This window comes from Cupressus sempervirens, chromosome 7 (genome assembly GCF_028749045.1).
Source record: "Cupressus sempervirens isolate cs-2001-9-10 chromosome 7, ASM2874904v1, whole genome shotgun sequence".
In the NCBI taxonomy this organism is placed as follows: domain Eukaryota; kingdom Viridiplantae; phylum Streptophyta; class Pinopsida; order Cupressales; family Cupressaceae; genus Cupressus; species Cupressus sempervirens.
The window spans coordinates 126643193-126715281 of record NC_143124.1 but is presented as its reverse complement, the minus strand read 5'-3'; positions in this window follow the sequence as shown (position 1 = coordinate 126715281).

Here is a 72089-nt window from a genome sequence, read left to right as displayed (position 1 = left end):
CTATGGATTTCTCAGTGAAAGATTGTAACTCGGCAACCAAACATAACCATGTTAGTCTTGACTTTGTTTAGTAGAGAAGTCAATTCAGTGTTAACTATTACTGATCTTACTAATGATCCTTCTATATCTTGAATAACAATATGAATCTTTACTTCCTTTCAATTGGAACTATTTAAGATGTGACCTTGAAAACATAGTTCTAGTTCTTCCTTAAGAACTTAATTGGAAATGGTTGAGTCACCCACTTCTTGTGTGACATGACTATCATTTCTTGAACTAGCATGCTCAATAGATTTAGAAATCCATTTTTGTCTTATCTACTTCCTAATGCTATCTACTTTTGCTTTCTTTTCATCTTCAATTCTACCTGTATTCATCCAATTATTAGCTATATGACCAAGTTTGGTACATGTATAACATCTTATGGTGGTATCTACACCAAGTGTTGTAGTCCCAACTAAATGTTGCCTTTACAAATAGTTCAATTGGATTGAATAACTTAGATCTACATTCAGATGCCTTGTGACTTTGTTTCTTACATTTGTGACACTTTCCCTAAGACTTTGGTTTTTCCTTGTATTCATTAGCTTTATGACCATGCTGACTACAATTGTAACATTTTCCATTGAATTTTTCTTTTCAATTATTCCAACATTTTTTTTTTATGTATGACCTATCTTACCATAGTGATTACAGGGAGGTTTTTGTTTCTTTTAGCCACCTTGTTTGAAGGACTCACCTTCTTCTTTGTATCCAATTCCTACCTTACCCTTTTGCCTATAAAGATTCTACTCATTTTTCTGATTGAATTGATCAATGTCTACTTAGGATTTCATTATTCTTTCATTGAGTTTCTTTTTAGAATTTAGATCAATTTTCACCCTTTCATTGATTTTCCTTTCAGAGTTTATATCATTCCTTAACCTTTCATTGATTTTTCTTTTAGAGTTCAGATCATTCCTTATTCTTTCATTTTTAGATCTTAGACTCATGATTTCTTCATTTGCATTAGAGAGTTGATCAATAAAATTTTCTTGCTAAAGGGATTGATTTTCAATTTCATTGTTCCTTACATCCAAGTCTTCTTTTTCCTTATTTCTCAATTCCAAGTTTTCACACAATCTTATTGACTAAATTTCTTGTTCTCTTTTCATTTTTCTTACTTCTTCTTGTAGGGAACCATTCTTTTCTAGGAGTTCTTTGATTGCATCATTTACTTCATCTAAACTTCTTGAAGGGAGAAATTCTTCAATCTTTTCTTCAACATACTAGTGGCCATTCATCTGATTTGCAAGTTCCTTCCTTCTTTTTAGAGATTGGGAAAGATGTGTCTTTTCTTTCTTGAGTTGAGCTATGGCCATCTCTAGATTTATCTTTTCATTGTCAATAGCTTTGTCAAGTCTAAATATCTCCATTGTCCTTGATCTTTGCTCAAGCTATCAAACTTTATCCTAAGAACCACAATATGTTGATATCAATTGTTGGAAATATTTAGAACTCTCTATGTTACTTAGAGGGGAGGGTTGAATTAGTAACCTCAAAACCTTTTAAAAAATTCAAAACTTAATTGCATTAATATTAATAAATCTAATCTACTACATGCATGAGAAAATTGAGAAATATAAGACACTAAGAACACAATATTTGGTGACCCAGAAACCTTCCAAATAGAAAGTAAAACTAGGGTGGGGATGATACCCAAAAAACTTCAATACTGTAACATAAAGTTGGTTGGTTAAGGCTTACATTGATCACTTCTAATGATTTTCCCTATTAGGAACAATTAGGACTACTAGGTCCACCTTGTTAGAAGATTTAGAAACATACAATGAAGTATGCACTTGGTAAAGAGATTTTAAAAAAGACTATTAAGTCTACCTTGTAAAAGGATTTGAAGATGATTCACCTATTATGATGAAACAATAGATCTCTAACTTACAATTGAAGTACTAATTGAGATTCTTTGAAATACTAATCACCTCTATGTGATAAATATAACTTTGCTACTCCTAATATGGCCTTACACTATACTTTACTCTATCGCTGATTCACATTCACGTGCTTACATTCCATTCACGTTATCTCATATGTGTCATATAAATAAATTATATATATATATCCAATTACAAAGTCAGCCATTACACAAGTTAACACCAATATTACAAAGTTAGCCCAAATGTAGATACTCAGGTTCTAAAAACTAACTTGGTGAAGTTCTAATAGACAATGTCCAATGTCATCACTTAGCATCATCATGCATTCGATAGAAGTAGAAGCTCAGTCCATACTAATCACTTCAACATAGATTCAAACTCAGTTTTCACTGCTGACTTAGTAGATACTATGTAACTCAATAAAAACTACATTCCCTATTTACCACAACTGTACTTGATAGACACTATTCTCAATTCAACTCAATTAACACTGGCTTCACTTGACATAAGCTATTAAATTAGTAGAAACTATAAAGCTTTTCAAACACTGAATTTCTTGATCTAAACTATAGTACTTGGCAAACACTAAACTGCTTAGTCTGAATTGTAGTGCTTGGCAAACACTATATACAAAATCTGAATAAGTGTTGTCATTAGTAACAATCTTGAATGAATGTCAACAAGATCTAGTTTAAACATGGGAGGATTTATAGATCTACTTGGTATAACTTAGGGCTCATTTATTTGGATTCCTATAGCTTTTCCCTTTCCTTTATTTGTGTATTTCATAGTATGTTCTACAAGGTCTACTGGGACAGGCTTGTATGCTTGGACTTGAGCAATGATGGGTTATTTCCTCTAGCTCATGAGCTCTTCTAATTCTATAACCTTAGATCTCAAACTATCTATATCCCCAAACACATCATCATGAAGGACTGAGGTCCTTTCTTCTAACTTCTTGTTTTGTTCCTTTAAAGAAACCATCCTCCTAAGCAAGTTATCTCTTTCAACAATAGCGTTCAGGGTGGCTTGCTCTCTTTTTATTTCTAAACAAGAATGTTTAGCTTCTTCTTCTATAGCCTATTTCTTTAAAACATTTATTTCTAAGTGTACTTCTATTGGATCTATAGAAGTGGCCTCTGAATTAGCAAGATCATCTAGATCTATAAGGTTTATTTCCTCATATGGAACTACTCTAGGATTAAAAGGATTCTCCATTGCACTATTATATCTTAAGCTATGATTCATTTCATCTACCACATCTATTCTATGGAATGCACCTTCCATTAGAGACATATTATTATCCTGATAAGCCCCTTCATCTTGCAATGAGGTACTAAATACTCCTAAGAATCTAGTGCTTTTTGATTCAGATCTTAATGAAGAAAATTCTCTCCCTACCACTAGTTGATATTGAGAGTTTACCGAAGTACTACCCCTTGGTTTCCAAGTGGGATTTACATCTATTTTATTTTTGTTCTGGTTCCTTCTACCAGATTGGGGTAGATTAGTGCACAATGGTATATTAGGATTGGCTCCTGGATAGGCTTATATATTTGTCATCTTGTTCACAATTGTTTATTGCTTATCAAATAAGCAGTAGCTTCAAAACATTGAGCAAGATGCCACCCTATTTTAGGGAAAATATAACAATAAAATGGCTTTTGACTTCAAGGGTAAAATATATGAAAATATTAAATAACTTGAAATACAGAGGAACCAATCACAAAAGACTCATATTACTACAAATCTAGCTTGACAGATAACATACTTTATAAGAGTTGTATACATCATTGTATGTCTGTGGTACTTGGTTTCTTTTTTCTCTTTCTTTTCAAATTCTCAATGTTTTTCACTAAAATAATCCACTTTAACCACTAGTAGTACTAAACAGATCTGACAATCACATATACACTAGGACCAAAGAAACGACTGTACTTTTTACACACAAGCATGTGTTGAGAAACTCCCCAGTAGACTCAACATTTTTTTGGTTTTTTTCAACTATCAAGCAGAAAAATACTCAATACCAAGACAATAAAATAAAAAATAATCAAAAGGTTAGTTGCTTCCTATAAACAATTACATGTGTTCTATATCTGGACCCAACTTCAAAAAATTCAAACAAATTTTATGCTCTTTAGGCTCTACAGAACCAAGGTGGGTATACCTGAGGGATGGAAAATTTTCAATCTAATATCATATAAATATTTGGTTCATTCCATGACATCTTTCCATAACACACATCCCTTGAAGTAGAATTGGTCACAATTCTTCTTAGATTTATAAGTACTTCTAGCAATAGTAGCTAACTAAGACTTTGGGATTAAATGCCAACAAGTGTTGACCAACATTAATATTCTTCAAATACTAAAGTAAAATTTATTTTGAACTTAAGCTTGATGCTTGTTCATGATCTTTCATATGCAAACCAAATCAATAGATTGGTGCCTCATCCATTGGCACTCAGAGTTTATTCAATTTCTATATCTAATTGATTACATTACAATCAATATCATCAACAATTCTCATTGAAACTCATTCTTGTAGACACCCTTCCTATTACCACATAAATCCTATCAATCTCACTAAAGAATTTACTTAATTCAATGAACTAAAAGCAATAGTGAATTGACATACAATTTGTTTCAATTGCATTCAATTGAATAAGTCTTGCTCATACAACATCAACATAATCGGGTAATAAAATGGAGATAAGATTTAACAAGAATAGATATGGGGACAATTCATCTTTGTATTAATTTATTTTGAAAATTGTATACAATTGAAAAAGACTGATAATGACTAGAAGATAAAACATCTAAATCCTACAAAGTTAAAGTATTTCCTGGAAATGATTGAAAAGATCATGAATGAAGAGTAATGGAATTGGTAAAGAATGTTTTCAATCATTGTTTTGTGATTGATGTCAAACTTGCTACTTGCAGGAATGACAATTTTCTTTAGTGATCCAAATATTATAAGCTGGTTGATTGACAAGGAGGTGGCAATCAATAAGATGTAACTAGAGTACTTAGACAAAGGTTGAAGTTATGATGTTGTAATGAAGTATAAGGATCAGCTAAGCCATTGATGAAATAGTGTATTGATGGCATACTCTAAGACACAGAGGATAGACACAAAGTCATTTGTATAGCCTAACTAAGATCATAAGAGAGTGTCAAGTAAGCTAGTTAGTGCTAGACAGATTCTTAGTTGAAGCCAAGCAAGTTAACCTTTAGAGTATGCTGAGTGATATTCAAGTGTCAAGTAAATACCAAGTACTAAGTGATCTTCAAGTTCTGATTAAATGTCAAGTGCCAAGTGATCTTCAAGTGCTGGGTAAATATCAAGTGCCGAGCAAAGATTAGATGCTGAGCAGAATATAGTAGCTAAGTAATACAGAGGGTGTTGAGCATCAGTAAACCAATAGTGCCAAGGTGCTGCATTATTTTGAAAATCAAAGATTTGCTAGATCTTAGCCGACATGGTAGTTATCTAGAATTTTGTGAACCAGATAGAAGATAAGAATGACGAGTTGGTGGCACAAAACACTATCTAAACTATTTTTGGCAAATACAATTGGATTCTAGACAAAGTTTCTAGTTAAGAGAAAAATATGGGATAGATACATTGTATCTTAGCTAATCTATTGGAACCCTAAAGTTGGAAAGGGAGAATTGAGTGAGAAAGGTATTTTAGATTTCTATTTAATTCATGAAGCAAATAGTGGTGTGGTGGTCAAGCATGAAATTATGAAATGCTAAAGAAAGTGTTAAGGTGGAAGAGAGCACAGATACTCTGCTTCGATAGGTGACCATAGATATGATTGCATTGGTGAAATGAGTAAGAAGAGTGAAGATGACAAAGCCTGAGATGACAAGCTTTCAGAGCTGTAGCGATTAAAGCCAAGAAAAGGATTGAACTGAAGTGTGATCTGTAATCTGCAAGATATGTTGTAAGTTGTATCAGATCAAAAGTCATTATTATTACTCTCTAGTAATTGTAACAATTAAGATAAACCATATGGACTTAGGTTGGTTTAATAGCCATGTTGTAAATCCTTTAATAGGGTGACATTCCAAGTGAATGTTCCAAAGTCCTTTAACCAGGACCATTTCTAATAGTATGGTGAAATCCTCTAACAAGGTCACATTTAACAACGGTTTGTAGCCTTTAACAAGGCAGACCATTAGAAGTGGTTGAAATCAATAGCATAATTATTTTGTGGGTATCATCCCCACCCCAGTTTTACCTTCTTAATCCTAGAGGGTTTCTAGGTTATCAAATTCTTTGTGTTATGGTGTGATGCATGTTAACTTTTCATAGTTGTTTGAATGTTCAAATTACATGCATGATAGTTTCATTTATGTTCTATTAAAGATTTGTGAAAAAGTGGCATTGGACCTTGAATAACTGATTCATCCTCCCCCCCCGCCCCCCCTCCCCGCCCTCTCAGTTATTCTAAAGAATTATAACAATTGTTATTAGAGGTTTGCTACTGACTTAGTTTAAAGGGACTAGAAGCAGAAAAGATCAAAATGCCTAAGAGAGAAGTTCCCAAGCTCAACAAAGAAAAATTTTTTGCATGGCAAAGCTTGATGAAGCTACATCTTGGATCCATTGGAGATTATGCCCAAAATTCAATTATTAGTGAACATGTTGATCCAACTAGTACTCTTACTGCAAAAGATTTGAAAAAAAAATAGGAACACAATCAGACAATGCTGCAAATTGCTTCTGCACTCAACTATGCTAAATTTGATGATATCAAAAGATGTGACACAAAATTCAAGATGTGGAAAGCCCTATAAGAAATTTATGGAGGAGATCAAAATGTCCAAAGAGAAAAAAGAGAAAGCCTCAGAGGAAAGTTTGATGATATGAAAATGGAAAAAAGTTAATATGCTGCTAGAATAAAGCAAGTGGTAAGTGCAATAAGATGTTGCAATGGTCAATTAGATGATGATACTATTAATAGTATGTTTTTAAGAACCTTACTCCCTATCTATGCTATTAGAGTATCAGCTATACAAGAGCTAAGATGTGTGCCAGGAAACAATCTAAGTTTTGAAGGTATAGTGGGTAGACTCATTGCATTTGAGTTATCTAACTTTGACAACTACAGACCTGAGAATGTTGAATCTGCTTTCAAGGCCAAGCTATCATTAAAAGATGCTGATCTAGTGAAATCAAAGAAAGGAAAAAAGATGAAATATGTATCCAGTGGCAGTAGCACTTATGAGGAAGATATGGAACAATTGGAAGCATTGCTAGCTAGAAGATTCCACAGAGGCAAAGGAAAATTCAAAGGTAAGCTTCCTATCATTTGTTTCAATTGCAATGAAGTAGGACATATTGCTGCAAGGTGTACAAAAAAAAAGGAATACAAGGAAGGTAACAAGTACAAAAATAGAAAAGAAGATGATAAGAGAGATTACAAAGACAAAGACAAGAAGTGCTATATTGTTGAAGAAGATGCTGATGATAATAATGATGAAGTTGTCTACATGGCCATGAAGGACCAATCTGATGAAGAAGAGCCTACAACACTAGTAACATGTATGAACAAGAATGACAGATGGATTATAGAAACTAAATGCTCACATCACATGATAGGAGACAAAAGTAAGTTTGTTAACTTTACTCAGTATGATGGAAATAGTGTTAGATTTGGTAATGATGCTCCATGTCAAATCAAAAGAAAAGGTTCCATTAAGCTTACAGAGAAAATTTCATGTGATAATGCATATTATGTTGAAGGAATAAACTGCAATTTGCTAAGTGTCTCACAATTAGGCAATGTAGGATGCAAAGTAGAATTTGGAAATAAAACTACAAAAATCTATGATACTGATGGTAGATTGATAGGAAAAGGAGATCAAAAAAGAAGTAGTTTATTTTATCTTGATTTGGAAAATACTTCTTGTCTTGTTGCAAAATTTGATGATATGTGGTTATGGCATAGAAGGCTATGTCATGTCAACTTTGATAATCTAGTCAGTATCAGTAAAATGAAGAAAGTCAGAGGTGTACCTAAACTGAAAAAGCCTGAAAATATCATGTGCAAACAATGTTAGCTAGGAAAGATGACCAAGTCAAGTTTCAAGAGTAAAAACTATACATCTAAAGAAGTACTTGAGTTAGTCCATACTTACTTATGTGGTCCAATAGAAGTACAGAGCTACAAAGGAGATAAATATATAATATTTTTTGTTGATGATTATTCTAGGATGATGACTATTATGTTCTTAAAACCAAAATCTAATGCTTTTCAAATGTTTAAGTGGTATGTGGCTAGAGTTAAAAAAGAAACAGGAAAGAGTTTGAAATGCCTGAGATCAGACAGAGGTGGTGAATTCACATCAAACAAATTGGAGATATTTTGCAAAGAAAAAGGAATCAAGAGACAAACATTAGCTCCTAGAACTCCCCCACATAATGGAATTGCTAAGAGAAGAAATAGATATGTGATTGACTGTGCCAGAGCATTAATGATGGAAAGGACTATTGCCCTGAAATATTGGAGAGAAGTTGTAAGTGTGGCTGTTCATACACTGAACCAAGTACAAGTCAAGAAAGGTACTAATGCAACACCTTTTGAATTATGGTATGGTCACTCACCCAATCTAAAGCATTTCAAAGTATTTCATTGCAAATTCTTTATCCTTAAAGATGCTAGAAATAAAAATTTTGATGCAAAAAGTGATGAAGGCATATTCCTTGGTTACTCCACTAGAAGTAAAGCGTAAAAGTGTTTAAATACTAACACTAAAAAAATTGTGAAAAGTGCAAATGTAAACTTTGATGAGCATGTAGATGTCCAAGTTGAAGAACCAAAGAAAATGGATGACTATAGAACCTTTGTATATTCTTATGAAGGAATGCCTATTAACGAGGATAATATCAATCAAATTGAAATTAAATAGCAAGTTTTAGTCTCAGCCGAGTCACAACCAGTGAATGCTGAGTTGCATTCAGAAGCCAATTTGCAAAATGAAGGAAATGCTCATTCTGACTCTAAATTCAGTACACATGATAGAGATGTAGAACTACTTGACAAAAAAGTGCATAGTGATCCTGAATCTGAAAGATCAAATATGGAAACAAGGATAGAACCAGGATTGTCCAAATATGTGAAGAGACATCACCCTGCTGAACAGATAATTGGTGACAAAGATGCAAGACCAATGACAAGGAATAGAGTAAGAAATGAATCATGTTTGTTAAGAAAATTTGAACCTAAGACATTGTATGATGCATTACAAGATGGTGATTTGTATAAAGCTATGGAAGAAGAGATTGATCAAATAAAGAAGAACAAAACTTGGAGTTTGGTTCACAGACCAGTTGACAAGAATGTTATTAGAACCAAGTGGGTATTCAAAAACAAGCTAGATGAGAATGGTGAGATTACTAGAAACAAAGCCAGATCAGTATGTAAGGGTTATGCTCAAGAAGAAGGATTAGACTATGGGGAAACATTTTCCCCTGTTACGAGAATGGAAGGAGTAAGAACTTTACTTGCATACGCTACATATAAAGGTTTAAAAGTCTTTCAAATGGATGTAAAGTCTACTTTTTTGAATGGTATATTGGAAGAGGAAGTCTATATTGAACAACCAGAGGATTTTTTTGATGAAAATAATAGGGATATGGTTTATAAACTACATAAAGAACTCTATGGTCTGAAACAAGCACCTAAAGCATGGTATGAGAGACTTCACAAGTATCTAGTGCAAATAGGATTTGAAAGAACTGATGATAATAGAAACATGTACATAAAATTAGAATAAGGTAAGGATATTATTGTATCTAAAATCTTTGTGGATGACATAGTGTTTGGAGGAAAGGAAGTGCTTTGCAAAAGTTTTGCAGACAAAATAAAACATGAGTTTGAGATGTCTATGTTTGGAGAGATCAAAATTTTAGTTGGTTTGCAAGTACATCAACTAAAACATGGTATATTTATGACACAATCAAAGTACATCAAAGAGATACTTAAAATGTTTGGATTGGAAGACTCCAAACTAGTCAGCACACCAATGGCAATAGGACATAAGCTATCCAAAAATGATGTATCAGCTGAAGTTAATCAAAAAATGTACAGATCCATGATTGGAAAACTACAATATGTTGTACATAGTAGACCAGACATAGCATTAGTAGTTGGAATAGTGGCTAGATTCTCTGCTAATCCTAAAGAGAATCATCTCATAGTAGTAAAAACAATAATGAGGTATCTCAAAGCAACTGATGATTTTGGCCTATATTATAAAAAAGCATGAAAAGTTTGAGCTCAATGCATACATAGATGCAGATTGGGGAGACAACATTGATGACAGAAAGAGCACAAGTGGAGGAGCATTATTTTTAGGTAAAAGACTAGTTACTTGGACTAGCATGAAGCAAACATGCACATCACAGTCCATTGCAGAATCAAACTATGTGGCAGCAGTAGTCAATTGCTCAAACATTGTGTGGCTCACACATTTATTGCAAGGAATGAAAGAAGAGGTAACCAAACCTATGATATTGTATTGTGATAATACAAGTGCTATAAACATATCCAAGAATCCAGTAATGCATGCAAAAACCAAGCATATTGCAATCAAGTATCACTATGTCAAAGAATTGGTAGAAGACAAACAAGTGAAGATGGAGTACATTCACACAAAGAAACAAACTATAGATATTTTCACCAAACCATTTCCCAAGGATGCGTATGAATATCTTAGAGGAAATTTGGGGGTAATGCCCCTAACTCAAGAAGTTTAAAGCAAATAAGTTGCCCTGCATCAATAGAAACAGATCATTAAAATATCAGAAGAATGATGCACATGATAACAACAGAAGTAGGAACTCCAAATTAGTCACAAGCATGGTGACAGAGGGAGACAATATGAGATGCAAAGTTTATATTTTTCATGATTAAGATGTTACATCTTTGGCATTTATGTCAAAGAGGGAGATATATGTAGAAAACTGACCATCTACACAGGATCATCTACAAAGTAAGAGAGAGATATATATCAAAGAGATATATATATATATATAAGATCAGTAGTAAGGATGCAGTAGTAAAGAGGGAGAAGCAAAAAGTAGCAAAAAATGTATGTAATTTTGGTGGTAACTAAGTTGATCGATTGATCAGTTTGGTTTGCCATCAATGCCAAAGAGGGAGATTGTTGGAAATGATTGAAAAGCTCATGAATAAAGAGTAATGGAATTGGTAAAGAATATTTTCAATCATTGTTTTGTCATTGATGTCAAACTTGCTACTTACAGGAATGACAATTTTCTTTAGTGATCCAAATACTATAAGTTGGTTGGTTGACAAGGAGGTGGCAATCAATAAGATGTAACTAGAGTACCTAGACAAAGGTTGAAGTTATGATGTTGTAATGAAGTATAAGGATCAGCTAAGCCATTGATGAAATAGTGTATTGATGACATACTCTAAGACACAGAGGATAGACACACCAAGATATATCAAAGATGTAAGGTTTAGCTAAGTCATTTGTATAGCCTAACTAAGATCATAAGAGAGTGCTCAGCAAGCTAGTTAGTGTCGGACAAATTCTTTGTTGAAGCCGAGCAAGTTGACCTTGAGAGTGTGCTGAGTGATCTTCAAGTGCCAAGTAAATATCAAGTACTAAGTGATCTTCAAGTGCTGAGTAAATATCAAGTGCCAAGTGATCTTCAAGTTTCGAGAGAAGATTAGATGCCGAGCTGAATACAGGAGTCGAGTAATACAGAGGGTGTCGAGCATTAGTAAAACAATAGTGCCAAGGTGCTTCATTATTTTGAAAATTGAAGATTTGCTAGATCTAAGCCGACATGGTAGTTATCCAGAATTTTGTGAACTAGATAGAAGATAAGAATGATGAGCTAGTGGCACAAAACACTATGTAAACTATTTTTGGCAAATACAATTGGATTCTAGATGAAGTTTCTAGATAAGAGGAAAATATGGGATAGATACATTGTATCTAACCTAATCTGTTGGAACCTTAAAGTTGGAAAGGGAGAATCGAGTGGGAAAGGTATTTCAGATTTCTATTTAAGGAGTCATAAGGTCATGAAGAAAATAGTGGTGTGGTGGTCAAGCATGAAATTATGAAATGCTAAAGAAAGTGCTAAGGTGGAAGAGAGCATAGATACTTTGCTTCGATAGGTGACCATAGATATGATTGCATCGGTGAAATGAGTAAGAAGACTCAAGATGACGAAGGTTGAGATGACAATCTTTCAGAGCTACAATAATTAAAGCCAAGCAAAGGATTGAACTAAAGTGTGATCTATAATTTGCAAGATTTGTTGTAAGTTGTATCAGATCAAAAGTCGTTATTGTTACTCTCTAGTAATTGTAACAGTTGAGATAAACTGTATGGACTTAGGTTGGTTTAATGGCCATGTTGTAAATCCTTTAATAGGGTGACATTCCAAGCGAATGTTCCAAAGTCCTTTAACTAGGCCCATTCCTAACAGTATGGTGAAATCCTCTAACAAGGTCACATTTAACAATGTGTTGTAGCCCTTAACATGGCAGGCCTTTAACAAGGAAAACCATCAGAAGTTGTTGAAATCAATTACGCAGTTATTTTATGGGTATCATTCCCACCCTAGTTTTACCTTCTTATTCCTGGAGAGTTTCTGGGTTATCAAATTCTTAGTGTTATGGTGTGATGCATGTTAGCTTTTCATAGTTGTTTAAATGTTCAAATTACATGCATGATAGTTTCAGTTATGTGCTATTAAAGATTTGTGAAAAAATTTCATTGGACCAAACAAGAAAATTGGACCAAACAAGTTCAGTAAAAGACTAAAATATGCAAATAACTCAAACCCCTTCTCTAGTCCTAGAATCTCACTTATATAATGTGAGGTGCAACAAGCTTTAGGAATAGAGAATTGATAGCTATCCTTTAGAAAAAGATATTTAAATTTTTTTCTATCACAAAAATAAACATTTATGCAATAGACAAAATTTTATATCAAAGTATTCTTCTTGGTGGGCCCATTTTCTATTAAATCTTCAAATGCTATGAATTCCATGATTGGCTTTTGTGCTATTTTGAATCATTGGAATATGTAGCCAATAGGATTGCCAATGATGTGTCTAGTTTTGATGTTTGCAAGTTTACTTCAACTCAGGAATCTCCACTGGCATCATCATGAAAATAACAATTATTTCTGAGTCTTTAGCTGCCACATCATTAGTTTGTTCCTTTGTACTAGAAGGTATAATTTGTTGTTATATTTCTATTGTAGTGGGCAATTGTTTTACTTTACTTTCCTCTTCCTAGCCCACACCCTGTTCTTTTTTTGCCACCTATTTTGAAGAACAAAGTTCTTAATTCTACTTGTTGAAAATTGTATCATTAGGCCAATCAAAATTTAGGATCTCCTATTTCTTTTTTATTGCAAAGCCTCCTATCTACTCTATTTCAAAAAAAAAAAAAAATTCTAACTGTATTATAAAACAATTGTACTTTGACAAATTCTTCATTAGTCATTGCCCGTAGTACATGCTCTGTTTTCATTTATTACCTTATTCATTCTATGGCATAACAAATCATCTAATTCCTTTCCCAAATTTTCCTTTTCTTTTATTTTGTCAATCTTTTTAAGTGCACTACGAAAGAGATCAAAATTTTCTACTAAGAAAGACAAATCAAAATTCTTTTTTGTACAGAAACCCTTTTTTCATTAGATTTTGTAAGATCATTAACTGTATCAAAAAATTTCTCTATTTGATCACATGACAAATTGATGATAGAGATACACATAGAAGTAACATAATTATCCATTTCCTTCCATTTTTTCACTAAGGGATTCAATGCGTCTTCATCTCTCCTTATTTCATCTTACATCTCTAGGATTCCTGCCAACTGATCATAGAAAGTTGTCTAGTCAATCTCATCTTCCAAGTACAAATTCCTAAATTTTTCATCATATTGATGATTTAATTCAACTTACATTTCCCATTGTTTTTTTTTTTCCCTCAAGCTCTTTAGTATTGTAGAAATCAAGTCCCTATGGGTTATCAGGCAATTCAACAATTGGCATAGAATTGAATGGCTCAATTGGGGGGTGAGGACATATGATCCTTGGTCTGCTAGGCTCTCCCACCTACATCTTTCTGAGCTATTTATCCATCTGGGATATTTGATTTTCTAATAGTTGTATCATGTTTCCTCTTTCCTCATATTCCTTAAGTATTTCTTCAAACTTTGCATTAAACTCTAGGAGTTTAATCTTTTCTTTCCCAACTACCACACTCCCAAAAGATAGCATTTCTTGAGCCATTTTAGTCACCTCTTCACTATCAACTTCATTTTCTCTATACAATGTTAGTGTACCAGTATGCTCAAAATTTGAAATCTCTTGAATTCTAGTCTTATATCTCTTTTCAATGAACCAAATCACCAAAGCTTGGTGTTCATTTTTGAATTTAACCCTTCTATCTATTTGTAATATTTCTTCCTTAGTTTTATACTACACATCTTTCTCCTTTCTAATGGAATTAAAAATCATAGCATTAGGTATGTCCCATTTTGGTAGAACCAAAACTCTTGATTCTCTAACCAACTATCTCCTGGCCTTAGATGTTAGATGGGAAAAGTCTTCCAAAAATTTGGCTTTTACCTCTTCCTCAATTTTAGATTCCAATTTCTTTGGTTGCTCTATTTTTATTGTTTTACACTTTTCCTCAAAATTGAGGAAAGGCCCTAGATCTAACAAAATTTTCATCATCTATAAACTTTTGAGATGCTTGTACAATGATGGGATCTATCTCCTTACCTTTGTGATCAACAACAGTGAGGTCAAAGGATGGCATAGGAAGCTCATCGAGCACTCCCCTTTCTGTATAAGTAGTAGTGACAACTATATCTCCCTCCCCTCAAATTTTCCTTTGCTGCTCTCTCAAGGATGCTTCATCATCTATTTTGAGTGGGGTTCAATATGATGAATACTCTTCTTCTTGAGAGGAGGCTCCCTATTCTAAGATTTTTCTCATAGGGGCACTTGTGTCAGATGGGCTATTTGATCTTGACCTTTTGTAGGGGAAATGTTATGTATATTTTGAGATAAAATGTACCCAACCCTCCTCTATAATTTATACTAGCCTAAAGTCACCACCATTCTCCTATTTATTCTTCTTTCCACTTCAACAAATTTTTCTAGATATGCTTTCATTAAGATACCTTTCTTCTCATTCAAAGTTTACATTATCATAGAAAAATTGTTCATCAGAGCATTCATTTTGGCTCCCCAATATTTCTTATCTACCAGGGGGTTATAATCAAGCTCAAAAGCATTATTAAATTCCAAAACTTTACTAAAAACTACCCATTTTTCGTTTTTGACCTCTTGTTCTTGTAGTGAAAATATATTTCTAATAATATCTTCTAGAAAACACACAATTTGTACAAGAACCATAGCTTTAGTTCTCTCCCTAAGGAGGTCATTCTTGATGAATGTATCTAGCATGGGATTGGGCCATTTGATATTTATCCAAAAATAGGCTCAAATTTCTCCATCTTTTATTAACAAAACCAAAATTATATATAACAGTAACAACAAGGAAGAATGTGCCTTTACCTTTTCCCATTATATTCATTTCCTCAACTAACCCAATCTACCATAGTAATTCTATGATTTCTATCTTCAAAGTCACATAAAAAGGTAATACATGGGGTTTTCCCAAAAATACACAAACTTTGATCACAATAGAAACATGGTAATGGATTATATCCCCCCAATTATGACTGACCAAAAGCCCTTAGATTCTAATAGAGGCTATGGAATTCTTGGATTATCCCCTTTAAAAATAAATCTAAGCCTTCAAGCAATGTATCTATCAAATCTGACATAATTGGCATTTGTGACTTCCCAAGTCATATCTGTGCTCCATAGTTGCATTGGGAGCTTCTTTCCATCTCTCTTTAGTTCCAATTTCATTTCTTTGGAGAATAAAGTAACTCTTTTATATAGAGATATGTACACCAAAAAATAATACCAACAGAAAGGCCTATTTACCTTACCTTGAGCCATCCCAATTAAACCACTATGAATTTCCTTAGCTAGATAAATGGAAAAACCAAGAATTGTGCTAATTCCAAACTGAAGGATCTGAGCTATGATGCAGAAAATGGAGCCTTGAATATATTCTTGCTCATGCATTCTAAATATCTTGTAGAGAGATAAACACAAAGCCTAAGCCTTAGGATTAAAGTATTTTTACTTCAGAGGCTCTCGAGTGTTTGGTGCAACCAGAGGAAGTGACCCAATTTTAACAGTATGTTTCTACAATGGTCTTGCTCTCAAGTATACCTTTTGTGCATCATACCTTGCCTAAAAATTTTCCATCTTAATTTTTTCGTGGACCACCTTGTTGGGGTTGAGCTTATATACTTCATTGATTAGGGTAGGTGAAACCCTAAAGAGGTTGACTCTTGCATGGTTTTTTTGCAATTCAAGTAATGGGGTCATATTTCTTGCCCATGTCAACTAACAAATTACTATCAAAGAATACCCTAGGAACAACCAATTTTCCAATGTGAAATTCCCATATATTTCTCAATGGGGTGTCCAAATTGCATTCTAGAAACAATTTTTTTGAAAAATTCCAAACTCCCCACTAAAAATTATGCATCTCTTACCCAATTGGCCCTATCTTGGAAACCCTCACCTACAACCAACCTAGCATTTTTGGGAATGAGTTCTCTACACATTCTTAATTCATTCACAGATAGAGACATTTGTTTAAGAAAATTGTCGTGAATAGATCTTCTTAGGTAATCAATCTAACCAAAAAATTCCTTTTGAGGAGGCATCTTTAATTCAAATTAGCACAATTATAATCTTTCAACTTTTCATGAGTTACAAACCACTTACCCACTGCTTTTGGCTCAGTTTTCTCTATGAATTGCTTTTCAAATCACTAAAAACCTCATAGAATCTTATGACCTAGCTTTGGAAACCCTTGCACTCTAAAAATATTGTTATTGTGCGACTTAGCAATGGCTGATCTATAAGTTATATCACAACATTAAGATAGCACATAGTAGCCCTGAATAGCATTAATATCTCTAACCGTTAACTTTAACATCACACCTCAAATTTAAATTTCATTCATTGACCATATAGCATTGAATGACCTTCTTTTAAAATAAAAAATCTTCTTTAAAGTTTTAAATTCATTGACACATGTCAAGCAAGAACTTCCCCACTTTGCTTAAACATTATGCACCTTTATAATGCAGTGAAGTGTTGATCATTGATCTTCCAAAGATCAAGAATTGCAATGCTTGGTGAATAAGACCCTTTATAAAGTAGCCCCACTGGCACATTCATTGCCAACCTAGGAAGTATTTTCTTATTCACTAAATTAATTCACTTTATGTCATTATATTTTCCACCTTGGCATGACTTAAATAACTCTTCTTTACAACAGGTCCCACCTTGCTACATGGTGCAATTGTGCTTCCCCACTTTATTTAAATGTCAAAAACATTTTCATTATGGTAATGCACTACCCATTGATTTTAAAATGATCAATGGTATACAACTTGCATCTTTTGAATTGTGAAAAATACCCATTGTGATGTCATCAGGGATAGGTGTCAACAAGTCACTTTCTTGTTTTGGTTAAAATCCTTGCATCTTGGTATTGTGAGTAAGTCACATCCACTGATCCATCCAAGATGAATGGTACAAATTTTTTATACCTTTTACTATTAAGTTAGTCACACTAGCTAATGAATGCATTACATTTGTGATAAGCATGTCTGACAACTTTCAATAGTACAGATGATGTAATACCTTTTAGAGATTGTATCCATGACATCATCATATGCTAGATGTCAAAAAGGACCTTACCTACATTATTTAAACATCCTTCACATTCATCATGCATGCAAGTGCCATCCATCAATCTCATCAAGATCAACAACATGCAATCTGCACTTTTTTGAACTATATGTAACATCCTTCATGGTGTCATCCTTGACAGGTGTCACCAAGGTTCTTTCCTACTTTATTTAAATTATTGTATATCCATTAAGAGGGTAAATGCCATCCATTGATCTATCAAATATCAATGGTGCAACAAATTTGAAAGAAAAACAACCCCACTAGAGTGAGCAAACTAGTAAGATCACATGAAAATGGAATGTGCATTGATAGGTACTCATAATTCTAAAAATGTCCAATGAAGCACTAAGAAACATAGAGGAGGTTTAGTCTGTTTGGCATAGTCTAGAGCCTCTATCAGCAAGTGCTATGTGGTACAAAGGTACTTGCTTGCTTCACATAGAAACCATGCATCTTCATATTGTGGGCATGCACTCATCGTCAATCAAAACAAACCATCAAAGTCAAGATACTTCATAAAATGCTTTAAGAATGATAATTGTGGTTATGGAAAGCTTAAAATGGTTTATTCCATGGAAAATAAAATAAAGTAATCTTTGTGAAAAGAAAACTTAGTGTAAGCATGTCCCATGCAATTTGAATTTGGAAATTATATATAATTATCTTTTTTGAAAGCTAGGATAGACAAATTTGGGTTTATAAAACTTTTTTAAAATTTTGAATTAGGGTTTCAATAGAGATTCACCAATTTTGGACTATAACCCTAGGGTTTTTCACTATAAGGAATAAAATATCATAAAGGTTGAAACACCAGGCCAATAGTTTAGATGATATAGTTATTGATATCATGCATGAAAGATTTCACAAAGGAGATATTACTTCCAAGACATGAAGTAGTTGAGAATGAACTTAGATAATCTATATAATTGACCAGAGTAGAGACAACTTTTAGTTCCATGAATATTTGACCTAACCTATCAAGGAGCACAAGTGCTAGAGGGTATTGTTCTAGCAATAGTAGATCTAAGGAAGACAAAATGAGTGATGAAGCAGTAGCCCTTTTGGTAAGAATTTGAGAAAAAGGAGGTAAGAAAGTATTGGAATTTTGATGAATATAGTCATTATGCATCTATGTATCCTAAAAGGGAGAAAAAATATAAGGGAAGTCATAATTCTAGAAAAGATAGAGAATGTTTGTATGCAAATGAAGATGGTGATTTTAATGGAAAAGAATTAAGTGTTAGTGATGATGAAATTGGATTTGTGCCAATTAAAGAAGAAATTCTAGAGAATATAGCTTTGGTATCATAGGTTTAGAAGAAATCTATTTGGATAATTGATAGTGGTCATTCACATCATATGACTAGTGGTATGAACAAGTTTGTTGACTTCAAAAGTTAGGATGGAGGAATTGTCAAAGTTGAAAACAATGTAGCATGCTAAGTAAAATGTATTGGATCTATAACTCCTGATAGTAAAACTAATATAGAGGATGTATATTTTTTTGATGGTTTAAAGTACAATATTTTGAGTTTTGGCCAACTAGTAGACAATCACTATAAGTTGTAGTTCATCGAAAAGACATGAATGATCAAAGATGAAGATGGAAAGGTAATTAGAATAGGAACTAGATCTAGAGGTAATGTATTTTAGTTGAATCCTACTGAAATGACATGTTTGGTTGCAAAGGTAGATGAGAGTTGGTTATGGCATAAGAGATTCTATCATGTATAAAATTTGATAGCATTATGAGGACTTGTAAAGTGTTTGCTGTTAGAGATTTTCCAAAGATTGTGAAGCCTACTAACACAATTTGCAAGGAGTGTGTCTTAGCAAAGAATAATAGAACTTCTTTTCTCACCAAGAAGTTTACTTCTACAGTGAAGTTAAAAATTATATTCACAAATCTCAATGGTCCTACAAAGACTAGAGGATTCTAGTTGATGGTTTTTCTAGAATGATGTGAATTGCATTTCTTAAAGAGAAATCTAAGGCATTTGACAAGTTTAAGATATTCAAGAATAGAGTTGAGAATGAAACTAGTGTGAAGATTAAATGTTTAATATTATATAGATGAGGAGAATTTACTTCAAATGAGTTCAACATGTTTTGTGAAGAAAATAGAATTAAAAGACACATATCAACTTTGAGAACCACCAAACATAATGGCATTAGAGAGAGAAGAAACAAGTTTATTACATAAGCTACAAGAGCTATGTTAGTAGAGAGTGATGTATCCAAGACATGTTGGAGACAAGTTGTGAATACATAGTTTACACTATGAATAGAGTACAAGTTAGGAAGGATACAACAAGACACCTTATGAATGGTGGTTTGCTCACTCACCTAAAATTAAATATTTTAGAATATTTGGAAGTAATTGTTACATAAAGATAGATGATGACATTGGTAAGTTTTATGCTAGAAGTGATGAAGGTATGTTTCTTGGTTATTCATTGAAAAGAAAGGCTTATAGATGTTATACTTAGAGAAATAAGACTATTATGGAAAGTGCAAATGTGGGAATTGATGAGAAGTTTAGAATACATGAGAGAATAGTTCGCTACAATTCAAATGATGATGATTTTGTTACTAAGAAAAGAAATGATGAGGTATGTCTTGAGATGAACAATGATTTGCAGAATAAAGGAGAGCCAACACAGGAACAAAGCTTAGAACTTTTAGTAGATCCAAGAGTTGAGATAACAACTCCTACTTCAAGAAAGAACATGATAAAGAATCACCCATCTAAATAGATCATCAAAAGCAAAGACAAAGGTGTGATGAAAAGAAGAAGAGTTAATGAGGAACTATGCTTGATATCTCAAGTTGAGCCTAAGAATGAAGATGAAGCATGTAAAGATAACTATTGGAAGCAAGCTATGAAAGAGTAATTAGATTAGATAGAAAAGAATTAGACATGGGAAATGATCCCTCAACTAGCAGACAAGAATGTGATAAGAAATAAATGGGTATTTGGGAACAAGATGAATAAACAAGGAGAAGTTGTAAGAAACAAAGAAAGACTAGTATGTAAAGGTTACTTATAGCAAGGAGGAATAGATTATGAGGAGATTTTTTCTCTAGTGGCTAGAATAGAAGTAGTAGGACTATTATTATCCTATGAAGCATAGAAGAAATTCATAGTATATCAAATGGATGTCAAGTCAATGTTTCTGAATGGAGAACTTGAAGAAGGAGTATACATTGAGCAGCCTAAAGGATGTCCATTGACAGATGGAAAGGACATAGTATGTAGATTGAGGAAAGCACTGTATGGATTAAAGTAAGCACCTAGAACCTGGTATGCAAGGTTAAAAAAGTATTTGACAAAGCTCAGATATAACAAAAGGTATGGTAGATAGTAATCTATATTGGAAAAAAATCAATAATGCTTGGATGATTTGTGTAATATTTTTTGATGAGAATAAGTATCAGTTGTTGTAAAAACCTTTGAAATTGATGTCGATGGGGAAGAACTTTGGGATGAAAACAATTATGCTAAATGGGGGAGAAGTATTGCAAGAAAACATTATGCTAAGGAGAGAAGTTTGGCATGAATTTGCAATACTAGTTTGGTACACAACACATTGAGGTATATAAATTGGAAAAGTATGATTGATGAAGAAGATTTGAGAATGGACATTCTTTTTTTGGTATTCTTGGAATTAGATTTTTTTCATTTATGTTTCCGTTAATTCCAAAAGGGGATATTGTTGGAAGATTGGAGAGATTTCTTTAATGATGATATGTTACATTCATGAGTGAGTTTGTCATTGACATCAACATAGCATGTTTGATCTCTTCTATGCTATTTGATAGAATAATAGTGGAAAGATCAAGTTGGTATAGATGGCTAGTTGAGCATGATCACCACCCAAGTTATGAGAGATACTTTGGAGTATCTAGTATATATAGTTAATGTTAGAAGAAGAAAGAATAATTATAGAAGAAGTTATGTATGTTTTGGTGATGTCTACTATGAGGTAGAGTTTATAGAGGCATGTTCTATAAATTTGTCATATCTCTTAGCTTAGTTGATATCTTGAGGATTGATGTTGATGACATGGAGAAGACATGTTGAGGATGACATGGCTAAGCTTGCTCATTATAATATTTTATGTATGGAAAGTTACTCAAGTTGTAAAGTAGAAGATTTGTGTAACATGTTCTTTATAAGGTACTGTAAAAATTAATTTAGAAGGACTAATAGGCAACTCAAGGAATTGTTTTATGGAATCATTATAAAGAAAGGAAATTTTATTTTATCATGGTATGGATGAATGTGAATTGTGAAAGCTCAATATGTAGCAGAGAGTGTAGAATGCAAATTGAGCAAAGCAGTGTAGAAGTTAAGGAAACTTCATTGCCAAGGTTTTCTTGAGTGATCCAAGGTTCATGACTTGGTCTACAAGGTCTAAAAATGATTGGTAAAATTTATAGAATAAAAGAAAGGATAGAGGAAAGAAGAAGATAACAATAAATTACTTGTTTAAGTAGTGAGCTCTTCTTGTTGTTGAAATTGCATGTTTGAGTAGTGGGCTCTTCTTGCACACATTATACCACAACTCCTAATAGAGTTGGCACAACTCCTAATAGGGTTGGAATCTCCTAATAGGGATTCAAAGTCTCCTAACAAGGACTAATTGTACTAAATATTATAATAGATTCCTAATAGGGTCCATCCTCTAACAAGGAATATTTATATTAATACATCATCTTGTGGACATCATTCCCACTTGGGTTTTCCCTCTAATCAAGGATTTCCCTAGTCAACATATATGGTGTAATTTTCTATGTGCATCTTTGTATGGTTATTGTTTAGTTTTTTTTAATGGTTAAGTTTGTTTAAATAAGATTATTTTTTTACTTCTTGGATAACTAATTCCCCCCCCCCCCCCAAGTCATATTGGTGGACTACTGTTTTGAATAGATGGATTGCAAAACTTGAAGGGGTTTGGTTATTCACAACTAACTAATTGGTATATTAATAATAACATCCCTAGAAAGGTCTAAATCTTATTGTTAAGCTATGATGGTGATGCTAACAATTTTTTCTTTAAAATAATTCTTTCATATGTGCTAACTAGAGCCATATATGGCCTTTTTTCTAGACTAGTTAAATATTATATTGATATAGAAATTTTTGAAAAAAAATTATGATACCTATTTCTTCAAGTATGAATTGAAGGAGATTGTAATAAACTTTAACCCATTATATAAAGTGGAAGAACATTATTTTAGTTTAAATGAATATATCTAATGGAGTTCTTAATGGATATATTAAAAGTCTCCATGTCATAGAACATATAGTTACTAAAGTGTTTGTTAAAGAATGAAAGGAGGGAATCTTGAGGATCTATGGTCTTGAGTTGGAGAATAATTAATAGAAAATTGATATGGTGTTTCAATAAATTAGCTAAAGAAATGAAGTAATAAAGAGATAAAAAAATGTACTAATGGATTGACTAGAATCTGCATTCTTCTTACACATAGGGACACATTTATGAAAACTACTAATAATGGAGGACATCATTATAATATCAAATCCACATAGGATGACATTGTAAAGGTAATTATGTGATATCTTACCATTTATGGAGTTCTTTTATTATTATTTTCAATTTTCAGTTTGTGATGCTAAACAATATTAATCATAGTAAGATCATATAATTTTCATTTAATATTTTTCATCTTTAAATCATAGTATTTTATCCTATGAAGAGAAGTCTTCGTCATATGTCTTTTATGAAGGCTCGGTTCACTCACTATGGAAAATTCTAGAGATTTTCACACATATAGGAAAGGTTTCATTCAAAAATGGGCATTAAATTAAAGATGATTATTAGCATTCACTATGAGAGTTTATATACTAGGAAACACTCATCAATTATGTCCTCTTATAGTTTAATTTTAGAATACTTACTTCATTGTATGATGGTTCCATTCCATTTCTACCTAAAATTATCCTTGTTAAATAGACTCAATGCTGATAAGAAAAAAAGATTAAGGCTTGTTTTCCATGAAGGGCTCATTATGTTAATCGAGGAATATTATAGAGAATATGTTGTGAAGTTCTCTCCCTCAGCTAAAAAGAGAAAGAAGATATCTGGGAAGGAAATACTAGATAAGGCCAATGAAAATAAATTTAAAACTCATAATATAAAAATTTAGAAGAGCAAGGAAGTGGAAAATAAGTCAAATAATGACTTGGAAAGTGAGAAGGAATGTGCTAAGAAAAAGAAAAATAAAACGACTAAGGGTGAAGGTAAAATTAAGGGTAAACTAAAGGTCAAACCTAAAAAAATTTGGGAAGATGACAAGGAAATTTGGAAGAAGAGAATGATAGAGAAGATGATGAAGAAATAGAGAGTGGAGATTACATCTCAAACAATGATGGGTATTTGGGTAGTCATGATGAGTCCTTGGTTATGTCTAGTGGCATGAGGAGCACTATGGGTTCTCCAAACCTAGGAAAGAAGAAAGAGGATGATTTTTTGAATTCCTCAAAGGGAAAAAACAAGAATGTGAAATATAATGTGTACCTTTGAAGCTGATGAGGAGAAGGGGCAATCCATAGATACTAATAATGATAGGAATATGATCCTTATTACTCAAAAGCCAAAATTTTATGGTACGACCCAAAAGAATGACATTGAGGAAAAGGATTTGGCTTTAGAGAAAGACTCTATGCATAAATATGTCCATAATGATATTGATCATCTCAAGGATAACATTGCCAATGAGTTTAATATGGAGATGAATATTAGTTGGAGGCTTATGATTCTTAACAAAGCCAAATTGAAGGATGGCATGGCTCTTCAGGTAGATACTTGCATTTCAAATGAAATAATGGTCCTAAAGGAAATTATAAAAGGTCTACAAAAGAGTTTGGATAATTGAAAAACCTAAAGGACTTAGCTAGAGATAAAAATTGGGACTATTCTATGAAAATTGGCAACGAATGAAGTTTGGTTGAGGCAATTGGTAAAGGATAGTAATGAAAAAATGGAAGTGATTCCTTATATTCTATGTTTGGTAGAGGCTAGCATTGGAAGGAGGAATAATTAGGAATCATTTCTACTATGCTTGTCCAAGTGACTGGTGGACCAAGTAGAAGGACTAGGCTAAGTACAAAAAGGGTCATTGAAGCTACTCCTATCTCAATTGTTGATGGTATCCTTCATGAGGTTTTTGATACTACCAAATACTTGACTAAGGCTATAGAGGAGCTAAAGTAATTTCCTTTTTTTTGCTGCAAGCTCTGGTTGTTGGACTGAATATCTAGTCCTACCTTTGTTTGTTGGTTTTTTCTTGTGTCTTTTCCTTTTCCACCTTTATTATGTATGTTTGATACTATTTAGGTTCTAGGTGCATGTCAAACTTGGGATTGTACTTTTTTTTGATACTGTAGGTTCCAAGTCCTTGAAAAACCTAGTGGACTCTTTAGTGGATATCTTTCTTTCTTTCTTGTATGGGGTTTCTAGTCCCCTCAAAAGTTATTTTTACCATACTCTAAAACCATATCCCCTAACAAATAGAAAGGTTCTATCTAATGATAATGACTTTTAATATCCTATTGGATGGATTGACCACTAATTTTCTAGAGCATATTATTAAGATCATAGGAAATATAAGATTAATTAATTATTTTTTTAAATGCAAGATTCCTTTTGGGTCCTCTTAGATTCAAGTTACAAGATGATATTCCAACCTAATAATTTTGAGTTAAATCCTCTTGATTTTTTGGCCCCATTTTTCCTTATCGATGAAAATAGATATTAGGATTCATATTTACATGCTGATTTTTCAAGAGGAAGATATACCATAGTTTAGCATTTTCCAGTCTAGCAGAGCATGAACTCATAAATTATATTCATGTGAAAATAATTTAATGGATTGCACAAACCCTAAGGTTCATGTGAATGTCTAAAATCATTGCTTTTGGTCTTCAAATTGATATTTTTGACAGAAATGTTCATGCAAACATTTGTTTGCATGAACATGTACTATATGTTCACATGAACATGTTATTTTTAATAAAACTCTATTTGATTTTAGAAAAAAAATAAAAATAACCTTTTTTCCCTTGATATTAGGATCAAATAACCTCATACTGTAAATATAAATATGTCAAATTATTTTTCTCATAGAAATATTTCCAATGAGTATAATTTTAATAGGTATTATATTCATTAAGACTTTCAAATGTGAGTTTAACTCATTATAGGTTGATTAATGATTGAACATCAACTGAATTCAACACTTTAGGAGAAATTGTAAATTACGTCAAATTTCTTTTTCAAATCTCTAAGAAATAGGTTATTGAGTTACCTTCCTATTGAAAAGGGAAAATTGATTTATGATATATTGAGTTCAAGTTATGCTTGTAAAAATGAATGAATGTCTGAATTATAATGGATGTCACTTTTGAAACATCATAAACAATAATATATGCAACCAAATTGAATCAAACCAAATGTATCCTCTAGATAATGACATGAAAAATCCAACATCAAAATATTTACCTCATTATCATTTGTAGAAAAAAAGTTATGCTTGTCAAAATGACTACCACTCTTTAAAATATTGATTTTTCATATGTACCACATTTCAGGGGAGAATAATGTTTTTTACTTAAATAATTTTTTTATTTAAAAAAATTATTATAAAGTGGGAAAAAATTATTAGAAATCACTAGTTTATGTCATCTTCAAATTCTTAATATTTTTAGAGATATAGTCACCCAAATGTGAGGTTTGTTTGAAAAATATTGATTTCAATGTCAAAATAGTGGAATCCATTATTGTGGGCTCAACCAAGAATCCTATTATTAGTGAATATATCAAAACATAATAGAAAATTAGAATGTTCTACTTATGCCAGTAATATTAATAATTTAATACTTTAAAAGAAATAGCTACATTGTTTGCCTAGCTAAAATCTTGATAATATCATCATAAATGCTCAATAAATTAAAGAAGATCATGACAAATGAAATAAAAAAGATGGATAATTCAATGAATAATATTAATGAAAAATTAATCATTTTCATTAGTGAAATTTAAATGGGCAACACTATTAAGGGAATCAAAAAGTGAAATGAGTAGGAAAATGCCAATAATTCATTTCTAAAATTAATTCTAATTCTCCATTTCCTAGAGAGAGAGAGAGAGAGAGAGAGAGAGAGAGAGAGAGAGAGAGAGAGAGAGAGAGAGAGAGAGAGAGAGAGAGAGAGAGAGAGAGAGGGATTCGACCTATACAAGAAAATTGAGAAAAAAATAGAAGGTGACTATCTCCAATAATGTCATCAAGAATATATAGACTACTAATGGTAAGATTTCACAAAACCAATGATACTATAGTAAAAGGACTTTAAGACTTTTAGGGACTATTATGCTATTTTTGGATATTTTAGACAACTTAGTGCTAAAGATGACTAATACTTTGAAAAGAATTTTTATTTTAATGAAAAATTATACATCTTTAGGAAAAAACATTCACCAAGAAAATGATATTGTATACCATCTATGCACATATAGGTGATGTGTATATCTAGTTCTTCATTTTTGTACTCTTCATTCTTTCTAAACTTATTTTAGAAATTTTTAATGGTATAAAATATATAACTCTAATGGTTAATAGCTTATGTATAGAGTGTTTTAATAAAATTTCAAATCATAGCCTTAACTAAAAAATGTGAACTCTCTTATCCCTTATTGCATGTATTAAATTTTTGAAATAAAATAATTTCCATAGCCTTCTTGTAGACATTTTTTTTTGACAAAATCTAAAACTATTGATGATTTTATATTTTAACATCTTAAACAATGAATTTATACAAATCGATATAGGATCCCTGGACTAATAATGGAATTTTAGAATCATTTCTCACATACCTCTCTATCTAGGAATATTTTCCTACTCTTCTACATGTATAATATTATGTGTAATAAATCGAAGTATTTACATAATCCTTTTATCCAAATAATAGATCTCTATGAAAAAAATATCTTGTACAAATTCTTAATTGTGAATGAAAAAATATATTTTTACAACACATTCATAGGTTTTATTAAAATATTTTATAGGAAACAAAAAATTAGAGGTACCAAAAGCTATACCTTGCGAAAAATATTCAACACAAACATGATAAACCATTTGTTTAGAGATTCCATTGTTCGTTGTCACTAAAAGTCCAACACTAACATCAAATTTAGTATTTTATATTATACAAAGCCATTACAAAATAGTAAAATCCTATTATAAATTTTACAAGAAAAACTAAAATGTAAGATAGAAATACTATAGTTGGACTAGAAATACAAATGTTAGGAAAGATGATTGAAGGTATTGATTCAAAGTTAATAATTTTAGAAAACTAAGGCTATAATTTTTGAAATATTCATCATCATAGATAGAATGAGATACATAGTGTTTATTTTTAAATTGCCATTTTAACATGGGTTTATCCAAAAAGGGTACTTAAGAAGGATATGTAGGGATGAGGGTATATATCGATACTCTATGTGGTTATAAACATGTTCGAAGGCTAATTTATGTCTAGATATTATAGGTGTATAAGGGAAAATTGTTAATATTTCATTAAGAGGCCCAACAAATGAATACTGAATGACAAATAATGTGAATCACATCCATTATTCTTGAGAAATAATGATTTCTACTAAAAGTAAAAATCATGATAATCATGATTTTCTTTCATTGAAAGAAAATCTATTGAAATTTAAAATAAGTTAATAGGATTGATTTGTTAGTATGAATGTTGAACATATATCAAAGGAAGAGATTTTAGGTATATTTGGGGAGATGATTGAGTGGTTGGAACCTATATTTATTTCTTATCTATTGCATTCATGATTTGGTTTGTCATTGATTCCAAAATATATGTTTCATGGTTATGAGAGTTAGAGTTACATAGGAAGATTCATGAAGTGAGGTTAGTGAGTGAAGATTCATGTTGTGTGAGAATATAATTGTGTTCATAGATATTTTTTATATGTTTGCAAAATTTTATTTAGATAATTTCTTGAGTCTTAGTATAATATGTGAAGATTGGACATGATGTAGTTTACAGGAGACCGTTGATTGGTAAATCAATTTTATTTGTTCAGGGAGATGGAATTTGGTTAAGAAAAATTGGATTATGGTTGAGGATGTGTTATGATACATTTGGGCTAGAAAAATGTAGACTTTAATTAGTGAATTTCATTGGTAGTTATCATGTAATATATTCATAGTCAAGTGTCTTTATTGAGATGTTATTTTGGAAGTTGCAAATGTAATGTAATGTGTAGATTAATATCTTAATAAATCCAATATTATTCATTGTATATTTTAGATGCCTCAAGGCCAAATCAAATGCATTTAAGGATGGTCTATAAAGAAAATATGTTTTCTTTGGTTGTAAGTGTTATTGGGTGATTGCCTTGATGTTGAGGATAAAATTTTGATGACATTAGAGCCACAAAATGTTGTTGGAAATATATCAAAAACTTCAAAGAGATTGTATTGGAAAAAAAGTTGTTGTATTGTCCAGATCACCCCTGATATGTTATCCTCAAGATTTTTGTTTGTGAAATAATTCTCAAGCAATTTTGATAGTATATTTAGTTGACTTCCTATAAGATCCTAATAAGGTTTGAACAACTCCTAACATGGCGTGAATCTTTTAAAAGAGAGTCTCATAGGAACTCTTATGTACCAATTGTATGTAATTATCTCGTAAAAAAATCATAGCCTTTAGCGAGGAGTTTTCATATTAGTACATCATCTTGTGGGAATCATTCCCACTAGAGTTATCACTCTTATCAAGGGTTTCCATAGTTAAAAAATCTTATGTTCTTGCACATGATTCTTATCTTATGGTTATTGCATATATTGGTTATAAGTTTAAGTTTTAGATTTTATATTGTTAGTTAAATTTTTTTAAGAATAAAAATGATTCATCTGCACACCTTTTAGTTATTTTGGTGGACATTAGTTTCTAAAAATTGGTATCAAAGAACTAGGTCTTTAATCATTAAGTTTAAGAACATAAGGTGATCCATGAAATTCATTAAGTAAACTACAAAATTTTATGGATAGAACTATGATAGCTAGAAGGATTTAAAAAAATACTCATTTTTTGCATGGGAATTGAATATTGGTTGACCAAAAGAGATATAAATACATTTTTTGAAGAGAAATATTTAGTAGCATTCAATTTTAAACATAAGGAGCAATTCATGTTTAACATGTATGGGAGGGAGGCTTTAATCACTATGCTACCTAAATCATAATCTATTTAGGTAAAAAACTTACAAATTTTTCTTGATATTTTGATTAGATTATCAAATATTTTGATGGTGAAGATTATGGAAATAAATCTAAACTATAGAATTAGAATGATATGCTTGATAGTGCTAGAATGCATGAGGATGAAACTATAATGTCGTATTTTCAAGCATAGAAAATATTGTTGTAGGAATGAAGAGTTGTGATGGGACAATAAAGAAGGATGAAGTAGTATGAAACTTTTGATATCATTTCAACCTTCTTATGATAAAAGGGTTATATCCATGCAAGCGATTATTAGTGTCATGTAGCTTTAATGGTAAAAACTAAGAACACATATAAGTCAAAGATTATAAAATAGTTTTTCTTCATTGCTAAAGATGATGAATTTATTTAAATGAAAAATAAATGTGTTTGAAAGTTATGATAAAGTGATCTATAAACTAGGATTTATAAGTTTTATAACTTTAATTTGAATACAGATTTAATCCTTGATCTAGGCAGTAATTGTGTGGTATGTATTTTAAACTATTGAAATTACAAGAAAATTTATGCTTTAAAACATAATTAATCAACTATGTGTTTAATAAAAATAAAAAATTAGAGAATTGAGAGGATAAGAAAGAGAATAAAGAGATAAAAATAATTTGATATGAAGTTCATTAGTGTAGGACTATGTCTCCAGGTCCATTTCTAAATTGGGGGACCACTCTATTAATCCTACCAAGCAAACCACTTTGTTATTGAATCCAAGCTTCGAACTTTCACAATCTCTTCTATGCACTTGAAGGCACTAGACATGTCTTCGTACTTACAAATTCTCTCACAAGGAAAGACTATTCCTTCATTTACAAAAACTCTCTCTCCAAAACTTTTCCAAGACTTTTTTTTCTCAAGGACTCATTGTCCTTATAAATGGAAATAACCCCCATTTATACAAAATATTTTCTTTATTTGGTTCAAAACCAAATAACCAAATAATAATTACATAGCCTCCAAAATAACTCCTTTAACAATTTTTATAATAAAATATCCCTTCAAAATTTGGGGTATTTGTTTCCACATATTACGTTAGAGGTTTGTTTTATAAAAATAAACCTTATTTTAAACAAACCACTTAGCTCAGCAATATTTTAACCATTCAAATCCCTATAACAACCTTTCAACATTTATCCTTTTACTAATTTCCACATAGCCTTAAACCTGGGATTTGTGGGTGACTTTATGAATGAGAAAATTATAAGGGATATGGAAAATGTTTCTTGTTTAGGTAGATTGTAAGGGATAAGTCACTATTAAATAGAAAATTTCCCAAGCCAATCATAAGGTATGTACATTGGTTGTTGGTGGGGCAATGAAATAGTAATAAGGAGGTTTAGTGTTCAAACCTCTTTAGCACTATTCTCGTTTTGTTTGAAATGACATCACATGTGCAATGTGGCACTTTTCAATTTTTTGATTACTCAACATGTGCCAGTGTGTAATTTAATTGGTCTACAACATCAAAAAGATTGCTATACCTATTGACTATGTGCTAATGTCATCATTTTGACTCAATTTTCTTACCATCTTCAAATGAGCATAACTCCCACATACGAGTTCCATTTTTGATGAAATGAATGCCATTGGAAAGCTATTCATGAGAATTTTAATTTGAAATCCATTATTGACAACTTTTGAGATGATTAAATTTTACCTCTTTTGTGTAAGTCAACCTCTGGTTTGCCAATTTGACCTAAACTTTGACCAAGCATAACCTTTCACCGTGACCTCCTTTTGACATGATTCAAAATGTGCCAGGATCATATCAAAGAGCTCTAGTCATTGGTGTTGATTCCACAAGATTCTAAGACTATGAAAATGTTAGGCCTTGTAGATCCACCTAGATCATAAAGATGATGAAATTGGATTTGTTTCAATTGAAGAAGACAGTCCTCAAAGAAAAGAGATAATATTAGTATCACGCATAGAAAAGAAAAAATTAAGATTGGATCATAGATAGTGGATGCTCACATCATATGAATAGTACATCAATAAATTTATTGAATTTAAAAATTATGACTGACCAGTAGTTAGAGTTGGTAACAATGAACCATGGCATATGAAGGAGAAAGGATCTATTATGCTTGATAGATTGAAATATTACGTGTTGAGTACTAGAGAACTTGTTCACAAGGAATATCTTTTCCAAATAATTGATAAGTATTTCATAATTAAGTAAAAGGATGGTGAACTTATTGGAATAGGTAAAAGCACTAATGTCATCCTTTTCAATTGAATTCTAATAAGATGACATGTTTGGTTTCTAGAGTGGATGATACTTGCTCGTGACATAAGATATTCTATCAGATAAAGTTGATAACATTATAAAGATCAATATTAAAAATGTAGTACAATAGCTAAAAATGTTTCTTAACCCCTCTAATATGGTTTTCAAGGAATTTATGATGGCTAAAAAAAAAATAACATTTTATCAAGCAAGTTATTTACTCTATCATGTAATATGGAGATTGTCCACTCAATTCACATGGTCCAACAAGAATAAGAGAATTTTATGGTGAAAGGTTCTTTATTACTTTTATTATTTTCTTTTAGAAGAATGGTATGGGTTGAATTTATTAGAGAGAAATCAAAATCTTTTGAGAAATTCAACTTATCCAAGACTAGAGGAGAAAATAGATCTAGATCAAAGATTTTTAATGTTTAGGATTAGATAGGTGATGGAAATTTAGATCAAATTAATTAGATATTTTTACTAAATGTAATTAGATTAAAATGAAAATTTAATACCCTAAGAAAACACAATGGAATAGGATAGTAGAAAATGTTAACAAATTAATGAGTGGAGCAGCTAGAGCCATAATGATTAATTGTAATGTATCACATATATATTGGAGGTAAGTAACAAAAATGATAGTATACACCATGAATAAAGTACATCCCAAAGAATCCAATAGTAAGGCACCCTATGAACTCTAGTTTAGTGTACATCTATAATGAAATACTTTAGAATCTTTGAAACAAAATATTAAGTCAAAAGATAAGATAATATAGGAAAGTTTGATCATAGAACTGATGATGGCTACTTCTTGGATATTCATTAAAAAGAATGACATATAGATAGTTTAATTAGAGATTGAGAATAAAAGTTAAAATCTCTAGTCTGATTGTTGACATGAAGTTTAGAATATATGAAAGGATTCTTGATTAAAATTTATAATATGTGTAAATACTAATCAAATTTCTAATAATCAAAATACAGAATAGGAACTATTATATAAGACATATCATAAGAACAAAGAACAAAACCATTATCAAAAGTTAGAATAGGATAAGAAATACCTTAATAGAGAGCACTAAGATATGTACCAAGGAAGCACCCTAAGAAGCAGATTATTTTTCAATGTATTTATGTAGTATCAAAAAGAGTGGAACTAGCCCATGGTACAAAGTAATGGAGACAAGTGAGAATTTACCCCCTCCTATCTAACCAATCTCTTTTCTAGTTAGTTAAAACATCATTAAAATTTTAATGTTTAACCCCAAATTATTGACCTTTAAAACACTAACATTAATACTATGCCAAAAATGATCTAGCAACAAATATTACATATGATGCTTGTAACAAGATTAATATCCATATTAATCATAAAAGCCATTGATGACATAGAGTTCATAGCTAACCAAAATATTAAATACAATGAAATAAAAGAAAGCAAAGGGGTTAACTTCCTTCTTCCTCCTTAAGGTTGCCCTCCTTCTCCCCATTAGGATCCTCCATGTTTGGTTTCTCCTCCTCCACCTTATAAGGTTTCCCTAGAAGAATCTTAATCTAATCATCTGCCAGGAACTATAAAGAGAGTGGATGATCTCATTCTCTTTTCCATCATCATTTTTTTCTTTATTCACCTACGAAAATAAAGAGTGGTGTCCACAAAGTGCATGAATTAGTTAATAACTCCATAATGGCTTCAGCCTTATGACATAGGGCCTCCTAATTATTAGACAAGTTATGCATTGAATTCTCTAGTTGGTTAAACCTTGTTTTTTGTGGTCCTCCCCATAGCTGCCACACCCCTTCTTCCTCCCAATCTTAGCAACATCTTTTATTGGGGAAGTGATATCTTCTCCTAAGATTTTATCTAGGTTAGGAACCTCCTTACCCCTTAAGCCAAGGTTCATGACTTTCCTCTTCTTTTTGGCAAAGCTCAATTCACTTTCCATAGAGTCAAAACTCATTTCCTCCTTAGGGAATGTCTTAAAAATTTTCATTTTGAGTATTCCTCTTCGCTATTTTTTTACTCTGCCCATTATTAGTATTAGAGTCAATAATGCTTATGACTTTTCTACTACTCAAGTGCTTATTGCCCACCTTTTTCAAGGCCAAACTAGGGCTAGGGTCTATAGGTATTTGGGGAATAATGATGGAAAGAAGGTAAACCAGAAGAAGTAGGTTGAGGGTAAGTTGGAATTTGTATAATTTTAACATGAAGGCCTATTGTAGAATATCAAGGGGTCTTCTTTCTTGCCTCTTTCTCATAACATTAAATACACTATCCTCTAGAAAATACAAAATAAGATGTTGGAAGCAAATCAAGTCTTGGTTCCTAAAATGGATTAGAATAGGAAAATAATAATCGAGCACCTGGTGTGAACCTTCGAGGATTAAGTAGCACATAATGGCATAGAAAACAATGTCCCATGGTTTGGGAAGGTCTTCCTTTTAAAACCACCAATCATGTAGATATGCTCTTCCTTGGAGTGTAATAATTTTCTCATACTCAATTCATACTCCTACCCTCAAGAGACAACCCACCAAGCATTAAAGCAAGTTCTTTAATCATTTTGAACATCACCCCATTAATATTCACCTTCCTATTATTCTAGGTGTTAGTGAATTACTGGGATACATGTTCATCATACGATTTAATGCCCTCCATGAATGATAACAAACCTCCTTCAGTGAGATAAACCCTTGTCGCCTCACTTTTCATAATACAGTCTTGAATCCTATTAGGTTCAATACAGTTGGAGACACCTATGTCTTAACCAAGTTCAATCACCAAATCCTTAGTATGCACCAACATCCCCTTGATGTAGGATAGAACTCAGAAGCCAGGGTTTTTTAAAGATATACTACGAACTATGAAACTAAGAAACAAATCAATTTTCATCATAAAATGACAAGGCTTTACATTTTTAAATCCTTTTCTAGCTTTTGGACATGTGGATGACACCTTTCCCATAAAAGTAAACCTTTACCAATTGTGCATTGATTGTGGCATAAGGTAATTTCCATTATGATTGTTCACATCTCCCATCTATTTAATGCATGTGTACACAATTGTCCTTTTGGGGCCTAAGAGGGTTTTAATGTTTCTAGCACCTTTCATTAAGTATATGCATATGTCCCATGAAGATAAATTGCCTTTCTGAGTCATTCTATGAAATTACATTTTGAGCAATGTCCAAATCTACATTTTTACCAGAAGTGTCAAACAATGATAGGTAGCCTAGTTTTCATTTGAATATCTTGCACCCAATAATGTTTCATTACTTTCTACTTTGAAGTGTTTAGTATCCATACTAGAGAACCTACATTTCAGATTTCAAATCGTTTCAACATGTCTTGAATATGATTTTAATTCCTTCAAGTTGATGGTTTACTAATGTCATGCTAATGCAAATTGTTTAGAAATTTGGAAGGAACTGCTTGACTAGTTGTAACTTTGACCCAATTGAAAAAAATTAAAAAATTCCTTTTGCATTGCATTATATAGGTCAAACACTTGTTATGTTTTAGATTTAAGTTTATGATGAATCCATTTGATTATTTTTTGAATACAATTCCAAATGCAATTTATGATGTTTTGTTGGTGTTAAGAAATGTAGATTGATTAGTACCCATGTTCATGATGTCATAAATCTAAATCTATGATAGGTGAGATCAAATAGATTATGCCATTATGTTCTACTCAAAAAATTCTTTAAGTGTACTAGTTTGCAAGTCTTGAAAAATCTTTCTACACACTTTCCCAAGTCCATTCCATTTTTAAAAATCAATATTATGCCATTGTTCCCAATCCTACAAATCCACATACCCCACTTTGAATGCTTGTCAAATTTGCCCAATTATTTGTCATGAACCCAAATCATAGAATCATAGTCTACTCATAATAGTGAACTAAATTTTGGAAGATTGGCAAGATTGGAGAGATTGGTTTGATGATGATATGTTACATTCATGACTAAGTTTGTCATTGATGTCAACATAGCATGTTAGATGTCTTCTATGGTATCTGATAGAAGAACAACAGAAAGATTAAGTTGGTACGAATAAATAATTGATTATGATAACCATGTAAGGTTATGAGAGATACTTTTGACTGTCTAGTATATGAAATTAATGTGAAAAGGAGAAAAGACAAGTCTAGAAGAAGATCTATAAGTTTTGGTGATATCTATTCTAAGACAAAGTTTACAAAGGCATGTTCTGGTAAACTTGGTATATCTCTCAGCAGAGTGAATATCTTGGTGATTGAGGCTGAGGAAATGAAGAAGACATGTTGAGGATGATATGGCTCATCTCACTTGTCAGAATATTACATGTATGGAAAGTTATTCAAGTTTCAAGGTAGAAGATTTGTGATATCACAAGTGTAATGTATTCTTAATGAGGTCCTATAATAATTAGTTAAGAAGGACTAATAGATGGCTTAGGAATTTTTTTATGGACTCGATAGAAAGGAAGGGAATTTTTATTTATCATGACATCTGTGGATATGATGATATACAAATTCTAAATGTTTGGAAAGTAGAAAAGGATAAGAAGTTGAGAAGAGTAGTGCAAAAGGGAAGGAAACTTCATTGTTGAGGTTTTCTTGAGTGATCCAAGGTTTGCTATTTGGATTGATCATTTGTGACCTAATCTACAAGGTCTAATGGTGATTGATCTGATTGACAAGATAGAGGAAAGTATAGAGGAAAGAAGAAGATACTAGTATATTACTTGTTTGAGCAATAACCTCTTTTTATAGTTGAAATTGCATGTTTGGGTAGTGGGCTCTTCTTGCATACATTATACCACAACTCCTAATAGGGTTGGAATCTCCTAATAGAGATTCAAAGTCTCCTAATAGGGACTCATTGTACTAAATATTGTAATAGACTCCTAATAAGGTGTGTCCTCTAAAAAGGAATATTTATACTAGTAAACCATCTTGTGGGTATCATTTCCATTGGGGTTCTCTGTCTAATGAAGGGTTTCCCTAGTCAACATAACTAGTGTAATTGTCTATGTGCATCTTTGTGTGGCTTTTGTTTACTTTGATTGAATGTTTTAGCTTGTTTAAAGAAGATATGTAGTTTAATTATTGGATAATTTATTCACACCCCCCCCCCCCCCCCCAGTTATCTTGGTGGACTATTGTTTCTAACACTAACTCCCCAATTTTGGTGCCCCCATGTGTCAGTTTAAATTATTTTTGAAGCCAAAACCAAATGTGATTTATGGTTTTCTTACATGTTTTCTTGCAAGAAGTTCTAAGAAGTTAGCTTTGACAGTTAATATCTTTTGACCCTAAAGTCATCATGAGATGAAATCTAACAAGGTAAGAGAATGTGGAACAAAGAATCGACATGGTAGTTTTCAAAGCCTAATTACATGTTCTGGTTAGTTTTTCAGGCCAGTTAACTAAACTCTTGGTAGGAAAGTGATAGTTTACATGAACATTTAAAATTCAGTTTTAATTGACCAATTGATGGTAGATTTCAATATGGTTCAAATCCAATCATTTTAGAGATTTTATTTAGTGGATTCAATGGGTCAAGTGTTTTGATTCAAAAAAATTTAGCTGGGCTTGCTTTGGGGCCAGACTAATTTTGTCAAATTGATAAGGCATTGTGGGATTTTCAAGATGATTAAAAGGATTAGAATAAATTTGGTTTATTAAAGCATCACAAACTAATGATGATGTAAATGATGATTATATTATTAGGGCATGAGGACAAATTTTCCTTGACCAAGTCATGAAGATATTTTGTTTCAAAATGTATGTCATTATTTTATCTTAAGAAATGGGTATGTGGGATTACATGAATAATAAATAATAGAGGAATTTGAAAAAATCAGTGAAGGCCCAAGTTTTATGCTCACCAAGTGCAATGTCTTAATGAAAAGATGATTTTGGGGTTTGAAAACTACTGAAAAATAAAATGTTCAATACCAAAATGATAACACTCATATAACCTAAGGATCAGCTAATTCCTATTATTAGCTACATGGGTAAACCATTTGGACCCAACTTCAACAAAACCATTGGTGGTTTCCTATTCTTTAGGCTCTACAAAATCAAGGTGGGTATACATAGGGATGATTCTAATGCAAACTACTATGTAAAGATTCTTTTAGTTTCATTCTGATTTTCATCTATTACCCACTAACACATAAGCAGTTCACTTCACTTCTTTTAATGTTCTCAAACTTGTATGCATCCCTTATCAGTAGATCTTGTCTTCTTTCTCCTTCGATTTACAAATATTATTGGAAATAGTAGCTACTTGAGACTCAGAGAATAGATATAAATGAGTAGTGACCAACATTTATAACTTTGAACAAAATTGAATGAAAAATAATTTTGATTTTATAATTGTTATGATATGCAGCAACAGAATTTATCCTTGTTCACTTCTAACTTATATGACCAGTGCCTTATCCATTGGGTAGAAAATTGACTATTGGTGGGAGATCTAATTCAATTTACTTGTAAATGAATTAATCAATTGTAATCATCCATTTCCATTCTTATGAAGTATCCTTTCTATAAACTCATAAACCCCACTAATTCATTGAAGCATTTCTATAATTCCTTGAATTAAAATCAATAGTGATATCAGCATACAACCCATCCAAATTGTATTCAGGCAAATTAAACCTTATTTAAAATGACTTCAAAGTAAACACACCCATAAAAAGGAGATAGAAATTGATGACACAAAAATAGTATAAATACCCCTTTGTATTTATCCTTTCAAATGACTAATACAGTGACCAATAGAACTCAAAGGACAACCCTAAACAACTTGTTGGTTCTATCATTTCAATATATCTTCAGAAAGTACAACTAGAAAATAAACTCAGAACAGCTACACACTATTGGACTGACAGTTTTCTCTCAAAAATTTGGACCCTCACATTGCCTTGAAAATTCATTTATATAGGCATGAGTTGCAACAAGAAAAGGGAAAATGTGACTGACAGGTTTTCTTCAAAAATATTTTTACATTCATCTATAACAAAAGGACAAAACTGTGAATAATAGTAAAATTGATACATCAAACTTTCCTTTGTGGGTCTGCTTATGTTATTTCCTTTGGAAAGGCAAGAATACTTTGATCAGATTCCTTTACTGTTCTAGTTCCTCAAGATAGGTGGCCATCAAATGTGATAGTGATGAGTCATCTCCCACTATCTAAGGATCCTCTATGTCTTTATCATCAATAGCAAAGGTGGCTCCTACTTTTTTACTCTCTTCTTTGTCATCATCTTCCACCTCATCATCTCCTTCTATCTATTTTGTAGACATAAATTATTCCTTCCATTTATTGTAAATAGTATCCTCTGACCAATCAAAATTTAGAATTTCTCTTTGTATAGTTACTAAAGAATTTGCATTTGCCTCTAAATCAACAAAATCCTTTCTGATGATATTATAGAATAACCATACTTTTACCAACTCCTCATTTGTCATTGCTCACAACAAATGGCTTGCTTCATTTATAACCTTATTTATTCTCTCACAGAAGGCTTCATCTAGCTCCCTCTTCCATTCTTCCTTTTCCTTTATTTTATCAACTGAATTTAGAGCACAAGGGAATAAATTAATTTTTTCCACAAAATACTTGGAAAAACAATTAGTTAGTCTTCTATAGAAAGAATCTTGCTTATCATCAAAACCTTGCAACTTTTTTAGTAAATCAAAAATTCCTTCTATCTGATGATATGTTAGATGAATAATAGATATACACATAGTAGTGATATCTGAACTTCTCTCTGTCCACTTCTATACAATGGGTCTGAATATAGCTTCATTTTGCTTCAATTCATCCTTGATTACTGAAATCCTTGATAATTGATCAAAAAATGTGGGCCATTATATCCTATCTATTAAATACATGATACCCTACCTCAATTTTTCTTCATGTTGATTGTTAAGCTCTACATGCATTGCATACAACTTATTCTTCTCCTCTTCAAAATCCTCTGCAGTATAGAACTAAGACCTTTTTGGAGTATTAGGTATCTCAATAAGTGGAGTGGACTTGAAGGGTTCAATAGGTGGCCTAGGATGGTATACAATCCTAGGTCTACTAGATTCTCCTACTTTTCTTTTCCCAAGGATCTTCTCCATTTGAGATATCTTGTTTTCTAGTGACTATATTTTCATACCCCTTTCCTCATATGCTTTCAAAACTTCTTCAAACCTAGCATTGAGTTGGGAAAATTTATCTTCCTCTTGGCTAGACACTATGCTACCAAATTTTAGCATCTCTGATGCCATTCCAATTAACTATTTACTACCTACCTCACCAACCTTGAACATTGTCAATGTACTAGTATGTGCTATAGTGGGAATCTCATGCATTATAGCATTTCCCTTTTTTTCCATGGACCATATAATAAGGGCTTGGTGGTCATCACTAAATTTGGCTCCTCTATGAGCCTGTAGTATTTCTTCAGTAGTCCTCAATTGAACATCCCTTTGTTTTCTTATTGAATAAAAAATAATGGCATTTGCTATATCCCATTCCAACAGAAGGAGGACTCTTAACTACCTAACTATTTGCCTCCTAGCTTCAAGAGTAAACTGGGCAAAATCATTCAAAAATTTAGATTTCACATCTTCCTTAATATTCGAATCATGTTTGTATGGTTGTTCTGCTTTTATCTTCTCACAGGTTTTCTCAAAATTGCTCATGTTTAACCTCCACAAAAACTAAGCAAAAGCCCTAGACTTTACAAAATTCTCATCGTTAATAAACCTTTCAGAAGCTTGGGAAACCATTGGATCAATTTCCTTACCTTGTTAATTAGAAATGGTTAGGTCCAAGGAAGGTGTAGGAGGTTCTTGTGGCTCTCCAACATCAAAATCTGTAGAATTAACAATCACGTCCCCTTCTCCACCCATTTGTCTAAGCTACTCCTTTAGATATGCTTCATCATCTATCTGGATTGGAGACTAGCTTGGGGAGTATTGTTCTTTTTGAGAAGAAGAAGACCCTTACTCTAATTTTTTCCTTTTTGGAGAGCTGGTTGTACATGGACTTCTTGACCTTGGCTTTTGATGAAGGGGTTCCTGTTGCACATTTTGAATCATGACATATCTTGCCCTTTTCTACAATGTATACTAGCCAGGAGCCACCACATTTCTGCTTCTTATTCTTCTTTGTGCCTCTACAACCTTGTCTGGATGTGTCTCAACATTTATGGCTTTCTTCTCATTCATGGTTTGAATTATTACAACAAAATTATTGATTAATGCTTGCATTTTAGCTCCCCAGTATTTCTTATCTTTCAATGGGTCATACTGGGGTCAAAAGCATTAATGAATTCTAGGATCTTACTAAATACTATCCATTTTTCTTTCCTCAATTCTTGTTTTTGCGAAGTGAAAATATTTTTTAATTATATCCTTTGGATAGTAAACTTGTTGTACCATGTGAGAAGCTTTCACCCTCTCTCTTAAGAGGTCACAGAATCCTTTAGGATCAATGAATCTAGCATGAAACTCTACCATGTTATATTTATCTAGAAACAAATTAAGGTGCTTCCACCCTTTCCTGACAAAGAAAAAATCATGCACTATAGTAACAATTGGAAAGAAAGTACCCTTCTTAGACAATTCCCTCTCATCTATAGTTCCTATCTTCCATAAGAACTCAACTATCCCTATCTTCAAGGGCACATGAAAGGGAAACACATGTGGCTTTCCCACAAAACCATATACTCTTATTACAATTGAAACATTATAAGGGATTATATCCCCCCAATTATGACTAAACAATAGTCCTTGTGCATGGTCCTTAGGTCTAACCAATTCCAACAATGCTTGTGGAATTTTGGGGCTATCGCCTTTCAAGAGAAACCTAAGCTTTGAAGCAAAGTATCTATCAAATCTCACATAGCTGGCATCTATAGCTTCTAAAGTCATATCTACATTAGATTCCTTTCTTGATCCCTGGTTGTTTCCAGCTCCATACCCTTGGAGAAAAAGGTGACTCCCTTGTACAAGCATACATGCATAAGAAATGAATACCATCAGAATGGTTTACCCACTTTTCGCCTTGCTATCCCAACCAAGCTATTGTGAATTTCTTTTGCAAGAAAAGTAGCAAAATCCAGAATAGTACTCATTCTAAATTGAAGAGTTTGAGCCATGATAAGGACAATAAAGCCTGGAATTTGATCAAATTCATCTATCCCAAAAATCTTGCAAAGAGAAAAATACTATGCTTGAGCTCTCAAGTTGAAATGTCTTCTCAACAATGGCTCTAGGGTACTGGCTATAATTATAGGCAAAGTGCCAATTTTAGCAGCATGCTCTTGCAGTGGTCCCATTCTCAGGTAAATTCTTTGTGCATCATACCTTTCCTGAAGGTCATTTGTATCAATAGTTTCATGTACGGCATGCTTAGGATTGAGGTTGAAAACCTCACTAAATAATTTAGGACAAACCCTAAACAGATTCACTCCAGCATAGTCTTTTAGCCACCCTATAATTGGATCATATTTCTTTGCCAAATCCATCAATAAATCACTATCAAAGAAAACTGTGGGGACTATTAATTTACCAATATCAAACTCCCATACATTACTCATAGGAGTGTCCAATTTTCATTCTAAAAACCATTTCTTAAACAACTCTAGACCCCCCATGGAAACCTAGGCATCTCTTACCCAATTAGCTTTATCGTAAAAACATTCTACTACAACTACTCTTGGATGTTTTGGAATGAGTTCCCTCCCCTTAGTTATTTCATGTACCAATAAGGGGAATTTTTCAAGAAAGTCATCGTGCAAAGAATGTTTCAAATAATTTGTTTACCCGATGAACTCTTTTTGGGGAGGCATTTTGAATAAAACCCTAGAAATTTCACAACAGCAAATATTTTGAATTTCTAAGAAAATCACAGAGTACTTACCCACTAGAACTCGCACTCCTACACTATGTGATATCTTCTGCAATTTTATTGGAGTGCTAGCTAAGAATTTTCATGCCCTGGCTTTGAAAACTTTGTATGCCCTGATGTTCTTTCTATGCTTTGGTGATTCATTAATGGTGAGTTTGTGGGTTCTTTTCGTACATTGAAATTGCACGCATGAAATTTGAATCATATTTACTCTCAGTAACTATTACCTCCAAATTGCAACCAAATTTGAATTCTATGTGTAGATTTTCACCAAATCGGATGGCTCTGATTTAAAAAGAAACAAGCTTTATGGCTTTTAAAGATAAGGTTGCATGTCATAATAGCACTTTCCTACATTATTTAAATTCCTTGCACCTTAGAATTGTGGGGAAACACCATTCATTGATCAAGACAAGATTAATGATCAAGTCAATTCACATTTTAATAAAATCTAGTCAGCTATACTGACCAATAGGAAACCTCCATATGAGATTGCGCCTTCTGAGCAAGTATTTACTTGACATCATTCAATCCATGTGTCATGCTGGTGCATTCCCAATTTTCTTATCTAATGAGAATTTTCAAATTGTGAGCTTGTGCCACTCGTCGATCTTCAAAAGATCAACGGTGACACTAATTATACCCTACAGAGCTTCTAAGTTAAAATTTTAGATGTCACCATGGACACAAGTTTGCATGGTGCATTCTCACTTTGTTTAAACTTCACTCAAGTTTAAATTGTATGCAAGTTCCCTTTGTTGATTAGGATAAGATCAATGATCAAAAACAACTCTGCATTCTACACTCGCATCATCCACTTGGGCCAATGAAATGACTTCTTTCAATCTATGTGTTCTGACTCATCTAATTATTGCATTAATTTTTGACACTTTTCACGCCCCCATCATAAGTAGTTCCAACTAAGAACAAGTGGCATACCACATGGCATGACTCAAAATTCTTCCATAATTTGGCCTCACTGTGACACACGTTGCAAAGGTGCATACCCTCTTTTCTTATCTGACTTGCAACTTCATAATGTAGGATTGCACTAATGATAGATCTTTGAAAGATCTATGGCTAATAAGACTTCACTCCCATTTGGCATTCAAACTTCTTCAGTGGCACATCTGGTAGTACATGTCAGCAATCATTTTATAGTGTGGCACACTGCAACATACAATTAAAATTATCAGACTCGACCTTACCACATGTCAAAAAACCACTTACCTGCATTATTTATCTCTCATGCAACTTTAAATTGTGGGCATGCACTGGCACTTGATCCTTGATAGATCAACGGTTATAGAATCAGGTATCCTTATCACCACATTAGCTGAAGTGATGAATAGAAATCTCTGACCATCCCAACTTGTTTGACACTCGCCACAGAAGACATCCATCTTTGAGAACAGTGGGCCCATCTTGTCAAACCTTGCCACTTGTCCAATTTTCACTTCCTCACATTATTTATCTAGAAAGAATCTCCTTCTTGTGAGAAAGTGCTAGCCCTTGATTCAAATGAAATTAGTGGTTGATGCTTCTTGGTGATAAAGGCATGTCTCTATTTGTGACTCAACCAATGATATCGTGGGAAATCTAGAATGTGCACAAAAGTACTAACAAACCTACAAAATTTTTTGACAACTTATGGTTCACTAGAATTTAGAAAGGTAAAGGCTACGTGTCACCGAGTCACATGCCTGCATTATTTAAAAACCTTGAATCTCAAAATTGTAGGCATGCAATACCCGTTGATCTAAACAAGATCAACAATTATAAAAACTTTGTTTTATCATAGGTATTTCCTAATAAAATGATTAAGCATTTTTCAAGCCAAGCACGACCATGTAAGGTTTAAACAAAATTAAAATGAACTGATGCTTGTGCAAGCCCTTCCTTAAGTGAAATGGTATATCATTAAAAACATTTTTCTGAAAATATTTTGATAGTTTTCCAAACCTAGGGCAATTTAAGGGTTTCAAAAATAAAAGGAACAAAACCCTAATCTGCAATATTTAAAGACTCAAATGATTTTTCACTGAATTTTTCATAAGTTTTGCAAATGTGAAAAATCAGACCAACAAACCAAATGCTGAATATGAGTAAGGATGGACTATCTATTGAGTTTGTGATTTGCTTCCATTAACTAGGAAGGCATCATGATGATGGGAAATCAAATGCATTGCAGTAAACCATTGGATAATGGTGTAGAATATATGTTAGAAGTAGCTCATCTATTTTGAGACAATTCTAGTGTAACAAAAATGTACAAGTAGTTCTTCAAGGTTACATGAAGATGTCTGGTGGTGTTGTTAGCTCCTATGAAAAATTTGTACATGGCACAATCAACATGCAACACAAAGAGAGATGACTACAAAATAGAATCCCAAAGAAAAAGGGAACATCCCATGATAAAGGATGATTACGATCAACAAAAGTGGAGGAGCCAATGATAGGAGAGAGAACTGGATAAGTCATCCATAGTAGAGGCGAAATCCACAATTAACATCTCAAGAGATTATACAACATATTCTATCAATGTTTCCTCCCAAGAACATCATGAGAATATACTACTACCATTATAGTAGCTCAAGAAAACTCAAATGATCTTACACATCAGGTTACTAGTAGAGTTTTTCATAGATACTAGAAAAACATCATATTGTACAAGTAGATTTGTGAATGATGATAAGATTTATAAAATGGAAAATGGTAGACTATAAAGTGCATTTGATGACATTGGTAAATGAAGAAATTTGGAATGAATTTTGACATTCCTAAAGCTTACACTAATTTGTGGCCTCAAGAAAGAATCTCCCTTTTCTAGGCTTATTTGTTTCCCCCTGTCTACCATCTCATCCATACGCAAAATTGATTTTTCTCTCTTTGCATACAAACTAATGTTAACATGGGTGATTATTCTATTGGCCTTAGAGAAGGAACACCATGCATCCCATTGAAATTCCTGAGTCAAAGAAATATTCCAAATCTAGATACTGTTGTGTGTATTTAGAGCTTAGCATCAAAGAAAAACGGGATTTATCTAGGCACAAATGTGAAATGAGGTGAGGATAGATGTAGGGAGAGATCATGTTTGCATAGCCTAGTGGAAGTTAATAAAATAGAGTTGATAAGTTTAATCCCACATCCATAGTGTGGAGGCTCTTTTTGATATTTAAATGTATCAACACACCCTAGTGTATTGTCTCAAAGGCTCACATCTTTTGAGACACAAGGCTTCTCATGTGGAGCTTAGGCTAGTTGGATGGAAAACGTAATGAAATTTTGAACATCCACATGCATCACTAGATGATGACATGGCCAAATGAAAAATCAAAACATGAGACGTGGCATCAAGTAGATGACTCACAGAGTGACATGTGAAAGGGTCCTCCAACTTGGCATGTATTCCAAGGTGCTGATGTGGCAAAAAGTGAAAGATGTTGCTAGTGACATGGTGGTTTTTGGTGGTGATAGTGACATAGAGACAATCTTCCACATGGTGGGACTAGTGAATTGAATTTCATGATGTGGTGATGGATGAAAAAGTAGTGACATGGACAGAGGTGCCACATGTCATGACATAGCTATATCACTATGACATGGTATCACCTAGATAAACTGAGTGCTAAGTATTCCATTTATTCTCATGAGAGATGGATTCATGTTGAATCACTAATCATGAAACATGAGTCAATGAGTTTGACTAAAAATCACATAGTTAAATCATGATAGCAATATCACAATTTTAATTACTATTGAAATTACCTCCTACCTATTTATAGATGAGCTTGAAGGGCTTTCTAATTAATGGTTCATAAGTAACAACACTTGGTGAAGGTTTTGCAAATGGGGTTTCAAGCTTTTGGTTTAACCATGGAGGAAACTCCATAGTTAAGCATGCTCAGGCTGGAGTAGTATTGGGATGGGTGACCTCCTGGGAAGTCCTGGTGCTTCACCCCTGTGAGAATCACCTAGATCTAATGAGTGCTAAGTGTTCTATTTATTCTCATGAGAGATGAATTGATTTTGAATCACTACTCATGAAACATGGTTCAATGAGTTTGACTCAAAATCACATAGTTAAATCATGATAGCAATATCACAATTTCACTTACTGTGGAAATTATCTCCTACTTATCGATTGATGAGCTTAAGGGGATTTATAATGAATGGTTCATAAGGACCAACACTTGGTGAAGTTTTAAAAATGGGTTACAAGCTTTGGGTTTAAGCATGGAGGAAACTCCATGGTTAAGAATGCTTAGGCTAGAGTAGTATTGGGATGGGTGACCTTCTAGTAAGTCCTAGTGCTTCACCCCTATGAGCATCACTTAGATCTAATGAGTGCTAAGTGTTCCATTTATTCTCATGAGGGATAGATTCATGTTGAATCACTACTCATGAAACATGGGTCGATGAGTTTGACTCAAAATCACACAGTTAAATCCTAATAGCAATATCACAATTTGACTTACTATGGAAGTTATCTCCTACTTATCAAAGTGATGAGGTGTCATGGGACATAGCAAAAGAATCAGGAAGTGACACATGGAAATTAGGTAGAAGACCTATCTAGAGGATGTTGATGAGGTAGTATGAACTAGTAGTAGTGTGAGACATGCTGATCAAAGGTGAGGTGGTGGTTGTAGGATGGATGCACCAAATTTCATGACACGGTGAAAGATTTATGATTGTCATTATATCATGAAGAAAAGATGCACATCAATTAAGCATGTCAATATGGTAACACTATCAGAGGCCACAAGGTGGCAATGGGAATAGGTAGACATGTCAAAATGAAGACCCATCTAGTGGTGCCATGTGCCACCTAGGTGGAAAAGGTATTGATAGCATAGGTGATAAGGTAAGAGATGAACCAAGGGTCTAGTGACATAGGTCATAGGAAAGTTAAATAGGTTTGACTCAGATGGATAAATAGAGGGAAATTTTAAAATGTAGAAAAAACTAATTTTTAATTATTTTCCTCTAAAAATCATGTGCAAGAAATTATTAAATAAACAAGGATTATATGCTAAATTTTGGACTTTAGGAAAAATTAATACTTGCAATGAAGTGCAGACCTATGAGTCATACCAAGGACCTAATTTTCAAATGGTCATCACAAGCATCTTAGATGCGTTGACATAGGACTATTATATACCATTGGAACTAGGAGAGAACAAAATTTTATGTATTTGAGCTTTTTTTTCATAGGAAACCACATTTTCATGTAACTCAGGGTTTTGTACCAATTTTTTTCAACCTTTTTCTGTTAAGGCAATTCATATTTGATTTTTGGCAAAATGGTGAATTGGGTGAACAATAGAGGTAATATGATTTCACTTAGGGATGAATTTTCTCACCTCCAAGTCACTTTAGTGACTATTTTATTAGCATTTGAGATGCATGTCTGATGGTTATATTGGAATAGGATTTTTCGTCAATTATAGGAGATATTTTGAGTTTGTTAAGATACAATGATGAGATTCCTTTCTATTTTGATTGTAGGGAGAAAAGAGATGCTTTACAACATCAAGAAGTGAAGATTCAAGTGGACACATGCCATTTCTAGATCAGATCTAGGATTTCATTCATTTCCTTTATCTTTATCTTTCTCTCTCATTCTAGGGGTTCAAGTTCTAGAGAAATATCACATGGCTATGATACCATGGTTGGTTCCCAATTTTTCTAACCATGCTCAACTAGGTTTCCACCATATTTCTTTAGTATTTTCTTTGTCATGAATGATAGTTGCAGTTTCTTTTGAGAAAATAGATCATGCAGTCAGTTGTTTTTTATATTTTGAGACTTGCATACATTTGATGTATTGTTTTCAAGAAGATTAATAAAAAGCTTCATTTCTTAGTTTCATTATAATTCTCATCTTCTTCCTCTATTGTCTGCAATGGTTTTTGTTTAAGAACAAAGAGCTTAAACTCATTTGCAATCCCTTAAGGTTTTATGTCTTGATAGATTTTCTATTGGAACAAAGAGCCAAGTAATTGCTTGTTTACCTTGATAGGGTTGTAGGTTTCACTAGGAGGATATTATAATAAGTATGAGAGTTTTTATGAAGTTATATGTCTATTTACAAGGTGAATGGATAGATAAAATATCTAAATATATGAGTATATCTCAGGTATCCATGTCTATGTTTTGACTTAGCTTATGCCCAATGGATAAGGGACTAGTTAGCTAGGAGATTGCATGTGTTTGTTGTTGCATACTTGGGTTGTGATGATATTCAATATTATTAATCAAAATATTTTCCCTTTCATGTTGAAGAGATGAAAAGTGTTACCCTCACTCAGCTTGTGGATTTTATGGGATTTGTAATTTTCTACTGTATACCTTTATTATTGCATAAGTATAGTAGAAATAGAGGTTTTATCTACTTTTTTAGAATCAAGTTTATTATTTTGAACAACTAGTATAATATAAATGAACCTAAGGTCAACCTACCTAGGTATTGTAGAGCCTAAAGTAGAAGATAGGTCTAGCCTTATAGTTGGCCTAGTGTCTAAAAGGATATGTTATAGACAGGAAGTAGCTACCTATAGATGTATTATGTTCTGATTGGGATAGTTTGAAACATGATGTTTTTAAACACAAATAAACTATATATCTTGTGATTCTTCCTTCAGGGGAGTAGTCACATTGAGGAGAGTTGTTTAAAAGTCTTGGGTAAGGATTTATGTAATAGTTTATGTTCGCATTTAGCATTTATTCTTTTGCAAATTGATTGGGAGATTATTAGAATAGTGAGAGAAAATTAGATTATTATATTCACATAATGTCACATTTGTCATTGATGTCAATTGGGGTGAGTAGTACACAAAAAAACCTTATTATGTGCATGGTGTTGAGTACTTGTGCATTAGAGAGTAATACCTTTGGGGGGAGGGGAGTATTTTTTAGAAAATTGATATCTATGAGTGAGTATTTCAGATTGATAGTTTGGAATTAATACTTTTTCATCATATGTTACCATCGATGCCAAAAGTGGGACATTGTTGGCATGAATGTTGAAGGTATGCTAAAGGGAAAGATTGTGGGTATGTTGGAGGAGATGATGGAGTGGTTGCGACCTATATTTATTGCTCATATCTTGCATTCATGACCTTATTTGTCATTAATGTTGACACATGTATTTTTTGACTATGTCAATTAGAGTAGTAGAGGAAGATTTTTTTATGGATATTTCTATATTCTATATCTATATGAATGGAAAGTTATTTTAAGTATTGTGTGAGTTTTAGTAGAGTATTTATTGGTGTATATAGGGTTATGAATAGTCAACTTGTGTCTATCTTACTCCTTAATTAAATAATGTTATCATTATTATATTATTATTTGTATAGGTAGGTCAGCCTAGGTCTTATGCAGGGGTGTGTCTATTCAACCTAAGCATAGTTAGGTATATATAGGAGGTTGTGAGTCTTATTTTAGGATCATATTTTGAACTATGTTCTCATTGGAGATATTTGGACATTGTCTCCTCAAAGTGGCCTATTACTCTTAGTTATTATCAACTTTTAAATAATATTTTATATTATTTCTTTTATTTTGCAAGTTATTTCATTACAAGTGGTAGCAGAGCATGATCTTAGCACCATAGAGGTAAGATTTTTTCTCAACATTGGGGCAATTTTGGGAAGAGAATAACTTTTAGATTTTAGTGAATTTTTCTAATATTTTTAAAGACCATATTTAAGAATCCATAGTCCGAAATTTAGAGGAATTGGAGTAAATTTGAGCAAATTATTGCAGAATTACTATTTCTACACAATTTATTGAGATCTTCACTCACATCCTACTGAATTGGAGTATAACTTGTAATGGGTTTTTGAATACATAGTAGAGGAGTCAAAATGTTAAAGCTTGGATAAATTTAAGAAAAAATAAGAAAGATATTGCAAAATTAGGAATATTCACTCTCAAGGGAGAAAATTTTCTATTAAAAAAAATTAAATTTTTTTTGAGTAAGGGTATCTTTTCCCTAGTAAGTTACAATAATAAATAAATAAATTAGAGAATTTAAATTTCATTTGTGTGATTTATATCAAAAATATTGGTTTCCATCATGGCGGGGCATTCAACAAGAGGGGAAAAGAATGCTACCACACCGATGAAATCCTCTAATCAAGATTGGGAAACAATGGAGGATAGTAATCCCGATGAGGAACTAAGTTCAAGGAAGAGGTTAAGAGGGATATGTGTGACCTACAAGGAGATATATAAAATATAAGAAGTATCTTAAACACCTAAATGAATGAAACAAGGAAGGATTTCTCAAGTAATCAAGGTGAAACATTCAAGTTGACTAATAACGACACAAATTTTAAGACTCCTACGAGATCTAGAAATTCTTTTTCCAAAGGTGGATAATTCCAAGGATACTCTAACATGGATAAATAAAATGGAGAATTTTTTTTAAGTACATCAAACCCCATATGGATGAAAGATCACAATGGCTTCCTTATATCTATAAATAGATCAATTCATTTGGTATCATTGGCATTGTAATCATAGGAGGAAAATGGGTCTCATTTTATCATGGTCGATTTTTATAGAAGAAGTCCATGCACAATATAGCAATAGTGTGACAAAAAACTTCTTTAGTCAACTTGCTAAGGTTCAAAAAATAAGAACAGTTAAGGATTATATTCAAAAATTACAAAATCTATCCTTAATAGTGGATACAATTATAGAGGAGAACTTGAATGATTTATTATTGGGTGGTCTCAAGGATCACATTTAACATGAGGTATGCATATTTTGTCCTAGCTCAGTAAATAAGTCTTTTATATTAGCACATGGGGTAGAGGTGAAGTTCTTGATTCCTAAAGAGCACTTGGGGCTAATGTGACAAGAGAAAATGGATATTCAACACATTCTCTTCCTCAACCTACTATGTTGACTCCATAAAAAATTAAGGAGAAAAGAGCGAAAGGAATGTGTTTCAATTGTAATAACAAATATAGTCAAGGACATAAATATAGTGAGAATAAATTATTCTATATTGAAGGTCCATGTGAGGAAGAAGAGGATGATCTCATATTAGAGGAGGATAGGGAGTTAGGTCAAGAATCAAATGATTCTCAACCAACCATTTCTTGTCATGCACTTTCAAGTTTAGTGCACCACAAACTCTCAAGGTTTTATTAAAGAAGTAGAAAGTAACAATGTTGATCAACTCAAGTAGTACTCATAATTTAATTAACAAAAAGTTGGCAACTCTTCTAAATTTTTTTATATATCCAACCCTAGACTTCCAGGCTTTGATTGTAGATGGGGGCATAGTTAGTTGTTTAGGGAAGTCTCATAGCATGAAATTATCCATGGGAGATTATCAACTTGATACCTTAGTGTATGTAATATCCATGGGTGTGGTGGATATTATTTTGGGAGTACAATGGCTTGCTACATTGCAAAAAATTGAAATTAATTTCCAAGAACTATTCATGAGACTTCAATCAAAAGGAAAGGTAGTGAAGCTAAGGAGATTGAAGGAAAAATCCCCATAGATGGTAAGCTCTCATCAAATGAAAAAGTTTCTTAGGAAAGGAGTGGATGGATTTGTGGCCTAGCTATGTTCATTAAAGTTTTCTCAATCTAATGTTCTTACTCCTCTAGATTTATAGGCAATAATTCATCATTACTCTATAATTCTTGGAGATATTCCCAAAGTATTTCCTCCTAAGAGGGATCATGACCATGCTATGCAACTAGTTCCAAGGAGCTAGACACAAAAAATAAGGCCTTATTGGTACCCACACATACAAAAAAAGAGAGATTGAAAAATTTGTTTACGAAATGCTATAGGTAGGAATTATCAGGCATAGTTAAAGTTCTTACTCCTCACCTATTGTGATGGTATGCATGAAGGATGAAACTTGGCATATGTGTCCAGATAATAGAGTGCTCAACAACCACACCATTAAATATAAGTTTCCTATTTCAGTCATTAGTGATCTTCTAGATGAATTAAATGGAGCTATGTATTTTACCAAGTCAAATATTTGATAGGGTTATCACCAAATTCAGATTAAGTAGGAAAATATTGACAAGGCAACATTTTGAACTCATGAGGGTCATTATGAATTTTTTATGATGCCATTTGGTCTTACTAATGCACCATCTACATTCCAAAGTTTCACAAATTCCATTTTAAAGAAGTTATTGAGAAAGTTTTTGTAAGTGTTTTTTGATGATATATTAATTTATAGCAAGACTTGGGAAGAACATTTGTAGTATATAGATCAAGAATTACAATTAATTGAAGATCATCAACTCTATGCTAAGCCATCCAAATGTGCTTTTGGTCTTAAGTAGGTGTATTATTTGGAACACATAGTTTCACATGAAGGAGTAAAGGTGGACCCTAACAAAACTAATGCTATCATGAATGACCTATTCCAAAAACCATTAAGAAGTTGAGGGGTTTCTTGAGATTGACAAGGTACTATAGAATATTTATGATGAATTATGGTAGTATATTAACACCCCTTGCCATTATATTGAATAAGGATTGTTTTCATTGGAATGAATTTGCTAATGTAACATTTGAGCAATTGAAGAAGGCTACATGTACAACTCTAGTGCTTTCCACTTTGAACTTCACCAATGAATTTATTGTGGAATGTGGTACTTTTGGAAATGGGATAGGAGCAATTATCATGCAAGAAGGTCAACCAATTACTTTTGAGAGTTGACAATTAAAAGTTAAAAATCAACTCAAACCTATTTATGAGAAGGAAATGCTAGCAATCCTTCATCCAGTTAAAAAATGGAAGCCTTATTTAATGGGTTGACACTTCAAGGTTAAGAAAATTCATGATAGCCTAAAATAATTTTTGGAACAAAGACTATCATCAAAAGAACAACAAAAATAGGTCACTAAGATGTTGGGATATGTCTTTGAAATTATAGACAAGAAAGGGAAGGAAAATATTATGGCCAATGCACTTTCCATGAAGGATTGGAAAGATGAAGCCTTATTGTGTGCCCATTCAATATTAAAAGAAAATTGGGTGGTAGAAGCCATAGAAGAGTGGCAAAATGATGTTGCAACAAGTAATCTCATCCAACAAATAAAAAATGACACTAGTAGTTTAGATAAGTTTTGTTCAAAAGGATATATTCTTTGATATATAGAGCACTTGTATATCTACAAGAATTCCACTCTTAAACGCAAGATTATCAAAGAACTACATGAGTCCCAAATTCATGGTCATTCAAGATTTTTGAAGACATATCATCTGGTCAAGCAAGATTTTTTTTGGGAAGGGTTAAAAGGTAATGTTCAAAAATTTTTTGCTATAATTTTGGTTGGTCAAAGAAATAAGGGGGGGGGATTATGACACTAGGTCTCTTGCAACCTTTATCTATTCCTGGCCAGCATTGGGAAGAGGTATCCATGGACTTCATTACAAGACTTCCCAAATCTAAAGGTCATAATGTAATATTGGTAGTAGTTGATCACCTCACTAAATATGAAAATGTCATTGCATTATCACATCCTTTTACAAAAATTATAGTGGCAGAATTTTTCTTGGAGAATATCCAAAAGCTACATGGTACACCTAAGGTTATTGTTACTGATCATGATCCTATCTTTACTAGTCACTTTTGGAAAGATTTATTCTCATGTTTGGGTACTCAATTGGCTCATAGCTCTTCATACAATTATCAATTATATGGGCTAGCTAAGGTTGTTAATAAATATTTGGAAGGATATCTATGTTGTTTCACTTCGGAAAGAAAATCTCAATGGGTAGATTGGCCTTCTTATTGCAAAATAGTGGTACAATACTTCTTTTCATAGCTCATCAAAAATGTCTCCATTGTTGGCACTTTATGGATACCATCTTCCTTCCATCACATCATCATTAAAGGCATCCCCAAGAGTTTAGGAAGTAGAGGACCACTTTCTTCATCAACATCAAGTAATTTTAGGACTCGAGAAGAATTTAGCTATGGTATAGAATTGAATAAAATAACAAGAATACCAACATCATAGTGAAAGAAATTTTGAAGTTGAGGACTAGGTCTTCTTGAGATTGTAGCCTTATAAAAAAATCTTAATGAAGCAAGAAAAGAACAATAATAAGTTGTCTCAGAGATATTATGGACCATACCAAATTATGCAAATGATTCGTAGTGTAACCTACAAGTTTCAGTTTCCAACAACAACAAAGATACATCCAGATTGTCATATTTCTTATTTCAAGAAGTTAATTAGGTAGAATATTCCTACTTAAACAATACTACCAGTGCTTGATGAAGAAGGAAGAATAATTTTGGAACCAGAGTGCATTCTTCAAACACACACACACAAAGAAGTTGAGGAATAGAACCATCACTTAGTATCTCATCCAATGGAAAAACTTACTAGTTGAAGAGGCCACATGGGAGCTTGAGGAGTTCATTCAAAAGAATCCACACTTTGTTAACATTGAGGACAATGCTTCTTTCAAGGGAGGGGCCATGCCACACCCTTAATATTGGTTTACAGAGACTTATGAATAGTCAACTTGTGGATATTTTAATCCTCAATTAAGTCATGTTGTCACTGTTATATTATTATTTAGGTAGGTAGGTTGGCTTAGTTGTTATGTAGGGTTCTGTCTATTCTACCTAAGCATAATTAGGTATATATAGGAGGTTGTGAGTCTTATTTCAGGATAATATTGTGAAGTGTATTCTTATTAGAGATATTTGGAGGTCACCCACTCAAACTAACCTATTACTTTCAATTATTATCAAGTATTTATATAATATTTTATCTTATTTCTTCTATTGTGCAAGTTATTACATTACAAAGACTAGTCATGGTTTAGGCTACAAGAAAATCATCACTAGTAAATCATTTTTTTTGTTAAGAGAGATGGAATTTGGCTTAGAGGGATTAGATTATGGTTGAAGACATGATTTTGATAATGCATTTGAGGTTGCATTGCGAGTGTTAATTATGGCTTGTTAATTAACCACACTTCAACGTGATCCTTATATGAAGAATCATTCAAAAATGAACATTTCTTTATTCATTTGAAACAACTCAACAAGTTGATTTGTTGCCTCCTAACTAGAATGATTATGCTATTGCTCTTAGATCAAGAAACTAGCAACTAGAAATCTAGAATGAAGGATTTGTAAAGATAAATGATGTGCAATATTAATATATATGATATGCAAGATTAATCTAAGAAAAGGAAAGAGGAATTAATCTAAATGAATACATTCAAACTAAATGATATTACTATGCAAGAATAACAAATTTATGAGGGTAAATTCTTGAGTGACTAATTCAGCATAAGTTAGATGCAATTCAATTTCAACCTCTATAATGAGGATTTGAGGTCTTCTTAAATAGAATCCAAGAAGTTGATCATTGGTTGAGATCAAATTGAATGAATGGTTAAAATTTGAAGAAGATTTAGTCAAAATAGAAAGTTTCCTTGTGAAATGAAAGTTAACTAATTTAATTCCTTTTATGACCTCAGTCAACTCCGAGTTTCAATTTCTAAACTGAAGAGAGAATTTGAAAAATATATTTAATTTAATAAAATAGAATATGACCTCATAAATTTATATTTTAACTAATTGAATAATAAAAATCAATAATTAAAATGAGGACATATCTTATTAAATCAAATACATTTAATTCCTTAATATGTATTTTAGCAAAATGGGTATATTTAATTTAATTAAAGTACTAGGACTTATAATTAAATTAAAATGATTAATAGGTATACCTTTGATAATTTGACTAGACTTTGGAATTAATTAAAGTATGTGATTAATGTATATTAGGAATTTTTTACATTTGACACTTAGGTCAAGTACCAATTATCAGAATTAGAATTACTTAGGAAAATGTTGATCTCAGATATGTTTTGACTAATGAGTCTCTACACACTTATGTCATTTACTTAGTTCATGTTGAACAAGAAATACATGCTAAGCACAACATGTAAATCATAGATTATGTTGAGTCCATAGTGATTCTTGAGCCACTCATGTGTTGGGTCACTCAAGTGCCAAGCAGAGCATGTATGCCAAGTAATTTAGGAGCCAACCAAGTAATGCATGCCGAGTGATATAGATGCCAAGTTTTAGTAAAGAATTTAGTATATGTTGAGCATTAGAGACTTCATATGTCAAGTGAAACAATTTTTTCATAGTTGTTTGTAAGGGTACAAATAACTATGTAAACCATTTTTGAGCTAACTAAATATTGAATCACAATATTTTTGAGATAAGAATGAATCTTAAGTTGGATTCTCAATGCAATTGCATACAATCAAAAGGTTCAAGTTGAAAAATGGATGAATCATAGTCATCCATTCACACCTAACCCTAAGTAAACTAAGTCTTCTTAAGGAGGAAAAATCCTAAACTATCGAGTTTGTGAGAAAGGTGTATGAAGGAGCAAAGAGAGAAGTTTACATGTGCAAATAGAGCATTCACGGTGACAAAGGAGTTATGATCTAAGATTGCATTGTAGAATCATTTAAAGGAGAATAGAGGAAGAGAAGAGCATACAAAAAAGAGACATACAATCAAGAAGGATTGAGAAGACATCCATTTATAGGTGATCTATCATCAAGCAAGCAAGTGCTAACCATGAGATCAATGCTAAGTCATTCTAGCATGGGAATCAAACAAATCTCTTAACAAGTAGTCCTAATAGGCTATATTGAAATCCTCTAACAAGGTGCTTACTTGATTGTGAGTTAAAGTCCTTTAATAAGGCACATTTCTAACGAGGTGTTTAAATCCTTTAGTAGGGTGAGTGTCATGTCCCCTATTCAAATAATTTAAAAAAAAAAAACTTTGCTAAGGCAGGCAAGCTCCAAAAAGGTGAAGTCGGAAAAAAGGGGCTAATCTTTGGAAACCAATGGACTAATAAATAAAAATTATTATTAAATTATATTTTATTAACCCCTCTTGGATGTGAGTTAGGGTTATGCCCTCTTTAAAAGGGGTTTGGAGGCATTTTGGACTCATTCCAAAACTTGATTTTTGCTAATTTTCTTGTTGTTCTTCAGAGGCTGCCAAACCTGTGGAGAAGGAGACCCAAGAACGGGAGCTTTTAGGTTTCCAAGAAGGTTAAGGACAGGATTTTGAAGCCATTCCATGTGCATGCTCATACAGAGTTTGCCTTTGTGCTGAATAGTGCCGATTTGTGGGTTTTCGGGGTTGTTTTTGGTTTGAGATTGGTGTTTTCAGTTGAGTGTTTCATATCAGTTTGGGTTGCTGCTGTATTTCAAACTTTAAGATGTTAAAATAGAGCTTAATATATGTATTGGGTCGTGATTAAACTTTTGAGATAGTTTATGAGTGTTTTTGTGGTGTTTCTGGGCATTGTTTGTTAATTTCGGGAGCCCGATTGAGCATAGTTTTGTCCTACATTTGTGAGCTGTTGTGTAAAGGCTATAAAAATCTAGAAATGTCATTTTTTAGGCTGTTATGCTGCTGAAATTTCTGTAAAAATGTCCATTCTCAGATTTATTAGTAATTTGTGAAGTTGTGAAGTTTTTTTGCACTAATTTGGACATACCCGATTTGGGTTTTATTGGGAAATTGGTTTATCTTTGTAATATTGGTTGTTTGATTTTAAAGATCTGATTTGAGGCTGGAAATACCATGTAAAATCAGTAAAGGGACATTTCAGTGGTATTAGAGCCGTGATCTTGCCAGCCTGAGGGTTTGTAGAAGTTGCATGTCAGTTTTAATAACTACCCAGATCTTGCATGTCAGTTTTGACAACTACCCAGATCTTGCATGTCATATTTTATGGTTGCATGTTGCTTCTAATTAGTTGCATGTCAAAATTTATGATCGCATGCAACTAAGTGAAAGAGAAAAAAGATATTTGCAGCGAGAAAAGAATAAAGAAATTTTGATCAAACCCCCAGTTGAAAGCAAAAGTACAAAATCCAAGGAAGAAAAAAGTATGGCTGATCCAGATGAGATGGCAAAGAAATTCTTCCAAGACATCCAAAATACTCAGAAGCAAATAGTGGATGGTTTGACGAAAACTAGAGAGGCTTTGCGAATATTGACATAAAAATTACAAGGAGTTGCATCTATTAATGAGAAAGGGAGCACTTAAGAGGAGCCAAGAAATGGGAGATCAACACCATCTAAATCAACCAAAACTATTTTCTTGCCTTCAGATGAGCCACCAGTACCAAATCCAACTATTAATCCAGTGGAAGAGGTTACAGGTAACTTGATTACATTAAGAGCTACTTATAATGGCTTAGATGATGACTTTCGTAGTTCAGTTCCTTTTAGAGAATATGTGGATATAATGAACACTTTGATGCCCAAGAAAGAGAATAGGAGGGGGCATGACACAAGTGAAAGAGAGCTCAAAAATAAAATAAGCAAGTTTACAGCACCTACTTTTGATGGAACAAATAAAATTTCAGCTAGAGCATGGCTACAAGAATTACAAACTTTCTTCACACTTAACCCCATGAAAGAGAGTGATGTTGTTCAATTTGCAAGTCTACACTTGGAAGATGCAGCCTATGATTGGTGGTATCATGGAATGACTACTCAAGGTCACGATCAGGTAACTACATTTGAAGATTTCAGTCAAAGAGTGATAGATAGATTTGACCTCAAGGATGATGAAGAGTACTTTAAAGAATTGTCAAAGTTGAAGCAAACCAAATCAGTTAATGAGTATATAGAAGAATTTCAAAAAGTGGCTGTTATGGTACCTGATATGAGTGAAAAGAGGATCATTTATCTTTTTCTTGATGGTTTAGAAGATTCTGTTAAGGGTTTGGTTAAGGCTTTCTCACCCTTGACCTTATAGGAAGCTATCAAAAGAAGCTTGCAACTTGAAACTTGCGTGCCTGTGAAATCAATCACTAATCAAAAACCCCCAAATCTTTGGCAACATAAGGGAAATTTTCAGAAAAAGACTTTTCCAACACTACCACCAAAAGATGTGACAAATGTGGCAAAAAAGAAGGTAGATGAAGAGACTAGGAGTGAATTACGAAGGAAAAAGCTTTGTTTTACTTGGAGAGAACCATGGGTTCCAGGACACAGATGTTTGGGGAAAGGTCAAGTGCACTATATTGAAGTTGCTTCAGAATTTGATTTAGATGAGCATGAGGAATTTCATGATACTAAGGAGGAGGTAGAAGAAGGGAAAGGAAAAGAAATCAGCAAGGATGGCACTTTAGCAGCATTATCAGGAGTCCCAAGATACCATCCCTTCTGAATTCGAGGGGTACTAGCAGCGCAAAGGTTGACCGTTCTTCTTGATAGTGGGGCAACTCACAATTTTATTGATGAGGGATTTGTCATGAAAAGAGGGCTTAAAGCAGAAGATTTTGAGGGATTCAATGTTACTGTAGCTAATGGATTCACTATGCCTTGCACACAGGTGGTGAAACAACTCAAGATGACCTTAGGAGATTATGAGTTATGTGATGACTTCTATGTGGTTGGTATTGGGGAGACAAATCTTGTATTGGGTGTTCAATGGTTGCACTCTATCGGAGGCTATTACATGAACCATCAAACTATGGAGTTTAAATTTCATTCCAATGGGAAAGAAGTCATATTGAGAGGGTTATTGAATGGAGCACCTAAGGCGGTCTCTGTAAAGAGGATGGAGAGGAATTTTTGAAGAGGACAAGTAACATGGGCAGCAGGAGTCATAATCCAACCAACAAGCTCTCCAAAGAATCAAGGTAATTTCCATTTTGAAATTCAAAATATTCTTGATAAGCATAGTATAGTTTTCAATGATTTGCCTCTAGGATTACCACCAGATAGAGGTTTTGAGCATGTTATAGAGTTAGAACAGGGTACCAAACCAGTTATAACAACCCCATACCACCATCCAAGAGGTTATAAGGAAGAAATTGAAAAAACTATTAAAGAACTCCTAGACATGGGATTCATAAGGCCTAGCTCTAGTCCATTTGCATCATCTGTGGTACTTGTCAAGAAAAAGGATGGTACAATGAGAATGTGTATAGACTACAGGGCTCTAAACAAGAAGACCATAAAAAATAGGTATCCCATACCACGCATAGATGAACTCATTGATGAGTTACATGGTGCTGTATACTTCTCAAAAATTGACTTAAGATCAGGCTACCATCAAATCCAAATGAGGAGTGAAGATGTGGAAAAGACTGCTTTCAGATGTCACTATGGGCACTTTGAATTTCTTGTTATGCCATTCGGACTCACTAATGCACCTGCAACATTCCAATCTTGTATGAATAAGGTATTTAGTCAGCATCTTCGAAAAATTTTTTTGGTATTTTTTGATGATATCTTGATATACAGTAAAACATGGGAAGAGTATCTAAAGCACATAGACACTGTTTTGAGAATCTTGGAGCAGCAATCCTTCTATGCTAAGCTATCTAAATGTGAGTTTGGTTGGACAGAGATCCTATATTTGGGACATATTATAAGCTCTAAAGGAGTACAAGTTGATCAACAAAAAATCCAGGCAATTTTGGATTGGCCTCCACCCACTAATCTTACACAGTTGAGAGGTTTCTTCGGGTTGTGTAGCTACTATAGGAGATTTTCCAAGGGATTTTCTTAGCTTGCTGCCCCCTTGACTAATTTGACAAAGAAAGGAGCTTTTTTTTGGACAGAAGAGGCACAAAAAACATTTGATAAGCTTAAGGAGGTAATGATTTCATGCCCTGTGCTTGCAATTCCAGATTTCTCTTTACCTTTTGTTGTTGAATGTGATGCTTCTGGAGAAGGTATAGGGGCTGTCCTAACTCAAAGGGGACATCCAATAGCATTTGAGAGTAGAAAATTAAATCAATCAGAGAAAGGTTACTCTATCTATGATAAGAAAATGTTGGCAATCATGCATGCACTTCATAAGTTTAGACAATATTTGGTATGTGGGAGATTCATTGTAAAGACAGACCATAATAGCCTCAGGTTCTTCTTGAACCAAAGGGATTTGAATGATTGTCAACAAAAATGGGTATGAAAATTGCAAGCTTATGATTTTGATATTGAATACATAAAAGGAAAGAATAATGTGGTTGCTGATGCTCTCTCAAGAAAGCCCACTTTGTGTTCCTTATCATCTATCTCTGCTGATTGGAAAGTCTCCATAATTTTAGAGTATGCTAAAGATTCATTTGCCACCAAGATTTTGGATAAGATAGTGGATGATAATAGGTACAAGGTTGTTGATGAATTGATTTATTACAAGAATAGGATCTTCTTAGTGCCAGGGTCAAAAACTAAGGAGAAGATATTGAGGGCCTTTCATGACACACCTTTGGCTGGTCATCAGGGATACTTCAAGACATACAGGCAAATTTGAGAGCGTTTTTCATGGAAGGGTATGAAGGAGGATGTCCTTAAACACATTAAAGAATGTATGGTATGCCAACAAAGAAAGAGTGAGCAAAATTTTCCTGCAGGGTTGTTGCAGCCACTTCCTATTCCCGAACAAAAATGGGAAAGTATTTCCATGAATTTCATCACTGGGTTGCCCAAGGTTCAAGGTAAGGATTGCATATATGTGGTGGTAGATAGACTAACTAAGTATGCACATTTCTTTCCTATCACATCTGATTTCAAGGCATCACAAGTGGCCGAATTGTTCTTCAAGGAAATTTTTAGATTACATGGTTTGCCTAGAAATATTGTTAGTGACTGGGACAGTAGATTCCTCAGCTCTTTTTGGAAGGAGCTCTTTCATTTGGCAGGAACTGAACTCACTCCCAGTACTAGCTATCACCCTCAAATAGATGGACAAATAGAGATAGTTGATAAATGGATAGAGGGATATTTGAGGAACTATGTTTCCAATCAACAACATGCTTGGGTGAAATGGTTACACCTAGGGGAGTATTGTTACAATACATCTCATCACATGTCTATTGGTATGCCTCCTTTTCATGCTCTTTATGGTTATGATTCCCTTTCCTTTATTGATCTAATACTTTTTGATAGCAGAGTACCCGCAGCAAGTGATTTCATCAAGCAAAGCCAAGACATAATAAGGTCCCTCAAGGATAATCTACAACATGCACAGAACCAACAAAAGATATATGCTGACAAGAAAAGGATTGAAAGATATTTTGAGGTGGGAGATTTGGTATTTTTTAGGTTGCAACCATATAAGCAAAGCACCTTGAAGAGGAGTGGGGTAGAGAAACTCAAGCCAAGGTTCTATGGGCCTTATAAAATCATCAAGAAGGTAGGAGAGGTAGCCTATGAATTGGAGCTCCCAACAAACAGAAAAATACATAATATTTTTCATGTATCTTGCTTAAAGAAGGTTCTAGGCCAGCAAACCATAGTATCTACAAAATTACCACCTCTTGATGATGAAGGGAAATTAGTTTTGATACCAGAAGAGATTTTGGATACAAGAGAGAAAAGGTTGAGAAATAGGAGCGTCATAGAGCATTTGGTCAAATGGAAAGGATTACCACTAGAGGATGCAACTTGGGAAGGAGCACATATTCTTGATAATTCCAACCTTCATTGCTTGAGGAAAAGCAATATTTGGGAGGGGAGGACTTGTCATGTCCCCTATTCAAATAATTTTAAAAAAAAAAACTTTGCTAAGGCAGGCAGGCTCCAAAAAGGTGAAGTCGGAAAAAAGGGGCTAATCCTTGGAAAACAATGGACAAATAAATAAAAATTATTATTAAATTATATTTTATTAACCCCTCTTGGATGTGAGTTAGGGTTATGCCCTCTTTAAAAGGGGTTTGGAGGCATTTTGGACTCATTCCAGAACTTGATTTTTGCTAATTTTCTTGTTGTTCTTCAGAGGCTGCCAAACCTATGGAGAAGGAGACCCAAGAATGGGAGTTTGTAGGTTTCCAGGAAGGCTAAGGATGAGATTTTGAAGCCATTCCATGTGCATGCTCATACAGAGTTTGTCTTTGTGCTGAATAGTGTCGATTTGTGGGTTTTCGGAGTTGTTTTGGGTTTGAGATTGGTGTTTTCAGTTGAGTGTTTCATATCAGTTTGGGTTGCTGCTGTATTTCAGACTTTGAGATGTTAAAATAGAGCTGAATATATGTATTGGGTCATGATTAAACTTCTGAGATAGTTTATGAGTATTTTTGTGGTGTTTTCGGGCTTTGTTTGTTAATTTCGGGAGCCCGATTGAGCATAGTTTTGTCCTACATTTGTGAACTGTTGTGTAAAGTCTATACAAATCTAGAAATTTCATTTTTTAGGCTTTTATGCTGCTGAAATTTCTGTAAAAATGTCCATTCTCAGATTTATTAGTAATTTGTGAAGTTGTGAAGTTTTTTTGCACTAATTTGGACATACCCGATTTGGGTTTTATTGGAAAATTGATTGATCTTTGTAATATTGGTTGTTTGATTTTAAAGATCTGATTTGAGGCTGGAAATACCATGTAAAATCAGTAAAGGGACATTTCAGTGAGACCTAATAGTCTTTGTAAGCCTTTAACAGTGTAGACCTTTCACGGGGTAGATCATGTCTCATTATCAAAACATTCTAACCTTCATTATATACACTTTATTACTGCAGTAGTGAATATTTGTTGGTGTCATCCCCACCCCAGTTTTACTTTCTCATTGGAGGGTTTTTGGGATAATCATATCCGGTGTCATATGTGTGTGAATGCTTAATTTTTACATGTTTTAGATGTATATTCTTTACATGGTATTTCAGTTTACTTAGTGAATGTAAGAGATGGATGTGTGGTGAAAATTATATGACTCAAAGTTTAAACTACTGATTCAGGCCCCCCACCCCAAATGTTTACCTTTCCTATTGTAATTCCAACATTTGGTATTTAAGCTTGTTCTCTGATGGAAAAACATTATAGCTTTGAGGAAAGATCTCAAAATAGAAGTCTACATGTTGGAAAATATTATTAAAAATTAGGAGATTGAAATACATCTCATCCTACATCAACTGAATCAAGCAAGAAAAGATTTAAAGAAAACCTTGAAGAGAAAGAAATAAATTTCTATTGAGGAGAATGACACACAATATAGAGAGATAGACACTACTAAGCTATTTGTTTATTGAGAATCTAATAAATTTCATGTAGCAATTATAGATCTAATGGAAAAGAATAGAGCCCAAGTTGAGGAAATCATAAATCTCAAGTTAAAGAAAGAATCACAAGCCATACTACTATGTGAGGTAACTAAATAGAAGAAGAAATCCATGGAAGATAAAGCCATGATTGAAGAAGAAAAAAGAATTTTGAGCAATAGATTGGAAGATAAATCATCAGAGCTAACCAAGATTTCTAGCATGTAATGGGATACACTAAGCCATATGATGAACCTCAACTATGAGCTAAATGTCAAGGATGTTGAGATAACAAATTTGAAGTTGCAGAATGAGCAATTGCAAATTGACATAAAAATGGAAAAGGAATTTGCTGAAAGTTTCAATAAACCTAATGAAGCCATCAAGTGCTTTGAGCAATTATTGATATCCCCTAGATCCAATAATGACACATTTGGACTAGGATACCCAAGTAGTAAATAAGGTGAGTCATCTAAAAGTGTTGAAGAAAGGAGCAAAAAAGGTAAAGATTCCAAACCTACTTGTCATAATTGTGGTAAGAAAGGACATACTACTAATTTGTGAAGGAGAAAAATTACAAATCATAATGTCAAGCATAAGAGCATGGTTCACTATCATAAGTGCAACAAACAAGGTCATCAGGAACATGAATTTAGAACCAAGACTATGCACACACAAATATTTGAAGGATATTGTTACAATTGTTAGAAGTATGGACATGGAGCTTTTGAATGCAAGTCTAAACCTATGTCATCATCAAAAAGGGAAATAAAGGTAAGGAACAATGGAAACTCTTATAACTATGATTATAATACAAGATATAGCTATCATTATTGTCAAGAATATGGACATGTTCCTTGAAATTTTATTAGGACACACTTCAAAGGTGACTACAAGAGGTGGCTAAGTTAAACCACATCTTTTAGCTATTTGAGGACTAGTCACATTAGTCAATATTGTCCTACAAAGTCAAAGGCACCAAGTTGTGAGTTTGATAAAGGAAATGAGAAGGAAAATGTTGAAAATGTCAGAAGTGAAATGAGAAAGACATGGAAGAAAAAGGATGATTGCAACACATCAAATGGAGAAGAGATCACCTCACCCAATGGGTCAAGTGACCACACTTCATCAAACTAAGAAATCAAGAGGTATGTGGGATTGATATTTAAATGTGATATCATACATTATTTCCAAAGGATTTAGTTCTAAAAAGACTACATAAGCATGAACACAGATGAAAAATGTTATTAGGAATCCAAGAAAAATTCTCTAAGTTTTACATATTATTACTGAGCAAGAAAAGTTTCTTGTATGTGTTGAGTTAAATGCAAGAGGTTGTTGTGCTAACAAACTGGATAGTTGATGCTAAGCTTGTAATGGATGTCAAGTGAATGAAATGTTAAAGGATGTTGAGTGAGTATGAAATTCATTGATGCCAAGCTTATAGCTATGTAAGCAATCATCATTAATTATAGCATTTCAAAAAGGTATTTGATTGGTTTTCAACTCATTTTACATCATTTTGAAATCAAGAAAGAGAAAAAAGAGCAAGATTTGATCTAGAAATTCATCCAAAGTGATTGCAAAATGTGTATATTGATTCAAGAAAATTTTGTTAGATCTTGCAAGGTATTTACCAAGTGTCAAGTTATGTTGTTTATATTTTCATAAACCCTAGTTTCACATAATAATATCTAGTTTAAAGAATGTAGAGGATAAGTAGGTTTTGAATGTTCAACTAGTTAGTAATGAAGTTAAGCAACCTATATTCGAGTCCATAACTGATATTTCAAACAAACAAGACCCCTCCAGTGCATTATCTATGATTCCACTGAATGTTTTAATGGTGCAAGATGTTAGGAAATGTTATAACTATAAATTGGTAACATTGGTAATATGGACATTAGGCAATCATATGACAAATTGTATGATAATGGTGCATTAACGGAAGAATTCAAAATTGTATATAAGAAAGGGTTAACAGGAGCCCTCGATTTCCTAAATATGTTCAAAAAATAATGGATTTAGATAGTATTGAATAGGATAAATGATGGTTCACTATGGCTAGATAATGGACCTATCAAGATAACCAAAAGGAAAATCCATAGGATCATAGTGTATCCAACCCTAGATTGGCCTAAGGCATTGACGAGTGATTCAAAGGAGGTCATTGAGAAAAACAATGGAGCCATGTTGAACAAGAGAGGAATGATTGTTGACACCATTATTGATCCTTTCATAGAATTTGTAGTGAGAGTTATTTCACACAAGTTTTATAAATCTAGTAGATTAAATAGTGTGACTTGTATAACAGTGGACGTGGGTTATAAAATTGTTAAGAAAGATCACATGTATGATCTTATAGAGCTACAATTATAGAAATTAATGGAGAACCTAGGAGTAATAAGAAAGACAAAGAGTGCACAATGAAAATTTGGTTCTATTCTAATATGTATATTCTTTTATATTCAAAACACAATCCATACATTTGGCACTATGAGATGGAAAACAAACAAGTCAGTTGCAGTAAAAATTGGTGAGAACTTTGAGTTAGCTATGACTAGCTATTTTGAGTACTTTAAGCAATCAATGAAGAAAATATTGAGAATTCTAGTATCACTAGTAATAAAGAATTATGATGCATTTTTTTCCTAGTCGATGCCAACTATACTTTTTTTCAAGCTACTATACCAAGGGTAAAATGGTTGAGACCATTAGGATATGAAATAAATGTAGAAGAAGCCTTTGTATCTATCAAAACATTACTAGAAAAAGAGGTACATAAAGATACTACTACTTTTTGCAATTATGAAATGGCTAAATCCAAGATTAGCATGCAATTCAAGACAACCTCTATAATAGAAAAGAAGAATAGGTTGGTAAAGAATCTAAAAGATAAATTTGGTGAAGGTGTTGAGTAGGAAGAAGAAGAGGAATAAGAGGATGAAGAGGAAAAAAACTCTCAGGCACAAGCACCACTAGTTTTAACACAAGGAATGGAAGAATATTAGGAAGAAAATGGGATAGAAGTTGCTAAAGGTGCCAAGGGAGAAGAAGTTGAGGAAGCACCTACTCCTACCAATAGCCACTAGAAAATGGGTTACATTCATAACATACTATGAGAAAATCACAAAACTCAATCAACATACATTAGCGCCCACTAGTCTACCATGAAAGCCAAACTAATAAAGAGAGAAAACATAATTAAAAATTCCCTCTTTCATTTGTAGCTCCCATGTCCTTCTATCTTCTCCAAATGAATATAGCTCCAAAGTTTCCTATAGTGCACACAAAATTGAAGCAAAAGCCTATGATATGGATAATGCCATGAGAATACTTCAAGTTTTATTTTAGTGAGAGAGCAACAATGCAAAATGAAAAGAAACTAGGGACTCAAAGACTCAAGAATTATGACTCCAAGGACTTAAGGAATTCAAGGATTCAAGGACTTCCAAGACCAAAAATGAGAGGAAGAATGCTCATTTTATAATGGGCACTGAGGGTGAGAGCATTGGATTTGTCACCCATAGATATGCGATGTGGCAAGAGATTCCAATGAGAATCCATGGTGCATATGACAAAATATGCCAATTGTAAGATTCTATGACACATGGAAGTCAAACTTTGCTAAATGTGGAAGAGAATCTATGACGCATCATAAAACACCTCAACCCACTTAAAACCAAGAATCTATCACAAATAAGCCAACAAAGGACATGGATAAGGAATAAGAATATTTGATTATGACATATCTTATCCAAGTGTCAAAGGAGGATCCATGAGGTGTCATATCCAAGTGTCACTATGATGCAATATTCAATGGAATATTTGAATTTAAAATCCTTTTATTCCACAAAATAAGAATAGGTAGAAAATGGAATTAATGATGGAAAATGGGACTTAGGAAATTAAGAATTCCCATGGTTTGGGGATGATGAGCATATTAAATAATAAAATTAATTAATTGAGGATGATAATTAGGAAGAATAATTAGTAAGCATAATAGGATTAAATTATGGGTTATTTAGTCCTATAGAGAAAATCAGTAGATGATTAGCCAAATTGATTAAATGAATGCGACCATATCCTTTGATGAAAATGTGATGATGATGGATATCAAATAAGATGATGAAAAGTATACCAAATCCATGGTTAGATTGATTGATTGAAGTTGATAACATGCCAAGGACACATGACATGAATTGGTTGATATGTAACATTTAACCGACATTGTAAATGCTACAGGATTGAAATTGATTGAAAAGGTTTGATCATAATAACATCGACAGACACTATCAATATTATTAAAATGGTTGATGATGTCATCATCTAACATTGAAAGCCTCAACAATATGAATGTTAGTTTGACCTAGCACTGAGAGCCATGACAGTACTAAGGTCAGATTGATAAGATTGATAAGTTGATAGGTTTCCAAGGTATTGAAAGCCACAACAATACCTAGGATAAGATAAATGATGATTGATTTTGGATGTTTGATATGCTTTGGGTTGATTAGGCCTAATTTTGAGTGATTTTGAGTTGATTTGGGGTGATTTTGAGTTAATATGAAATCATTTGGAGTTGATTTGATATGATTTTGAGTTGATATGAAATTGATGTGAAAGGGGATACAAATGACAAAATACGGTCAATATGGCCAAAATATCAGAGTTAGTAGAAAGAGAAAATGGGAAAAACTAGTATGAAGAAGTGATGAAACCGTAGATGCGAACCATTTTTGAGCATCTATATTTTGCCCCTCTTTGATACAATGTGATTTAGTGTGTTGTGTCAAAGAATGCTAATGAAAAAGCCATAAAAGCATGCCCCAGCAATGTGGTATATATTTATGCCCCCTTGATAAATTGACCAACATAAGAATATGATAGGTTTATTTCATCAACAATGAGAAAATGAAGCCATAGCAACTGACGGATCAAAAATTGGATTTAAAACGCAAAAGTTATGGCCTCCGGAGTGCAAATAGGCATCGCAACCAACACAGAAAGGGTCTTTGGCATAGCCATATAGGTAGAAAAAATTTATAAAAGGGCTTCAAGAGGAGCTTGAAAGTCATTTTCACTCTCTCATTTTGAAGGAAAGAGCTCTGAAGCAAGGAGGATGGATCGATTACCTAGGGGGCAACATCGTGGTGAACAGGTGCAAACCTTCCGACGATAGGCAGATGCTGGAACTCCAATGAGTACATTGAGGCCATCTTTGTACTTGTTATGTTTTTTCATGATCTTTTATGCATTTCCATGCTTTTTTACTACTTTTTAGGCACCTAGGAGTCTGTCGGGGGGAAACGGTGGGTCAAACAGGATCAACTGGGGGTCCTAGGGCCAGGAAGGGCTTTCCAAATTCCCCAACTACGCCCAAAATGCAACCAATTATTTCAATGACATAGTTGGAATCCCAAAATGTTTCAATGATGTAGTTGGTATTACCAAGTGCATCAATGACACAATTGGGAAGCCCAACTGTGCCCTAGGAGGCACCAAAGCTCTGATCGAGGTCCGGATGGTCCCAGATGGAGCTAAAACTTGGTGGAGGTTAGTATAACCCTAGGGGGGTGTTAGAAACATGATAAAATGCAGTCAAAGGTAGTAAACATGCTTAGAATTTGGTCAAACAAAGGGCAGATGAAGGTCAAACCTAGGTAGATGCTGATAGGGAATAGTGCAAAAGGCTCGAAAGGGTGCAAATAGACACAGAATGACTCAAAATTTGGAGGACATGTTAAAAATCCTATTAAGAGTTGAAAAAATAGGTTAATTGAGACTAAGATAATTAGAAAAAAGTCAAAATTGGTCAAACTTAGCTTTGATGGAGGAGAAAGGCTAACTAATGGATAGGGATAGGGTCAAAATGATGCAAATGAGCTTGAAATGACTCAAAACTTTGAAAACATGTTCAAAACCATAGGAAGAGTTCAAAAAATAAGTCAATTTAGTCAAAAATACTTAGAAAATGTCAAACTAGTGTCAAACTAAATTAAACTTGGGTCAAAAGTACGGTAAACTAGATGCAAAACCATAGGAGGTTGACATAGGCTATGTGATTATGCAGGAGGAGCTACCCTTTTTATGGCTATGGGGACATAAGCCATAGAGCCTTGCACTACATCATTAGATGACACTTGGTGAGTAGGGGATATTGGCTGGGTTTGGATTATATCATGTGATGTTTATGCCAGAGTTGATGGGGAACACAGCTTTGCTGACAGCTTTGATGGAGAGGTGGCATTTAGAGACTAGTTCATTCGACCTACCGACCGGGGAGGTTACTGTGACACTAGAGGATGTATGGCACATTTTTAGGATCCCTATTCATAGAGAGTTAGTAGTATATGACCTAGCTATAGGATGAGGAGCTCTACACTGATTATTTAGATGTGGAGATGTAGAGCTAGGGATCTGAGACTATGAGTGATGCAAGAGCATCCAAAGGTATAAGGGCAATCCTATGACAACAAAAAAAATGTACTTAGACTTAGTTTCTATTTCATGTTTTTTCATTTCTAGATACCCATTTGGGTGAAATAAAGGTTCCAACTCTCACAGTTCCACTATCACTATTTTAGGATAGAGTATTTGAACACCTTGGGACACGTGTAAATGCCAAAAAAATAGGAGAATGTAATTGAGCCATAATTTTGGTGAAATACAAGGTGTAAATTTGTTAGAAGATTGTAATTATAATTTAGAGCATTCCAG